The sequence below is a fragment of the Haliotis rubra genome, unplaced genomic scaffold, assembly GCF_003918875.1.
Source record: "Haliotis rubra isolate DU_JTF1 unplaced genomic scaffold, ASM391887v1 Scf588, whole genome shotgun sequence".
NCBI classification, from domain to species: Eukaryota; Metazoa; Mollusca; class Gastropoda; order Lepetellida; family Haliotidae; genus Haliotis; species Haliotis rubra.
The window spans coordinates 232,147-304,235 of record NW_025767288.1 but is presented as its reverse complement, the minus strand read 5'-3'; the positions used below and the strand labels follow the sequence as shown (position 1 = coordinate 304,235).

At 40.9% G+C, this 72,089-nt stretch overlaps 1 protein-coding gene across 3 annotated transcripts; it reads left to right on the top strand.

Moving 5' to 3' along the window:
- Window positions 1-40,109: 40,109 nt before the first annotated feature.
- Window positions 40,110-64,089, top strand: LOC124254955 (EF-hand calcium-binding domain-containing protein 14-like). Of its 3 annotated transcripts, none has more exons than XM_046688795.1 (15): window positions 40,110-40,361; window positions 41,631-41,812; window positions 47,767-47,912; window positions 48,855-48,953; window positions 49,710-49,832; window positions 50,538-50,633; window positions 51,364-51,456; window positions 52,989-53,096; window positions 53,739-53,861; window positions 53,996-54,091; window positions 56,016-56,157; window positions 57,050-57,124; window positions 58,702-58,815; window positions 59,351-59,554; window positions 61,444-64,089. In XM_046688795.1, the coding sequence occupies exons 1-15, from the start codon at window positions 40,237-40,239 to the stop codon at window positions 61,470-61,472; spliced, it is 1,755 nt and encodes a 584-aa protein (XP_046544751.1). In that variant the 5' UTR covers window positions 40,110-40,236; the 3' UTR covers window positions 61,473-64,089. The 3 variants fall into 3 exon arrangements, with proteins under 3 accessions (XP_046544751.1, XP_046544750.1, XP_046544749.1); XM_046688793.1 differs by lacking the exons at window positions 40,110-40,361; window positions 41,631-41,812 and adding exons at window positions 43,869-44,197; window positions 45,646-45,794; XM_046688794.1 differs by lacking the exons at window positions 40,110-40,361; window positions 41,631-41,812; window positions 57,050-57,124 and adding exons at window positions 43,868-44,197; window positions 45,646-45,794.
- Window positions 64,090-72,089: the final 8,000 nt, after the last annotated feature.

Genomic DNA, 72,089 nt, shown 5'->3' with positions numbered 1-72,089 from the left:
GTCGATACTGTCTCATGTCAGCACGAATTTGCAGCGGTATAATACATTCCGTTCATGTTGTGGGTGCATTCAATCAGGTGGGCGTGAATAACCTTTAAACTAAACAAATCCTGTCAAACAAGACACACGGTGATTTTCCTGTTGCATGGTCAAGAACCCTTCCCGACGGAGAGGAGCGTGATCCCAGACATTAGGTACGCCACAAGCACCTTCAGGTGATTACGAGGGAGGATGAGTTCTGTAGACGTGTTGGGTTTGGACAGCCCAGTAAGGAGCAGCTTGGGATTTCACGTGTCACGTTAGCCGTCACATTAGCCGTCACGTTAGTTGTCCCATCAGGAACATGCCTCGTAGAGCCCGAACTTTCAAGGTGCCCGTCTGACAGTCAGCGATGTAGTTTGTCAGTTGACGTAAATCATTCCTGAATGACAACACAGGTGTTACTGATCCTCATATGAATACATGTACTGAAATCCTGCTCAAAAGTAGATAAAGTCATCTAATTTTGGCCATAATGATATGGCAAGCATACACTCATAAACGTCGTGTTATTCACAATAAAGAAGTTTACATCTATAAAGTTTTCTTTTCTCATAATGATATAGTAAACATTGTTTTAAGAACTATTTTTTCATGTAGAGATGGTGTTTTATGTGTGAGTTTATGCTCCTGTAGGATTATGTTCCAAAACCATGGCGCATTTTGTGTGAAGGTCAATATTGACGTAACAGAGGGTGAAGTGCAGTATGAGACCGTTATTTTACGCCTCAGTCTGTTATATTCTTTTATATCCCCAATGGCCTGTTAAAACGAGTGAGTGAGTGAGTGAGTGAGTATGGTTTTACGCCGCTTTAGCAATATCACGGTGGGGAACACCATAAATGGGCTTCACACATTGTACCCATGTGTGGAATCGAACCCGGGTCTTCGGCGTGACGAGCGAACACTTTAACCATTAGGCTACCCCACCGCCCCTAAAACGAGAACAAGGCGATGACTACGCACACATATATATTAACACTGACTAACGACAACTGAATCGCTGAGATCGTTCTGTGGAGAACGGAGCTATCGTCATTAAAGCCAACGACTGGACATGAATAGTGATCTAAGCTGTGAGGTTGCGATGACCCACAATCATACACTGAAACCACCACATCCTAAAGTCGGTTTTTGAGACGATGACAGAGATCGCGAGTCATTTTGTAATGGATTTCCTAACAGGGAAGGTAACTGAAGTCGCTCTATGGTTGGCGGATAACACCCCCGTTGATAATACCCACAATACACCGAGACTTTGCACCGGAAGTAATACGAAGAGCAGGAGAGTCTAAAATCGAGGATACGTAATATGACTGTCAGGACCAATGTAATTAATATTCATTTCTAATTACCCATTAGGTCTTTGACATTCGCGAACCTCCATTTGAGGAGAACAATGAAAGAGTTTATTGATGCTACTTAATTTACAGCGTCTCGGCGTTGTCATTATGTTGACTCAAACTGACACAACATACGACAAAATTCGACGACTGTCTGTTTACTATTCTGTGACATTCACAACGCAGTTAATTAGCCCGAATCACATTTAATATGTTAGATAGACTGTCTGGTAGGTAATTGAAATATGAAATGGTTGAAGTATTAGCCAATGCAACCTTTCAGCTATATCCGGGCAACGTCGCCCACGTGCTACAACCCGACGAAATGTTCTACCAAACTGAATCCAGAACAAAGCAAGACGGTTGTTAAGACGGGCTGGGCTGTCAACGTCAGCTCTCATATCAGACTGTCAGTCTCTAGAGAATATCAATTTATGTGATACAGCTGACGTTTCTAATGGGCGTGCTACGTATATCAGTCAAGCAGTATCAAAGACGCACATATTTACGACTTCTCAACTTCAGTGGGTTCGGGGTTCAGTTTCGGGGTCAAAGGACTGACCCAAACAAGGATAGCCATGACGCATCCAGAGTGGAGGTGCGCACCCTCCCCCTTTCCCCCGAAAATAGAATTCCATGAGGAGCTTTTCCCCCTAACCTTTGGACTTAATTATCTATGTGCACCCCGCTTCTCCAAAATCCCGGATCCGCCCCTGGATAGGCAGGCGTACAGGTGAATTTGTTCATAGTTTCCTTTACTACTCGTTTTCTCATAACCCATATATTTAGTGTGAAACAAGCCTGACCAAAACAAGCATCTATTGAAATAGTCCAGCACTCATTCATAGGAATGTGTCTGGTACTATCATAACAATTTCTAAACCTTTGTTAATTTCTTAAATTGTGTAGATCCTGTTGGCCTAAGCGATTGTGTATCGCATCTTGTCCTTTCATTTCTCTTATGTAGGATGAACATAGACGGAAATCAGAACTAATGGAATAAATTATATAACATTTCTGTACTAAGATATGTAGGATTGCGACGGAGGGTCATTAGATAGTTACACTGCTTTTGAGACAGACAATACAATGTTGTTTGTTGTTTACCACCGCCATTTTTCATAACTGTAGTCTGTAAACAATCGAGTTTGGACCAGACGATCGCGTGATTGACAACGTGAGCATCCATCTACACATCTTGGGGGCGGTGGGGTAGCCTAGTGGTAGAGTTCGCTCGTCACACCGAAGACCCGGGTTCGATTCCCAACAGAAGCCCATTTGTGGTGTCCCCCGCGGTGATATTGCTGGAATCATGCTAAAAGCGGCATAAAACCATACTCACTCACTCACTCACTCGATTCCCACTTGAGCACAACGTGTGAAGCCGTTTTCTGGTGTACCCCGCCGTGATATTGGTGGAATATTGCTAACGGCGGCTTAAAACGAAAGTCACTCACTCACTCACACACATTGTGGAGACGATGATATGCATAAGCAAAGTCAGCGAGCCTGAGAATGTTTATAAGACGTGTGATTTTGTCCTGAAAACAAACATCAAAACGTTATGGTCGAAAGGATGCGAGGCTTATATGATGTTTAAGCCGCTTACCACAATCCATGATTATGCAGGCCATTCCCAAGAAGGATCTCATGTATTCCGGTTTATAATAGGTCCCTAGTTCCTCGTGCTTGTCTGAAGACAAGACTAATGTGGTGTTGGCAGTGTTTGGCTGCGTGCCACTTAATGCAATCGAGTAGATTGTCGCTCATGCTGTCAACCACTGATAAGTACTGACTCCTAGCCAACCACTCCTTGTTTACCCCCCTTAACATACTCTCCGAAGAAAGAAACGCATAAGCCATTATAGCAGATTTTATTGCGTTAGTTTAAGAGCAGTTACTCCGTGTAATTTCAATGGCAAATAGGTGACAATTCACACCTCTATTGACGAAGAGTTTGCCAGCACAACAGCAGTCTGTATTGTTGTGTTTCTGTTTACTTGAGTCCACAAGATGGCGTCAAAGTCAATATTTTGGGTGGACACAATTGGCAGCACTTACTGCTCAGCACCGTCTCAGCACAGACTGGATAAGTCGACGAAGTCGCTCTTGCGGAATTCATCCCCACACTTCCTGCAATGCGATAGCCAGTTTTGGGGCAAGTCTTGATGTTGACGTACACGTCGATCGAGTCCATCCCATAAGTGTTCTATCGTTTTAGATCTGGGCGATCGGGAAGACCATAGCAAGACATTGACGTTAGAATTAGCAAGATAGCGGATCGTGACGCGTGCTGTATGTGAACGAGCGTTGTTATGCTTCTGACAAAGACTTCGTTGCTGTACCGATTTGCTGTCAAATTCCCCTGAACCACCGCTAAATCAGATCTTTGTGTGCTGGATATCTCATCCCACACCATGACACATTCTCCACCGAATCAGTCGACATGTCGAATGCAATTATAAGGGGCAAGATGTTCATGTCTCCGACGGTAAACACGTTGTCTTCCACCTCGCCGGTGAAGAAGAAATCGTGATTCATCACAGAACATGACTCGCCTCCAGGTTCCTGTTCCGGACTCTACGACACCACCGCAAGCGATTGCGTTGATGGAAGTCTCTCAAAACAGGGGCGACAACTGACCTTCTTGGTCGAATCCCCACTTTATGCAATCGATTCTTGACGGTTTGGTCGGAAATTCTTCTCAAACCAGGGATGCGTTGTGCAGTCTCCACGGCTGTGGCAAGACGATGACGCAAGTTAGCAGCCCGGATGTAGCGGTCCTGGGCTTGGACGGCCGCTTCTCGGGCGATCTTGGGTGGAATTGGTCTGCAGGAAACGATCCCAAAGGCAATGTGCGCTCTGAAAATTTCGGGCAGCTACAGGCTGCGACTCCCCAGCTTCAAGGCGGCCTATGGCGATGTTTCGATTGGCGGCACTCAGTCGTGGCATGCATGATGATTTCCTCTTTTCCAGGCAAAATCGAATGACAAAATTAAACACAACGTTTGCCTATTCAGTGATCGATACCACATGCTTTTCGCTTACTTGCACGTACATTTTGCTTTGCACGTTTTCTTTGGCGAATATTTCTTCTAAAAGAAGGGGGAAAGTTAAAATTGCAGCGTTTGGCTGTTTACAATGACACAAACATTTGGAAAGAAATAGAATATTTGCATTGTTTTTTTCTGCAACTACATGAATCCAATATTCTCAAAAATCACCAGCGTTTCATGCTTTTCTTTTTCTTTTTTTCGTTGTTGTTGTTGTTGAAGACACGCGTTCGATTCCTCCTCACGTGGGTACAATGTGCCCACGTCTGATGTCCCCCGCCGTGATTTTGCTGGAATATACTACAAGCGGCGTAAACTAAAGACAATCTCTAAAGTACCATCTCTAAAGTAAAGTACCATCATAAATGCCCTAACAGATTATCATAATCGTCCCATTCGTTTACAATACATAAACCCAGCGGTCTGTTTGTATCTTTACATCAACAAGAACAGTGTTATTTTAGTGAGAGCCACATACATATTAAATTGCCTGATTTTGTCTCCCACAACAAGGATCTGGTAACTCTGGATGCATAACTGTCGGAAATTATATGTAGATGGAATATTTATTGGGTTTGACCAACTATACATCGCGATGTCGCCAACATCTCGCGTGGCGCCTGATGTCACGTGATTCTGTCACCAATGATCTCCGCTGTCTGCTTAGTAAACAGGGAGTAATTATCCTTGGCATATTACCATTCTGTCAGGCATAGATAGTTGCAACATGGTCTGTATGTGGTCTTTCTGGACGACTCAAGGACCGTTCAAGCTTGTCAAATATCCTGAAATATTCATGTGAATATTAGTCTTTGTTGGCCCGTGGCCTTAGTGGTCTTCATACAGTATGGTGAAGGAAGTGGTTTGGGTTATCTGCTAGCGGCAGGACATTACATAGACTAATATCTGGTCTCTGAAATGAACATTTTATACAGGAAAAAAACCGTTTTAAAAGCATATTCATAAAATATGATGAAAGGTTCACTTTCAGAATGAAATTGTGGTGATCTAGATTTGACACATATCTGACTTTCATGGGCGGCACTAAGTATATTTGTTTCAGGATATGTATGGCTGACTAGACATTAAACGAGTCTGTGAGTGAGTTTAGTTTTACGCCGCTTTTAGCAATATTCCAGCAATATCACGGCGGGGGACACCAGAAATGGGCTTCTCACATTGTACCCATGTGGGCAATCGAACCCGGGTCTTCGGCGTGACGAGCGAACGCTACCACTGGGCTACCCCACCGCCCCTTCCCCTCAAGACGAACTGAAAGTGACCTATACCATAATGGCCAAAATTCCCATCTTTTCAGACACACGCAAGTACACACCGATAAAGAGAGGCATAAACGAACAATTAATCTTTAAATCATGACACCGTTGTATATATTTGTATTTCATTATGTTCTATGTATATGTTTGTATTGTCTCCTGTTTCAACTGCCCCAAACTGAGTCTGTGTATTTCTTTCGTCGTAATAAATTGCCGGGAGTGCAAAAGTATCCACACTAAAACAGGATATGACAAACAGGCGTTGAACAGGCGCCGAAAAACTGCAAACTGAAGGTCCCAAAAACAAATCGTTCTGATAAAGTCACTGATGTGATGCAAGCAATATGATACTTGTATCAAATATATTACCTTCAAACTTGATTGTATTATTTTGCCTCACTACTGATGTTCTATATGTTTTCTTGACTGAAGTAATCACGCTTGGACTGCTGCATATCTGAAGACTTTGTTGGAAATCCTAAAACAAATCTTACATCAAATCCTACAAAACTTTAACCACAAACAATTTCTGCTTCGTTTTCTGGCTAAAATCTATACTAAAGATTTAAAATATACGTCCAGTAGTCTTGGAATATATGCCTTTCAAATTTCTGTTCAAGGAATTCTTTACCTATCCTTGACACATTATGATTGTCATAATCTGAAACATTCGTAGTTAAATTGAATGACATATCTGATTATCCCAATCACAAGTTGATTAGTTTGTGCTGCTCTTTATACCGAATATTGAATCCTGCCACAGTTCCCACCCACTGCACAAGCGCGATACAGAGACGTCGCTTGTAATGGTGGATGGAGTGTGGCAGACAAGTTCACCCAATCAACAAGTCAATCTTAATGAAGTGACGCCTCTTGACCTTTGGTGGCCTGATCGCGGACATTGATACTGCATATATCATAACCGCGACATACAATTGATATAAACCAAAATCTTGTCACAATGCCACGAAGTCTTCTCATCGTGTAACAGCAAGGTGGTAATGATCTCACCCTTTCACTTTGCCAAGGATGATGTTAAAATGAGGTTGGTTATGTTTGAATGTTGCCTTTGTTTCTTATGTACATATAACAGGATGATTACCTCAATCAGCGTGACGCCTTGTCGAACAGATCGGTCATAATGTGTCTTTGCTATACGATAAAAGCAACGATAAAAGCGACGATAACAGCCCCGCAGTAATTGTATCAAAAACGTTATGCATGCTAAACGACCTCCAATCACGTCTCGTCAAACCACGCTAGTACGCCTCTAGGTGGATATCGGTAACAGCGAATTGTATAACAAAAATTATGGTTAACAACCTATGCATGAGTTATCTCTACTGATCTCCTTTTGGCGGGAAATCTCTCTCAGCTTATGCAAAAGGGCACGGAATTGTCGTCTGCTCGCCAGAAATCGATGGATGTGGCAAAGGTTTCCTGTACAACCAAAGTCGGTGTACAGAACGGCCGCAGATCAATTGCCCTTCCCATTCTTCCTTTATTACATTGTTTGCCGGGGTTAAATGCTACATTACTGTAATGTCAACATTTAAGAAATCATGGCTTCCGCCAATGCACCCATAGCGGCCATTAACAAGTCGAATGGTCGAATGGAGGCCGGTAAGAGAATCCCTGGTCGGCGGAACTCGGCAGCGGTTTACGTTTTATGTCCGGACTTTGGGATCCCGATGTAGACAGAGCTCGCTATCAGGATGCTTGGTAGACCTGTAGTCAGCTGTTTATAGTGAGGCTCGGGTTTTCATTCAAGATGAATCAGAGTTGGCTTTAATTGATGTGATGGGAATATCATTTTGCAAATTTATACTTGATCAATAATTTGAATGTGATACTGAAGATATTGTCAAACTGGATATCAGTAGGAGCGTATGATTCCATTGATCAGAAGAGATTTGAGGGTAGCATTATCCAAAATTTCACATATCAAATTTTTTTAGGATGCCAATCGTGTATTCAATGATATGATTTATTTTCGATGTGACCGATGTAGAATGATATGGCATTGATTACTTGAGTTGTGTTGGCATGGCACCAAGAAAGACTATAACAATAGCCTGTCAATTTCAAAAGATGTGAGTTGAATCATTCACAACTTCCTGATAAAGCAAACCGATGGGATTTCATTATGGAATTGAAAAATGAGATACGTCAACTCGTGTCATCAAGAATCTCGTGACGCCTCCTGTGTCAAACAAGTCAAGGGCTCTATAATGCAAAGCGAGCGTAGTGTTAAGGTGATCGTGACTCCAGTATACTGTGAAAATAACGACAGACAGCGTTACGATCGCTTTGTGAAACGGGGCCTGTAGCTACGATTGTACATGATCACTACGATTTACAACCTACAGTCGGGACCCGTGAAGATCCGGGTTAGAATATTGATCTTCAGTAACCCATGCTTGTCGTAAGAGGCGACTAACAGGATCGGGTGGTCAGGCTCGCTGACTTGGTTGACACATATCATCGGTTCCCAATTGTGCAGATCGCTAATCATGCTGTTGATCACTGGATTGTCTGGTGCAGACTCGATTATTTACAGACTATGGAATATTGCTGAGTGCGGCGTAAAACTATACTCACTTTGCGGAACGAGGTAGACTGACAGCTAGTCTCTGAAATGAACATATTTTACAGAAAAAAGCGCATATTAAAAAATAAAATATAATGGAAAGGAGCCCTGAGACTTTCTTCATTTCCCGAAGCTGTGGAAACCTAGACTTGCCACATTTTCTAGACTTGCTTGGGTTTTCTTGGATATATTTGCTTCAGGGTCTGTATGACAGACTAAGAACGAGGCAATGGTCAACAATCCCAGTGCCAACGTGGCTCTGCGGTGAAGGCACAGGAGCAGCTGCATTGCCGTACGTCCACTACAAAGCATGCGAGTTGGGGTCGTCCCAGCGGTAAGATCACTTTGTGGTACGGGGCAGTGGTCAACAACCCCGACGAGGGCACAGGAGCAGCTGTATTGCCGCACGTCCACTACAAAGCATGGGAGTTGGGGTCGTCCCAGCGGTAAGATCACGTTGTGGTACGGGGCAGTGGTCAACAACCCCGACGAGGGCACAGGAGCAGCTGTATTGCCGCACGTCCACTACAAAGCATGCGAGTTGGGGTCGTCCCAGCGGTAAGATCACGTTGTGGTACGGGGCAGTGGTCAACAACCCCGACGAGGGCACTGGACGAGGGCACACAAAGATGCGAGTTGGCTGCATTGCCAGTGGTCAACGACGAGGGCACAGGACTACAAAGCATGGGAGTTGGGGTCGTCCCAGCGGTAAGATCACTTTGTGGTACGGGGCAGTGGTCAACAAGCCCAGCGAGGGCACAGGAACAGCTGCAGCAGCCTACTACAAAGCAGGGAGTTGACCAGAAGCTCGTGGTATAAAAGCCCAGCGAGGGCACAGGAGCAGCTGAGGTTGACCAGAAGCTCGATAAATAAGTTGTTGGTGCGGCAGGCAACCAGAGCCAGCAGACGACCATTTGAGTAGCAGACGACAAGAATGTCTCTTTATTGTTAATGTGGGATTATTGTTCTATCTCACGGCTAACAAAACAAACTAGACGCAGTCTGACAGCTTTATCTGGAAAGAAAATGCCGCATTTAACTTCGACCGGAAGAAACATCAATCTATCCGATCACACCACAGTTACGAAATACTGGATGTTTGTTACCAGAAGGCAAATAAATCTTTCGGTAAACCACCTGATTCACTGATTTTATGCCTTCCGCGGATCACGTTTAAATAGAAACTGTAGAGCCATATTAGGTTAATCCCCTTTTATTAGGCCAAGCTCGCGCAGACGAGTAATACTTACATCCAGGAAACCAGAACAGATGTTGGGTCAAATTGGTCATCGATTATGCAGATACTTACTGCGAGATCAATAAAGACAAATGAACATCTTTAGGGTCTCGTTTTCGGTCACCTATTTGTTTCCTGAGGTCATTCCTACAGGACATTCGCTTGGTCGACATCTGTATTCTGTGACACGACAATGTGCCTTTATTAATGTAATAACTTATCTAACGCTCATCTAACAGACAGACAGACAGACACACTTTATTCGGTAATATACGGCCTTATGGCCCATTTTACAATTAATATATAATGTATTTTTGTAATGTCACGTGAGCACAAATTGAAATAGTTATCTAGCAATAAATATATGTTTTAACAATGTTGCAACTGCATGTATAACAAGAGGATTGTGAGAGTTTAATAAATTTACCATTAACATATTGTTTTTATGGACATATTTAATGTGTGGAAGATATTTCTCTCTCAAATCTTTATATTTATCACAAACTAATAATACATGGAATTCATCTTCAATAAAACCCAATTTACAGTTTGCACATTTAATTAGGTCAATATCGTCTTGTTTATACCTTCTGGAAACATTGACATTAAAATTGTGTAGGGAAAGTCTAAATTTACACATGGCTCTTATCAAATCCTTATTTTCTAATGATGTTAAATACTTCTCTGGTTCTATAGCTGACTTATACTTAATCGAATTATAATGACATAAAAAGGATGAAGATGAAATACTATTGTGCCAGGTTTGATAATACATATCTTGTAATCTTTGTTTTAATGAAAATAGAAATAACTCTTCATCACCAAAGTCTTTCGCAATCCAAACAAAAGAATACCCACAAGTAAACAGCAAAGATCTAACATTTGAAACCCAGTTACAACTGGTCTTACGCTCTTCTAACGCTCATATGTGTCCTGTGTCCGGTCGCTGGGAATTTTGCATGATTTCAACGGCATCATTATGGGAAGGCCAATAAAATCGGCCGTCCAGGCTTTTTGAGGTAATTCCTGATCAGTGAGTGGGTTTGGTTTTACGCCGATTTTAACAGTATTATAGCAACGACAGGCTTCAGACATTGTACCCCTGTATAAACCCGAGTCTTCGGAGTGACGAGAAAACGCTGAAACCGCTATGAACATAAAGAATTTTCTGGATTTCATCTTACTATTTTGATGAAATCCAGAAAATTCTTTATGTTCATCAAATAGCATCTTCTAAAATGCCAATCAAGCAGCTTAAACCACAAGTTACGTGACCCCCACATCCAACCCCTGAAACATCGCCGACGGGTAGTGCGGTTACACGTCATATTCCACTGGTTAGTTCAACTGCAGATTTATACAACGGCCAGTCGTCTCTTCTTTTGGTACACTGGTAGGTGACAAGCTTTGATATTCCGAGAATTGAAAAAATAGTTAATTTGTTTCAGCATATACCGTAGAAGATATTTCGGCCTCAAGTTTAAACAAAAACGGGAAATTGTTTACTGAAAAATGCTGTCCAAACGCTTGTTCAACTATTTCCTGGTTCATTCTTTCAGTGTCCCCTCCTCAAACAAATATGAATGCGTTACGCAGTGACTTAGCCCCTCACGCCAAATGGATAATGAAGCGTGGTTGTTCTCTCACACTGACGTTATATATTTACCAAATTTGTTTTATGGGTAGCCCTCATTAAGAGGGGTCAAGGTCGAAATTGACCACTGACTCGGAGGATACATGCAAATGGCTAAAGCTAATCTGCACTGATGATGGGACTGGCATCATGGGCATCGGTCCACGAAATTGGAATACAACGACAAGCAATCAACAAAGTCACCGAGCTGGGCTACCCAATTCATATAGTCGCATGGTAATTGTCACCCTGCCTGGCGGTCGGCATTAGGGGATAGAACAAGGACTGGTCGGCTCGGCGTCAGTATACTGGTCTGAGTGAGGTACACATGGGTGTGAAAGTGCGGCATGAATCCCAGTAGAATAAACCGGTATTAGTCCCCCAATAGAACAACGTCTCTCTCTCTCTCTCTCTCTCTCTCTCTCTCTCTCTCTCTCTCTCTCTCTCTCTCTCTCTCTCTCTCTCTCTCTCTCTCTCTCTCTCTCTCTCTCTCTCTCTCTCCTCTCTCTGTCTCTCTCTCTCTCTCTCTCTCTCTCTCTCCCTCTCTCTCTCCCTCTCTCTCCTCTCTCTCTCTCTCTCCCTCTCTGTGTCTCTCTCCTTCTCTCTCTGTCTCTCTGTCTCATTCTCTATACCTACCCTTCCCTCTCTCCTCCTCTCTCTCCTTCTCTCTCTCTCCTCTTTTTCTCTCTCCCTTCTCTCTTATTCTCTCTCTTTCTCTCTCTGCCTTCTCTCTCTCCCTTCTCTCTTAAGCATTAGTTCTATAGTACCTCCCTCTCTCTCTGTCTCTCTTTCCCTGTGTCTCTCTTCCTCCCTCTCTCCCTCGCATTAGTTCCATAGTACCTCTGTCTTTTCCTTCCTCTCACTCTCTCTTAATCAAACAAACAAGCAAGCATGCAAGAAAGCAAGCAAGCTAACAAACAAACAAACATGCCGGTATGCTGGTACGATGTCATACCAAGTTATGCGCTGAAACCACGTGCTCTTGCCATGCATATTCCGGCATATTAAAGGGCGGTGGGGTAGCCTAATGGTTAAAGCGTTGGCTCGTCACGCCGAAGACCCGGGTTCGATTCCCCACATGGGCACAATGTGTGAAGCCCATTTCTGGTGTCACCCGCCGTGATATTGCTGGAATATTGCTAAAAGCGGCGTAAAACCAAACTCAGTCAGTCAGTCAGTCCGGCATATTAAACATCAGTCTGCATCATACCATGTTTTACGGTGCAACCACGTGCCCTAGCCTTGCATTGTGTAACATATCAAACATGTCGATTTATCAAACTTTGCCTACGGAGAAACCACGTGATCATGCCCGTTATTGGCATAACACACACCGGCGTATAATTATCATAGTCTGACATGCGGTGGACACGTGCGTTGTTGACATGCGTTATGTTGCGCTGGTGCCGGGAACTACTGCTGCTGATAGGTCTTTGGTTATCAGGGAGGAGATCGAACTGCCCTGGGCGAGGAGTGACGTGACAAACTGCAAATCAGGAGCATTGATCTACCTATCCATGGCATCTTCCCCATGGCCATTTCCACTGTAATCAATTTCTTGTTCTGAGGCAAACGTTTAATGTATGTTTAACAATCATTAGATATGGATGCATTAGATGCACTTTGTATTTTCACGTATTGTGCAAACATTAATAGCGTAATACATCAATGCTATGGAATGCTAGCATTTGTCATCGAAATGTCCCATTAAGTCATCATAACACCATAATCATCTAACAGAATACAAATTCTTAGTTGTATTTTCATGATGTCAGAATTGCAATATTAAACTACAAATCATAGGCAGCTTCAATGCATTAATATTAAACGCCGATTCATGGAAAATCGAAATAACATACGAAAAATACACGAAGATAAAAAATAATCTTTGCTTCTCCATTTTTTACGAAGTCAATTAGTTCCATCTAACAATGAGTCTTTGTTTTGAAAAGTCACAAAGGCTCTTGCAGTTCAGTGGCTTGGAGAACATTTCTGTCTTTTCGATCGGTGTGTATGTCAAGCGTATGCGTAGGTGGACAGTGACAGATGTCTGATCAGAAGATCACGTGACTAAGCTAACATCCGGTTCCGCTTTAGCGCATCATTTATCAACACTCTATCAGGACCCCCAAAGGGCAGGGAGATGTCAATGTTAGCTCTGTGTAAATGGCAAAGACAGCAGAGTGGAAGGATGTCCTCACGACAGAGGAGAGTTTGACATGGTACTCTGGGATAGCATTTGAGAATCCAGGTCATGTCTTCATGTTGACTGATTGTGCGTCTTATAGACAGGGCTCTAGTTTGGCCTCAAGATGAAGGATGTCTATTTTTTTTATGATTCACCTGTGGTTTGGAAGATAAATAAAATATTTCATGTAATTATATGTTGATATTGCTAGTCGTATTCTCTCAAATAAAGAAAATGGTGGATGGATTTATATTTTTAAATATAATGAAAGGTAAATGAATGTGGTTTTGCTATGCGATAATATCACGGCGGGGATCCGCAGAAATGGGCCTCTGTACGCATATGTGGATTCAAACCTGGGTCTTCAGCATGACGAGCGAACGCTTTCACCACTAGGCTCCTCACCTCTATTAGACTAGATCAGATTGATACAGAATAATATTTGGAAAAACCTTGTTTTCGATGTCAGTATCGTTTCTTAAATCCCCAATTAAAACCAAGCAGCGTTCATCCAACAGTGATGTCCTCGACCTGAAACCAATGTGTACATGTAAGGCATGTTTTTGTATCCAAATGCATTGTTCCCATGACCTTGTATCTTATGAAAATTACTCCGTTCTGTATGGAGCTGTGGCCTTTTATACAATAACGAATTTAGTGAAAGAGCGGCATTGAGATTGAGAGATAAACCTTTGTGATTCTTCGTATGTGTAGCTACCAAAAATACCATGTACAGTTACCGAAACTGGTCTATTGTGTGCTAGGCGATCCAGCAACGCAGCAGCTTGGATCTGAAACACAAAAGAGGTATGGAAAGCCTGTAAAGTTGCTAATGTACTGGCATGCAGGACTGTACTCCGTGTACATTCTAACACCTTTTTCAAACATACCGATCTGTTGTAAGCAAGAGAATCCATCCCTCGTTCCAGTACAGGTCTTCTATTAATTACACATAAGTACACGGTCCTCACGAAAACATCTGTTACAAGGAACACTATGAAATTCTCAACCTTTTTGTATGCAGGAGTATATTGGTGTACATTCTACCACCTTCTTCTGCAAGTTAAGAAGACGGAATCTGTAGGTTTGTGTGTGTTTCACTCAATAGGTTTTAAATGCCGCTGTACGAAATGGTATGCTAGGCTGATTATGTGTTGTGGCGGAGGTGTAATTGCTCCGTAGCTAACCTGATAAAAAATGGAGGCACTATTCCTGAAAGGCACTCATTGGATCTTTAACTGAACTGTTGGAGAGTTCTACCAAAATTGCTGAGCTTTGACGTCTGTTTTCTGTTCTTTACATAATACGGTCATTAGGTACAAAGCAAAGTCACTGTGGATATGAACAATCGGGCGGAACGCTGACTGACCTCGTCACAAATACAACATTAATTACAGCCGGATCAAGTACCTTCCTCCTGTCTGAGGTCTGGTTGCACTATGGCTGCCTTCCATTGTCTTGACGAGTACTGTGACGAGCCGTGATGGTTGTTCTTCTGTTGCACTATCAATGGAACATGCCCTTCCATTGTCTTGACGAGTACTGTGACGAGCCGTGATAGCAATCGAACCCGTTCTTCTGTTGCACTATCAATGAAACATGGCTACCTTCCATTGTCTTGACGAGTACTGTGACGAGCCGTGATAGCAATCGAACCCGTGCTTCTGCAATCGAACCCGTTCTTCTGTTGCACTATCAATGAAACATGGCTGCCTTCCATTGTCTTAAGTTATGTGACGAGTCGTGATGGTCATCTCATTTTGGTCTATATAAGTTCTGTACATACTCAACGGGTATCATGGGCACAGCTTTCTATTATGGTACTTCTTTGATTACCATTCTCAACCGTATACATCGTGCCTAAGCCGGAAACATGCAAATATCGTCTAAAGAACTTTGTGTATTCTTCATAGGATTCCTACATTAACGGCCCGCCTCCGTGGTGTAGTGGTTAGAGCGTCCGCCCGGAGAGCGGAAGGTCGCGGGTTCGATCCCCGACCGCGTCATACCAAAAGACGTTAAAATATGGTACTTGTTGGTCCCTGTCTGGCGCTCGGCCTTAATGGGTACAAAAAGGACTGGTCGGCTCGGAGTCAGAATAATGTGTCTGAGTGGGGTATTCATGCTTCACTGCGGCATGGTATCTCAGTGGGCTAGCACTATAAAACCAGCTTAAGTCTGGGCTAGTACAAGCAGCCGCACATACACATACACACGCATGCACGTCGTCATATGAGCGAAATATTCTCAAGCACGACGTTAAACCCAATTTCACCTCACCTTACCTCCTACGTTAACGAAATATCCAAGAAAAAGACTAGCCACTTCATATTAACGATGCTAAAGAAATTAGGTTGGGACTTGCAACCAGTGAACATGACCGTGACAACACATCGCTCGGGAAGCATATATATGCTCAACTGTTCTTAAGGATATGGAGATGTTCCTCACGGTTAGTTTAGTGATAGATCTTCTGTCTGGAGAGCTGAAGGTTCGATTCCTGTATGCGTTGTATAAATACCTTAAATATGGTACTCGTTCAACATCACGGGACTTAACTATACCTCGGCGTCTCACAGTATGTAGACTCTGGGCGGCATGGTATCTTAGTGGTAAAGCACTGTATCGCCCATTAGGTCACTCAAAAGGACCATATCACTCCAGAAAATTAAAACTAAAGGCACTGTACAGTGTACATGAAAAGTCAGTTTGGTTTTACACCACTTTTAGCAATATTCCAGCAATATCACAGCTCGGAACACCAGAAATTGGCTTCACACATTGTACCCATGGTGGGAATCGAACCGGAGTGACGAGCGAACGGTTTAACCACTAGGTTACCACAACGCCCCAAACTGAGTTTGTGTAGAATGGTAATTCGTCATCATGTGAATCCACTCGCATCCATACCACTTTACACACGATACAATGGTAATGCTCCCGTGGATATTTTACTATTGAATTTTGTACTCCCTTTGATTTGAGTTATGTTATTTCAACAACAAAAATAAGTACATTGTAGATTTTGCATTTTGTGCGGTCGAGTCATTTCATACTAAGGGTTCTGATTTATCCTGAGCGGAGTGATTTGATCCTGAAAAAGGAGTGATTTCATTTTAGAATAATGTCACTCTGAAGTGTACCAGTTCTAGGATCAGGTCACGCTAGGGTGAAATTAAGGAGTGATTTAATCTTGCAATACCGGCATTTGTCCGGATCTTTACACACAATCACACGTGCAAGCAGGTCACAGGAATGTGGACTTATCTTGAATTCGGCGTTAAATCAGCTTTCACCTCACCTCACATTACAACGTCGAATACCAGTAGTATGAAGACTATGTCAGATTATTCCGTTGCCGCCAGAATATCCCTCCCTATCAGATGTTCAGTAAAATGTGTACGCCGTCCCCGCTCTTTAAGAACGGAATTCATTTCCTAGATAACAAGCCAGATTGTCTTCATTAGGACAGTCTCATTACCCAGGGTGATTTAATTTGCCGTAATTACCGTAGTGATGCCACCGACGTTGTTTATGACCGTGTGATTGACATAGCGTATGATGAGTACAGCGTACGTCGTTGACAGCCCTCATAGTTCGCTTGTTTATTGTTTAACGACGCACCATACCAGCTATATTACGTCGGTCTGTAAATTATCGAGTCTGTACTAGACAATCCAGTGACTGACAGAAACATCGATAGAGGCATTTAGGGTACACTGACATATGTCAACCAAGTCATTGAGGCTGACCTGACCAGTGAATATCCGGGTTAGAATTGATCTTCAAGTAACCCATGCTTGTCGTAAGAGGCGACTAACGGGATCGGGTGGTCAGGCTCACTGACTGGTTGACACATGTCATCGTATCCCAATTGCGTAGATCGATGCTCACGTTGTTGATCACTGGATTGTCTGATTTACAGACCGCCGCCATATAGCTGAAATATTGCTGAGTGCGGCGTAAAACTAAACTCACTCACTCTACGCGTTATGATTATGGGGACGATTGTCCAGTCAAAACCCAATTGCGTACATCGGTGCTCATAATGTTGATCACTGGATTGTCTTGTCCAGACTCGGTTACTTACAGACCGGCGCCATATGGCTGGAATATTGCTGATTGCGGTGTTAAACAACCAACCAACCAACCAACCATCGAGCCTGACCACCCGATCCTTTAGTCGCCTCTAACAAGAAGCACGGGTTGCTGGAAACCAATATTAACCCGGATCTTCACGGGTAGCACAACCGTCTCAGTAACAGATTTCATATCGTGACACTTGACGTTTTGGTGAATGAAGATTATTATATAAAACAGATTATCACTTTGAAAGAGTAGTCGATGGTACCTAGTAAGTCGATTTGTTGAAAGCAGTTTTCAATTACAGTATTTCAGTTACGTTGGCGAGTGTCAGTGTGATACGGAGAAGTCCCGCTAACTTACACTAAGACTATCGTAAATTCCACACGTTAGCATACTTTTATATGGTTTTCTCACCAAATTTGAACTTTAAGTTAAATGGAATGATAATCGAGACTGGTTATTCTCTGGCATTGAGGTCTTATATCTATTTATTATATTTACTTCCCATAGTGTACGAGGGGGTATCAAAAACTTCTAATTATCACCAAGACGTATTCAGGTAGAAACTTTATTTTGATTTCTTGTCCTAAGTCCTTCTCTACATAATCACCATCCAGAGTGACACATTTCTCCCAACATTTCTTGACCTTGTGCAGACACTTGAATAGATCCCCCTGATTTCATGGAAAACCAACCCTCCACCTCTTCAATGACCTCATTGGTATCGTTAAAACGGAGTCCACATCATGGCTCATCTATGAGAGACATATGACCGGTTTGAAAATGCCTTTTCCATCTCACAACAGTATCATAAGATGGACTATCTTCACCACAAACAGATTTCGTCTCCTCGTGAATCTGTCGGGCAGCCCAAGTATTCAAGTGCAAAACTTCATAACGCTGCGTGGCTCAATTTTCTCCATACATAGGGTTACTCATGTTTTGGATCAACTATCACAAGATTGAATAAGTGATGTAAATACGTTTTGATCCATTAGATAAGGATCGCTGATGTTACCTTCAAAATTTCGTCATAATTTCTCAATAAATTCATGGCGATAATTAGAACTTTTTTATATCCCCTCGTATATCTAATATTTAAACAAAAACGAATTAAGGATCAACGAGTGTGTATTAAGCCTATGGCGAAGATGTCTTTAAGATTGTATGTGTTCATGATGCAAAACCCGGTACCTGGGTCCATTTGTCGATGTCGGTCCTCCTGAAAGAGGATCATAGCCTGTAGAAAAAGGATACAAACAGTTATCTATGAACACATCAGTTTGTTCGAGGGGCGGAAGGGTAGCCTAGTGGTCACGTTCGTCATGCTATAGACCCGGGTTCAATTCCTCACGTGGGTATAATGTGTGATACCTATTTCTGGTGATCCCTGCCGTAATATTGTTGGAATATTGCTAAAAGCGGCATAAAACCATAAACACTCATTTCGTTCGGTGGACACTAGCTGCTTGTCATCCCCGATTCTTCAGGTACATAAGCATACTGGAACGGTCACATTTAGTAGAGGGTACGTTAGGATAACAAATTACCCGGCTGAAAGGTTACCATGGTATTTATAGAAATCAAAACGATTTCAATCAGTCTGTTTCTGAACAGATGGCAACAGCTTGTCGTTGCACACAGCCATTTTCCGTGTCAGTTGGCTGTGGCCTTTGCGAGGACACACAGGTGATATTTACAGATCCCTTCGAAGTGTCAAGACCGAATAACAATTCAGTTGCATGACATTTATTTCAGTTTGCCCTTTCTCGCTGCCCATAGTAACGCTTGGACATTGATGAGATAAAAAAAGACAAAGACCCCATGTCATGTGTGTTTGTCTTTTAATGCCTCTCGGCAATAGTTCAGCTATATTACAGCGGTCAGTAAATAATCGAGTCTGGGCTAAACAATCCAGTGATTGACATCATGAGTTGGGATGCAATATTTCAACCAAGTCATGGAGCCGATCCCGTAAGTCGCCTCTTGCGATAGGCATGGGTTGATGAAGACCAATTCTAACCCGGATCCTAAGTCATTCAGACGTTGCAGTATACTGGAATATAACAGTACACGTGAATACCTCGCCATCTTAAATAACAGTAGGATGCTCCTGCTCTCGGTACCAATGTTGATTCTCACACTAACCTCGTATACGCTGATTAAAGTGTATATGTTTTTCGTTGAGTGAGTGAGTTTAATTTTGCGCCGCTTTTAGCAATGTTCCAACAATATCACGGCGGGGACGCCAGAAATGGGCTTCATTCATTGTACCCATGTGGGGAATCGAACCCGGGTCTTCGGTGTGACGAGCGAACGCTTTAACCACTAAGCTACCCTACTGTCCCTTTTTCGTTGAAAGAATATCCATAGATACTAATTATATGTTATATGTCATTCTGATTGATGTATATTATGAACCCTCTCCCTTTTGAATTTGTTACGGATAAACAGGTGTCCCATACAGACGGTTGTCGAAGGTTCTACAGTTCTCTGTACAGAGTTGCGTTCCTTAGTCTAAGCAGGATAGTGGTATCTAGCTGCTACCACATCCACCACAACGCACTGTTAAACTGAAGTACCTTTGCCAGCGGCATTAAACCCAACTCATTCACTCAGGCGCGGGGCGGTGGGGTAGCCCAGTGGTGAAAGCGTTGGCTCGTCACGCAGAAGACCCGGGTTCGATTCCACACATGGGCACAATGTGTGAAGCCCATTTCTGGTGTACCCCGCCGTGATATTGCTGGAATATTGCTAAAAGCGGCTTAAAACCATACTCACTCACTCACTCAGTCGCCGTTCCAGTCACAATGTCTGAAATCCTCAAGCCTGGATTCACGAGTATGAAGGCTTCGCCACCTGTTGATCCTGCATGTAACTTGTTTTAGACCTATGTATTGCCGCAAGTCTCATGGTTTTGCGGGACGGCGGGGTAGCCTAGTGCGCTTGTTCGTCACGCCGAAGAACCGGGTTCGAAACCAACTAACAACAAGAAATTTTTACACTAAACGGCCTAAATGCTTGATCAAATTATCACTTGTCAACAGCCACCAAGTAAAATCATATGAATCATGACAATAACTATGTGTCTGAAGTTTGTAAGCAAACGCAAATCGACGCAAATCTTAAGGTTGTCAGTTCTGAAAATAAGAGGGGTGGGTAGCCTAGGGGTTAAAGTGTTTGCTCGTCACATCGAAGACCCGGGTTCGATTCCCCACATGGGTACACTGTGTGAAGCACATTTCTGGTGTCCCCCGCCGCAATATTGCTAGAATACTGCTAAAAGCGGCGTAAAACTAAACTCACTCACTCACTCAGGATTTTGGTATGATATCAGCAATGCCAATGGTTACCAGCTCAGATATTGTTACAATTTAAACAGTGTATTTTTTTTTAAATTTAGACAATTGTGAGCAAGAAGAATGACCTTTCTCCACCAATAATGCATATGTAAATATATTCAGTATAACAGATCCACTCTGATCAGTGTAAATCGCCCTTATGATGTAACTTGTTAACAGTTAAAAGGCTTTGCATGTAGCTGCCACACAGAAAACCAGACCCGCCAAACATTACTTAGGATTTATTGAATTGTTTGTGACTGTAAACGGTGAATTATGGTTTGATGGGAGTGAATTAATCTTTTTTGGCGAGGCAAATAATACATGTTCGGCGTAGCGCCGTTGGGGACATTTGAATGCAGTTTGAGGGGAGGATTTAAAGCCAGACAGTGAAGTCAACATGGTCACATCGCTTTAATTGGATTGTATTGAATACCGCCGCGAACCATCGTTGATAAATCCTTGCCTGCTGTGTGCTTCCTGCAGTTAACGGTGTATTTTGAAATCGGATAACTTTTTGTGCCATTCTCTAACACGCAAGTACGGAGCTGAACGGATCTACAATCAATGTCAGATTGCAACGATAGCGCTCAGTGACCTTCACCTTCGCATCAACGCTTAATTTGATGGGCTAGCGTGTTGACATGCGCACTTAGCTTGTCGCGTTATGGGATACACTTGAAGAAGTTTCAGTCATCAACATTATGCCTTTGGTAACTGTTTGCAAGTTTTGACTGGCCAATCGTCCCCATAATCATAACGCGTAGAGTGAGTGAGTTTAGTTTTACGCCGCACTCAGCAATATTCCAGCTATATGGCGGCGGTCTGTAAATCAGACAATCCAGTGATCAACAACGTGAGCATCGATCTACGCAACTGGGATACGATGACATGTGTCAACCAAGTTAGCGAGCCAGACCAACCGATCCCGTTAGTCGCCTCTTACGACAAGCATGGGTTACTGAAGATCAATTCTAACCCGGATCTTCATAACGCGTAGAACATATGACGCTAAGTAAATAATCTTTTTCACGACATAGTGGAACTGCCCATTGTAGCTAATAGTGGTGTATGTGATGTATTCTGCTATAGTGATAGACTAACTATTAGTCCTAAAACATTATATATAGGGTCTACCTCTACAGCTGTAAGTTGTTGACTATTTGTTATCGGTCCAGGACTTATGCTAATCGCAAAACTTTCAAGGGAATTTTCTTACAATTTTACAATGTAGGTACAGTAATAATTCATTAAATGCAAGCAGTCATCATTTGACCTTGACCTCATTTTCTTTTGACCTTGACCTCTTAAGACCTTGGTACGATCAACACAAGCTCGGTCACCTCTGCGTCAGTCTTATTCCCTAATGCAATCAAAACTGCAATGATCACTGGAGCGGCTGTCATCTTGATCAGACCTCGCCTATGAAGCGATTGCGGCGCCACCTACATTACTGTAAGCTTCATCATGGGGAAGTGTTTCGCAGCATCGCGCTAAGCCGTCGCTGATACACAGTCTGTATTGATGTGTGCATCTAAACTAACGCTTGCGTTGGTAAGACCCCCTCCCGTGGTGCGTTTACAGGTGTTTAGGGGATCAGATCTGTCAATCAGAGGACATTATAAACTGAAGGATCCTATCCAGGACGCGTCGGTTTACTACTAGCTGATTTAAAGCCCCTTTATGATCCTGGATTTGAAAGGTTTTGAGATCTGACATTCTAACGGATACAAAAACAGGAATGGTCAATGCCTTTGAAGTCGACAACCAGGATGAAGATCTTCAATGGAATTGTGTCAAAGACGGCTACGGGGCTACGCATCGCAGAGAGGTTGTGGCCTTGAACCTTACCAAAATCAGTTGACGTAAACTTGCAAGCATTGGCTTCGCAAACCAGTGGTCGACAACCTCAGCAACGATCTACGCAGTACGTGTTCGAAAACATTCATTCTAGCAGCTTGAGGCTGGTAAAACGGCCTTTTCGACAAGCCTTGTTTACTTGCGTCCTGTCCTTCTGCGATTGCTCCTTGTGGCATTATCTACGTTACACCGCAGAACACTGATAACGAACTGGCTTGACAACGACATTAGAATCTGTCGAAACGTCGCCTTTCACAGTATAAAGAAGTTGTATATCCATAACCATTGTCATCATTCTTCATCACCTCAACTTCTAAAATGCCCATCAAAGTAGACGCAGAACACTGGTTGAAAACTAACGGAAAGACCCGTTAACCCGTTCGGCTTTGTGCCCAGTGAAAACCTCCTCGTAATCAATGCGTGCGTGCGAGGTAGTCCGAAGTAACGTAGTCCTGACTACGTAGATTTCTGTATACTAATATAAACGCCATGTTTGTCTTTAAACATAACACAGCCGTTAACTATCCGTGCCTGCGTAATCTCCACATGTTGTCTATATCACATGTGAGTTCTAGAGTACATTGACGCAATTAGCGTAAAGGCCTTTTGTTTTTATCGAAGCAACGTCATCAAAGGTATAAAAGAGTTCAAAGCAGTCGTGTTAAGTTAAAATATTCTCTTGGCATGTGCATTCATTGCAAAACCTGCAGAAGACAGCAAATTGAGCAGACCTACTTTTAAAGATACTGATAACGGCATTTGCCGATGAAAAATACGTTCCCTATTCTGAGACAGCGAAGCAGTTGCAAACCGACATGTATATATAGTTTTAGTAGCAAACGCCGTACATCATGCGCCGTGGGCTCCCGTCGGTGCTACAAATATCGTCAGTAAAACGCTATCACCTGTAGATCTCTGACACATTACATGCATTATAGTAGGATTTCAGGGTTTACGAGGGGCTTTGTAATAACACGATTGTTGAAAACCTGGAGAGGTGAGAAATACCAGAAACTTGTAAACGTAGACTGACATCTTTTTGATGGCTTTACTTTTATTTATTGGTACCTGTTAACATGTACAACGAGACTACGGGGAATCGGCCCTCAGAAGAATCAGGATCCGCTTTCCATGAGTTCGAATCCAAGATTCGCCCTCCCTATAATATGTGTATATTCGTTGGTTATATTTGAGCTCACGGGGATACAAATTACCAATTAAGTTCGAAATGACGTACATCTTCGCGTGGCATTAAACAATTCCACTTTAGGACTTGTCACACTAACGAGTAAGTCATCAATCGCACGGGGACGTGGGGCGCTTTAACCATTAGACTACCGCCTCACCTGGTCCATGTAAACATTTACCTGGCCTGGCGGGTGGATACAGAGTCTGCTTTTAATCTTGGCCTTTTCATATCACACGACGTTTAAGGATGGTGCTTGCTGGCGAGTTGTTGCACCATGCCTGACACTCGGCATGATGGGCAAAAAGCAGGGACAGGGCCCCGTTACTCAAAGCGATCGTAGCGCTAAGATGACCTTGCATACGTCAGTTGCAGTAATCTCTGAGGCGACGTTAAGTCTCTTATTTCTTCACCTCATCTACCTCATGTTTAGCTCCCATGCAGCAATATTGTGTTTGGGTACACCATGAATGGTCTAAATACAGAGTATCCATGTTTGGTATTGACCCCGACTCTTAGGCTCTTTGAAGATCTCTAGTCTGACCCATTACCTGTCCTGTTGAGGTACCAATGACCTGATCTGTCCCGTATTATTAAAGTGGACGAAAGACATTTTTGCATTCCCTGAGTATGTATGTCTGAAGTTGTTGTTCATGCATTTAAAACAGATGGTGATATGTGTCCGCATAACACTGCACCTTGCAACACGTGCAGCAAGTAACGTTTCCATGTGTGTTCCACGAAGTCTCTTTATTTCAGAAAGCTTACTTCAATTTTTGCTAGGGTAAGGTCAACCTATCCTAACCCCTGTCTTTTTTATACATCTGGGGATCCTTTCACGAAGCAACCTGTACTAAGATTAACCTTTTAAGTTATCTTCCATTCTTTAACATTGCACTAAGGTAAACTTAGTAACTTACGATCACCTTAGAGCTTTGTGAAAGGAGTCCCTGGACGGAAGGCGTTCGGGCCGAAATATTGTCATGTTCTTATTTATTTTAATTGGGTTTTTTATTGGTTTTTTATTGTTGACCTATTGATGTGTCCAGGTGTCACTTCCAGTTAACATCGGCAAACAAGAATAGACATGGAACAATGCAAAAGGCTGTATAACTTCATATCGATATAGTGAATGAGTATAGTTTTACGCCAATTTACCTTTACATTCTTAGTCATAACGGCACCGACTGTTCACCAAATGGCGGATCGTTGCGCAACTAATTACACCCTGAATAAGTCGAACTTACTTCAAAAGAAGCTATCAGCGGCTGTCTCAATATTATTATGTCCATCCATTACGTCCAATCATTATTGTTCATTATTGTTCATGTTTCTGATGGGAGCGGGCGGTAATAAGTTACATAACTTGTGCCCAATCCGTTTCAACACTGAATAAAATATGTTCAAACAAACAAACATTATTCCAGCAATATCACGCCGGGGAAACCAGAAATGGCTATTGAACCTGGGCGAGAGAATGAATAAATCCTCAAGACGTCCCTCTGACAATATACATTAATACGATCTGGGTAGACATTTAATAACAGTTATTTTGTTTGTTTCAGGCAGCATCGTCGTAACGCTACGAAGACGCCTTGTTGTGTCATATGCTGTTTGACAACGGTGACATTAACGGCTGCTCTCGTCCTCAACGTCTGCTTCGACTCGCTCCTGTCACGTCATTGGACCTGAAACGGAATTCTTCTGTAGGCAGCTATTATTTTCTAAGCGCCACCTATTTCAAGAAGGAGCTGTTCCTTGTACTGGGTATCAGAACGAGGCTTTGTTGTTCGGTGTGGAGTCTACGTTGTCCGCCATTTTGTTTTCGCATTTTACCCGTTGGATGGATACAAAATGGCGTCTTTTCAACGGGACGATTTGCAGTTGACAGGATGTGCCTACTCTCAGTTGAGAGTTAACAATTTCATCTATTTTTGCAATCTTGTCAATGTTACTCAGGAATATGCCGAAACGTCACATTTTTTCGCACGTTCATTTGCACTGAAGATGGGATCATAAATATTCCGTTTCTGTAGACTGAATGTTAACCCGTTATGGATGCGAGATATTTATTTTATAGAGGCTTTCGGTGTAGTGATGATGTACGATTGGTCGCCATGATGCAAAGAAACTGTTTTTGTCAGATATGTACCACGAAATCAAAGGAAATGAAATGAAATATGGACACTTAACCGAAAGGAGATGGTGTATTCATCAGTTTGAGACTTGACAATATCATTGATGTACAGAGATGGAAGTTTTATGGAAAATCTTATATGCAACACTTATTGTACTGTATGTTCGCGCTGTACAGGAGTGGTACTATTGTTGTTAACATTTAACGTGTTTTGAACTCAGAAGTGTCAAATGTGCTTTGTGTTTGACACAGCAGTCCCATTGCAGTTCGGTGAAAGTAGAAATATGTTTCTAAAGACAGGAATTTGGCTTTATGTTTGTTTCAAATTGAACTCGTTTAATTTAAAAAGGATAAATATCAATGCTCGTATTTGGTTGAATAAAGACTACCTGCTTTTAAAAATTTGGATCAAGAATCAAGCGCTCAGGTGATGAAATGGGAATAACGTATGTGAAATGAACAGTGGCACTTTTATGCATTAATTAACCAGGAGAGTGTTTAATGAAACGATTTTTAAATGTCGTTTAGAAAATTGTGTATATTCGTACTCAGCAAGAATTGCCAAGAGTGGAAATTATATTCTCTATCCGCCAATAGCGGTGAGAGCCTTTGACGGTGATTATTTTGAACTGTGGGGCTTATGGCAGTTACTTCACAAATATATACGTTGTCATTTTGTTCAAAGTGTTTTAGTTGAAATTATATGTTTGTTTCATTTCTTCATTGAAGAATTCAGGACTTCAAGTAAAACCGTTACAAGAAATCAGTTCTATCACACTGAAAACAAAGTTTATCAATAATGTTAATTACTGTACAAGACTATGTATATCTGCGTACCAGTGTCAAAGAGACGGACAGTATAACTAGACATGATAGCAACATAACACAACATAGATGTACCTCTCACATGACCTTAGTAAATAGTTATTTCAGAGGGTGGGTTACCAATAACAATATAATAACAGGTGTCAGAAGCGTCTCAAGACGCAGTTCAGAGTTACGTCCCCTTGTCGTGACAGGATTCTCTTTTTGTAACACCGAATGCCAAAGACGTTCTGATTATGATCCTTGGTTTGTCAGCACCATGCGTCATGGTTTTCACGAACGTGGACGACCTCAACCTCTATCCACATGCAAACTGTAGCGCAAAAAGGCATATAGGAAGACTGGTCATTTTCTCTTTGTTGCGCAACCCTATTTGCGCTACAGTTTGCCTGTGCTCTATCTCCCACACACCTTGGCATAACTGAAACACAGTCCAAACTGACCTTCTGTCTGACAGTCTCCTCACCTGAAAAAGCAAGGCCAACTGAGTGACATTTCAATTCCAGGTATTTAAACACGCTGACTCGTATTTCAAGTACAGTACGAAAAGGTCTCTGTGGCGTAAGGTTATGTAAGCCAACACATGTACCTTTTTCTATACTCTCTATTTTGACCACGACAATAACATCTTTTATGTAAGATTCTTAACCGAAGCGTAAATAAGGACATTGCTGCGAGGTTTGTTTTCCACTTTGTGAAACGGAGATATTTTACCCGAGGAGCTAATAACATCTTAAGAGGTCAGCGTGTCCCTGAACAAGGTGAATTGCCCCTTCTCCCTCTCCCCCTACAACCCCCATTCCCAGACCCCTTAGTTTTACACAGATAGATTGATTCATGCCATTTTACGAGGCTGCCTACAAACGAGACTCGTGGTCTATTTATAAGTTATTCGGGTCTCAGGGTGTAAAAAGGCATTTCGTCCAAAAGGTTTTATATATTTTATTTTTTATTTATATATAAACGTTTTTAATTTAGCTTTAAATCACACGCTTTTGTCAATAAGGAACGTGGTATTTAGGTATTCGTCTGATCGACATTCTGCATTTGTAGAGTGAACATGTTTGATGTTTCTGTTTTGTAGTCTTCGGGATACAATGGTAAGCAGTGAGACGCAGGGTTTACACGGTGCAAGTAACTGACATATCTATTCCGGTGCAAAATGCACTTTTTATAAAAGATCAGAAAATACACTTAAAGGCCACAGTGTCAATGGTTGATTTTCTTTCAACACCTAAATCCCCATCTATCAAAGGCTTAACGTTTCTGGCCATGTGCAATGATCTGACATCAGTAAACATCATGGAATCAAGTGAAACGCCCCTCCTGTCGGCCTGCGACCCCCAATTGCACGCCTTGAACCCCTACTGATAATAATAGTGTTTAGTCGGATTATTTCAATTGTCTTCTCTCCTGGACTGATTTGTATTATCCTTGGCATCAAAAGAGCATCAGTTGAGGTCAGTCAGTCGAGAAAGCGCCCGAGTGCAACACACAAGGGTGGGTAACTCTCGATATGCACTGTCACAGACTGGCACCCCGACCTTCACATGCAAGTGCAGCGAGGTAGCGCAAGCGCTCTTGGGCAGACTAACTAGTCTTGATTTATGGTACACTTGGGGTAACCTACTACAATTTATACGATAGAATGTTACTGATGGCATTGAGCATGTGTTTAGTAACTTCTTTAAAGAAGAGGATTTTGACAGGAATTAATTTCAGTCGAAACAACAGTGTAATTCTCATTATTCTTCACTTTGATTCTCAGGTACCAATTTAAGTTGACTCGAAGGTCTCTGTTTGTGGGACTGGTTATCGCCAAATCCATTGTCCTTCACGCCTGGTTAAAAAAAAATTAATTTTAATTGAAAAGATAAGTTTGGCCCCTTAAAAAGGAATCTCAGCCAGCTCTACAACTCACCCATGCAATGTTTCAACCGAACATATGACCATCGGATTGTTAAAAGAACAGGAATACTCTATGGCAGAGAAAGGTTTCACTCATTCAGTCATTCTCGGCCTAGTTTATGCTTTTATGAGAGCTTCATGTGATTCAGTGTGTTTGATTGAATGCAATGGTATTAGTGAGACCTGTTTGCAGGAGTTATATAGACTAAGGCTTAGTCTCTGAATATATATATATATACTTTGATAGTAACAAACAAGCCCATTTATATTGAAAAGGAGCCCTAGGGAGACATATGCATTTACTGAAACAAATTTTATTATGAAAATGGTTAAGTATCTTCAAACGGGGAATGTCCGGTTACGCAGGGTTCAATTATATCGAGTTTAGTTCTGTAAATATTCCCAAGACGGTGGAGGTTGCTTGCATTATATTTATTCATGAATTACCTTTACTTCATTTGTAAAATCTCCCAATTGTTTGTGATTATTGCGTTTTTAGAACCACGTAGAGTCATTATGAACGTTAATAGACTCCACTGAATGGCAGTTGTGACACACGTAGGGCACACGTGGCTATTGTTGTAATGTTGATATGTCTTTCGCTCATTGAACGTTTATTTATCTGACCCTGAAATTGTTGTATATTTTTTTCGTACACCTAGAAGTGTATTGTTACACTTTGTAATGAGTGACTAGGTTGTATATGTGTGCAGTGAACCCGTTAATCCGGATTGTTAGGGGTCCGGATTGACGGGGGTCATTACACGTGTTTCTGTATGGAATAGCTGGTATGAGCATTCCGTCCCATCACCATGCAGTGTGGTGAGGTGAGGTTCTAATATTGTGCTTAACATAACAGATGTAAACTACAGAAGCTAATGCTATAATAAACAAAACTACATGATATTAACTGAATGTTTGAAATATCCTGTTGAATTTCAACTCACCTAACGCACACTCTGAAAGTTCAGTGAGGTTATGTCATGGCATGTTTGTACATCATACATGTTTGTAACATTCAATTTTATTCCGAAACTTCCAAATCGCCTTACATGATTTGAAGCGTGTGATGTTTACAAATGTGTGTCCTTTAATGGCAAATATAACTGATAACATGACTTCACTCTCACTTATCATGCTTCAATGTACATGTTTTCTATAAAGGTCAGATTTATTTGTTTATTTATATACATTGAGACTGGGTACCCGGGCTGGAAGTGTATGGGGGGTATAGTGAGTGAGTGAGTTGGGTTTTACGTCGCTTTTAGCAATATTCCAGCAATATCACGACGGGGAACACCAGAAATGGGCTTCACACATTGTGCCCATGTGGGGAATCGAACCCGGGTCTTCGGCGTGACGAGCCAACGCTTTAACCATTAGGCTACCCCACCGCCCTGGAGTGTATAGTAGAACAACAGGGCAAAACAAAGTATAATCTTCTTTGTGAGGCATTTAGCAAATGGAACAGTAAGTAAGGGTAACAATCTATAGAAGTTGCGTGTTAAATCAATTGTGTGTTTGGAACCACTGATGTTGGTAGATATTTGGAGCACCAATGTTTCACATGCTTCTGAGCATTCTCAGCCTTATCACAATCCAATATAAACAACTCCCTTATTTCAGTGAGAGCGACGTTGCAAAGAATTTAATCATCCCTATATTGTTGTCTTTCCTCGAAGTGGACACTTGACAATATGATGTGACCGAACAGTTACAACCGTTATGAAAACGTAAATAGGCTGAGAACATTCGCGGAAACAACGTTGCGAACCAAAGGTCCAAAACGCACCTGGGACACCTGTATCAAATACATCAGCATTGAATAACCGTTACTTCTTTGGTTCAGTTTAAGCCACCATCAAATGTGGAGGTATACTTTCTTTTGCCCTGATGTGTATGTCATCCTTGAATACTGTACTGAGTATACATACATACATACATACATACATACATACATACATACATACATACATACATACACACAAAACATACACACACACACACACATATATATATATATATATATATATATATATATATATATATATATATTCTGTTATGATAAGCGCCAAGGACACGTCCCAATAGCTTAAGGGCTGGTGGGGTAGCCTAATGGTTAAAGCATCGGGGGTCCGCTCGTCACGCTGAAGACACGGGTTCGATTCTGTTATGATAAGCGCCAAGGACACGTCCCAATAGCTTAAGGGGTGGTGGGGTAGCCTAATGGTTAAAGCATCCGCTCGTCACGCTGAAGACACGGGTTCGATTCTGTTATGATAAGCGCCAGGGACACGTCCCAATAGCTTAAGGGGTGATGGGGTAGCCTAATGGTTAAAGCATCCGCTCGTCACGCTGAAGACACGGGTTCGATTCTGTTATGATAAGCGCCAGGGACACGTCCCAATAGCTTAAGGGGTGATGGGGTAGCCTAATGGTTAAAGCATCCGCTCGTCACGCTGAAGACACGGATTCGATTCCCCACATGGGTGCAATGTGTGAAGCCCATTTCGGGTTTCCCCCGCCGTGATGTTGCTGGAATATCGCTAAAAGCGGAGTAAAACTTGATTCACTCACTCACTCCAATAGCTTCGTTTTAAACGCAATTCAAATTACAAGAAACTAAAACAGACCGTCCAGTCAAACCACTCATAAACGGGATGGTTATATGCTAAGTTAGTGATTGGAAGAGTCGGGCGGTGCCGTAGCTCCGAATGGTAAAGTGACCAAGGGTATTTATCATAACAGAATTGATCTAATAGACTGGATAATGGAGGCTGTACCGATGTTCAAGGATACACTTTATACTGCGCCAGTCTGTGGATACCCAAACACACCCAGTTGAACTCGATGTATTTATTAAAACTCCTCTGTGTTCGTAAATCAAACTAGATCTTGACATATGTACAATAAAATGATCTCCAAAATACGTGTTTGTTGTGGTAAACAGTGCCGGGTTGTAGTTGAGGTACTGGGAATGAGGTTCCTCTTGAAACCTTCTACCTTAAAATGTACTGAAAGCAGTCTAGGACAGTCTGGGCGTGCTAATGGAAGTCTAGGACTGTCCAAATCTTCCAATAGGAATCTTGCAAGAACGTTATAATGAAAATATGGGACAATCCAAGGGTGATAATAGAAATCTAGGACAGTTCGAACGGGCGACAATGGAAATCTAGGACAGTTCCAGCTATACTGAGACTCTAGGTCAGTCTCAGTGGGCTACTGACATTCTAGGACAGTCTCAGTGGGCTACTGACATTCTAGGACAGTCACAGTGGGCTACTGACATTCTAGGACAGTCACAGTGGGCTACTGACATTCTAGGACAGTCTCAGTGGGCTACTGACATTCTAGGACAGTCACAGTGGGCTACTGACATTCTAGGACAGTCACAGTGGGCTACTGACATTCTAGGACAGTCACAGTGGGCTACTAACATTCTAGGACAGTCACAGTGGGCTACTGACATTCTAGGACAGTCTCAGTGGGCTACTGACATTCTAGGACAGTCACAGTGGGCTACTGACATTCTAGGACAGTCACAGTGGGCTACTGACATTCTAGGACAGTCTCAGTGGGCTACTGACATTCTAGGACAGTCACAGTGGGCTACTGACATTCTAGGACAGTCACAGTGGGTTACTGACATTCTAGGACAGTCACAGTGGGCTACTGACATTCTAGGACAGTCACAGTGGGCTACTGACATCCTAGGACAGTCACAGTGGGCTACTGACATTTTAGGACAGTCACAGTGGGCTACTGACATTCTAGGACAGTCACAGTGGGCTACTGAGACTCTAGGACAGTCACAGTGGGCTACTGGCATTCTAGGACAGTCACAGTGGGCTACTGACATTCTAGGACAGTCACAGTGGGCTACTGAGACTCTAGGACAGTCACAGTGGGCTACTGACATTCCAGGACAGTCACAACATTCTAATGAGAGTCTAGCATAGCGCATTGAGTTCTAAACCAGTCGAATGACCTGAGGTTTGTTCTCACAACAAGACAATCTGAAAAGTATAAATGTGAGACCAGTTAAGAACAGAATTAGAAGAAATTATGAAAATTTAAACTTCTAAAATGTATAACAATTTCCCAAGTAACCACAGACCACGATACACTACCAAGTACCATACTACAAAAGCATTTACAATTATTCATCTCACTTGCACCGTACTTGTACTATTTCGTACATTGCAACAACGGTAAGAGGTGAGGTGAAATTGGGTTTAACGTCGTGCTTGAGAATATTCCGCTCATATGACGACGTGCATGCGTGTGTGTGTGTATGTGAGGCTGCTTGTACTAGCCCAGACTGAAGCTGGTTTTATAGTGCTAGCCCACTGATATACCATGCCGCAGTGAAGCATGAATACCCCACTCAGACACATTATACTGAATCCGAGCCGACCAGTCCTTGTTGTACCCATTAATGCCGAACGCCAGACAGGGACCAACAAGTACCATATTTTAACGTCTTTTGGTATGACGCGGTCGGGGATCGAACCCGCGACCTTCCGCTGTCCGGGCGGACGCTCTAACCACTACACCACGTAGGCGGTCAACAACGGTACGAAGCTGAACTGTGAGGATACTGACGCTGAGAGTCACAGATTTTGTATCATCTCTTTTGAAGGCGTCGGATGTTGATCATGGTACCCACCATTGGTTTGTCTGGCACAGAGACGATCACTTAGAGCCAGGATGTAGCTGACCGTTGTGTAAAACATTCACGCACTCAAGTTAACGTTTATACTGATTGTATATGTATACACAATACTCAAACCATCAGTACTAACAAGTAACCCTTAGCTTTATCCAGTAATATGGAAAGTATATTATTCTTAAACTGGGAATGTACGAGTCGAAACAAAGTTATCGGTAAAAGACTTTTTACTTTACTTTTCTTTTGCACAGCGGAACATAAACAAAGCGGAGCGGTAGCCTATTGGTGGAAGCGTTCGCCCGTCACTCCGAAGACACGGGTTCGATTCCCCAATTTCTGGTGTCCCCCGCCGTGAAAGCGGCGTAGAATTAACTCTCACTCACCCATAAACAGAAGCGTCCTTATAATCACGACAGGAACATCACGAGAATATATTATCCTTGCAAATCATGGAAATTCCTGCGGTTGCATATGATGTTTGTTTTGGTATGTTTGCTGTATAACACCGCAATCAGCGATATTCCAACTGAATGATGGCAGTATGTAAATAATCGAGTTTCGACTAAACACTCAAGTGATACGGGGTCCGTGAAGATCCGGGTTAGAATTGATCTTCAGTAACCCATGCTTGTCGTAAGAGGCGACTAACGGGATCGGATGGTCAGGCTCGCTGACTGGGTTGACACATGTCATCGGTCCCCAATTGCGTAGAACGATGTCCATGCTGTTCATCACTGGATTGTCTGGTCCAGACTCGATTATTTACAGACCGACGCCATATAGCTGGAATACTGCTGAGTGCGGCGTAAAACTAAACTCACTCATTCACTCACTAAAGATTAGCATATTAACTCACTCAGTGTTTTATCCTACCCTTGATATTTTACGAGCGTTTCAGTCAATTATTGCGAAAAATCTGAAAACAATGTCACCGCCACGTCACACAGTTCCTTTACCATATACACGTTTTTGGCAACGCGTCCAGAGTGAGTGAGTATAGTTTTACGCTGCTTTTAGCAATATTCCAGAAACATCACGGCGGGCAACACCAGGAATGGGCTTCACACATTGTGCCCATGTGGGGTATCGAACCCGGGTCTTCGGAGTGACGAACGAACCATTTTACCACTAGGCTACCCCACCGCCCCACACGTCCAGAGTATCACTTATATAGAATGTGTTAACTTAAATTACCTGTTATCGGGTTTCCTAGCCGTGAGCAAATCTTTCCCCAAAACTGTTGGTCTAAGGAAATGTATCGGTGAGTGAGTGAAGTTTCAGACCGCGTTGAATCACGGCGTGTCTGCTTAATGTGGGAGGGACGCCCGGAGTGATGCAAAGTCTGGGCGTACACCACTTTGATGAAACGGGTATGCTGACAAAAACCAGCAATGAAATCTGGACGAATCGTGATTCGAATAATACATTTCTAGTATGCCCAAGGGACACAACTAGGCAGCTTCTGTAAAGGTGCTGAGCGAAATTTTCAAATTGACATGAAGAAAGGGAGAAGAAAGAAGGGGTGGAGAGATGGAAAGGAAGAGAGAGCGAGATGAAGGACATTGGATAATATGGTAACATCGGGTATTCGATCAATGTACTCCATTAGGTCACGTATATTGGTCGATCAACAGCTGCTCGGCTGTACAACCAGGTGACGACCGAGATTAAACAATATCGATTCGATTCACTAAAAATAATTGCTTACAACAGGAGAAGGGTGGGGGTGGTGTGCTGGACGTTGTTAGCCAGGGCCTAGATTTTCGAAGCTCTCTTAGTACTAAGATAGTCGTAAGTGCGATACATTAACATAAACTTACGACGATCTTAGCGCTAAGAGAGCTTCGAAAATCTAGGCCCAAAGTCAGTTTTAAATGTCATGCTTACCACACACATGTACGCTTTTTTCAGTTACCTCAAACAAAACTTGATTACCGACACAAAGGGTGTGTGTGAAGGAAGGCCAGGGCAGATAGAGGCGGAGGGATGAATGGTCAGAAAAACGAGAAGATTGAAAGACAAGGGGGTAGGTTGAGCTTCTGTCTGTTGTGCAAAGTCATACACTTTAGTACTCATGGGTAGCCTTGATGAAAGCAACCATTTACACATAACTTTTGATCGTATCAAGCATTACTCAACAATACATGATCTCCAGGAATTAACTCAGTATAGGATTAGGCGCAATATTCCAGTATTATCGGAGTGTGTGTTTGGGGGGGGCTTTACACATTGAACCCATGAGGGGAATCGAACCCGTGTCTTCAGCATGACGAACGGACGCTTTAACAACTAGACTACCCCAGCGTCCTTCTCACTGAAGGAAGAGTATGGAATCCGAGAAGGGACATTGTCGCGTTGTCGCCCTCTCAAAAACAAGCAAAATGAGGCAAACTTAACCAAAGCGCGACAATGCGACAGGGAGCTTATCATCGTTCCATGGAGGACCTACATGATGACCCGGGCAATTCCGACTTCCAAGGAAACAATTTTACTTTGTTCTATCGAAAACTGAAGCCGCCGTATCAAGACAAGATACAAGGCTCAGAAAAGCACTTTCTACCGGAGAACAACTTGACAACAATATCTAAATTGCATATATCAAACAGTATTTCTTGAAAACAAAAGACAAGGCAGATTTAATTTCATTTTGATTACATCATCTGTCGATGAATTAACAAAAATACAAACTTAAAGTATGGAGCATCAGCATCTTTGCAAAATAAGCGAAACACAAACAATACAATTCAAATGAACCATCACCTTAATATAGTGGACTGTCTCAACCCCGTTAATGCAGACAGTTGATGCTATAGAGCGCTGCACAGATACAACATAATATAACAGATAGATATAACTGCCCTCCCTCACCCCCATCCCCCAAAGTGATATGACTGGATTAATGCTGAAATTGGCGTAAAGCCTCACACATAGCATTATATCAACTTGCTACATTTTTCTTGAAATTTTAAGAACAAATATACAAACAAATTGTCCTAAACAGCTTCTGTAAACCTCCCATGGGCGTCCTTACGTTACACAACTAATCACTTTTTGTGTTAGTCGATAACTAGGATTCGCAATCTTACAAACGTCACTATCACCTCTGGCACTCTTCAAGTAACACAGGTGTAGTGGCGTACAAAGAATTGTTGTTTTCATTCTCGCAGTACAACATTGTGCGACAGGGCCAACACTCCCAGAGAGTCCGACATACACTACCTGGGGAAGGCAGCGAAGTCACATGGGCAGTAGATGGTCTGGATTGCCTGGTCAGCGTTCGTCCCTCCTTGTCTCTGGCTTGCCTCCTGCTGTTCTGTCCGCGCTCTTCCTGTTGTCTCCTGCTGTCCCTCGACTTTCTATACCCTGACTGCATTTAACGGCAGATGAAAGACTAACAATCTGTTTAGGTCGGCAATTCTTATTGGGTATATTCAGCTTAGCTGGTCATATTTTGACGATCTTGACATCTCTCGGACAAGTGAACACGGCAAATAGTGTTACACTATTGACTCGCTATTTCGCATGAATTATTCCCCATACCCGCTTGTATACCTTGATAACGCGCCTTCCCTGAACTATAAACACAGCGGGAACAATATAACGGCCAACGACATCTATTCAGATACAAAAACCTTTTCATTACCCTCAGAGTACCTATCAGGTAATAGAAACATTAAGATCAATGTATTTATAGTATACGGTAACTTAAGACATCACACTATGTACAGTGACTTTCAAACGGTTGTTACCGTAACAACGTGAATTAACGGTATCTGTTTTCAGTACACAGTTGACACGTGTCCATTGAATAAAAATATATATGACGAAGAGAGCGTGTATGTCGAGATAAGAAACATGTTCTTGTGCTTATCGCATAAACGTGGGACTGAAAGAGGACTAAATTAGGTTACGCGGTGTTGCCTATACCGTACATAAACATTCATGCGGCAGTCTCAACGCGTCCACCATAAACGGAGTATGATACTGAACTGTTCTTGATAACAAAAACATGTGTTATTGTAAGTTGTGTTTGATACAGATGTACACAAAGTAGATAGAAAGATCTTATTGTGTAGGGCTACCTGACTTTGATTTGGACTTGAAGGACAATGAACGGCAAGTCGTACCCCACGGGTAAGGCTGTGGGAGGCAGAGGGGGTGGAAGTTACGCATCCCTGCCCAGCACAGAGTCGGAGAGCGAGGGTGATCCGAACGTGAGGGTCAGGCTACCCAAAGGTCAAGAAGAGGATTCAGGCGGCGGCCGAAGGGTGAGTTGTGAAGCGCGCCTACGTTTATGGCTCGTTATCGATCGTCGTTGTGGTACACGCAGTACGTGGCTCGTGGTCGTAGTCATGGTGGCGGCAGTGTTGTTGTTGTAGTAGTGGGAACATGACATAACTATCAGTAGGGGTGGGGTAGAATTAGTATAGAGAGAATATAGTATAGGTAAGCAATAGCAGTGGTTTTAGTTTAAAGGGAGACAGTTAATAAACAGCTATGGAGTGGTCAAGTTATGAAATTAATGATAGATGACTGGTGAAAGTAGTAGTAGTAGTAGTAGTAGTGGGGGTGGTGGCGGTGGTAGAAGTAGTAGTAGTAGTAGTGGTGTTGGTGGCGGTGGTAGTAGTAGTAGTAGTAGTAGTAATAGTAGTAGTAGTAGTGGTGGTGGTGGTGGCGGTGGTAGTAGTAGTAGTAATAGTAGTAGTAGTAGTAGTAGTAGTGGTGGCGGTGGCGGTGGTAGTAGTAGTAGTAGTAGTAGTAGTAGTAGTGGTGGTGGTGGTGGTAGTAGTAGTAGTAGTAGTAGTAGTGGTGGCGGTGGTAGTAGTAGTAGTAGTAGTAATAGTAGTAGTAGTGGTGGTGGTGGTGGTGGTGGTGGTGGTGGTAGTAGTAGTAGTAGTGGTGGTGGTGGTAGTAGTGGTGGTGGTGGTGGTAGTAGTAGTTAGGTTTTTTTGGTTTATTGTTTAACGCAGCGCTCAGCAATATCCCAGCTATATGAGGCCGTTTGTCTGGAGGAAACAATCAAGAGATCGACATCATGAGCATCAATCTACGCCTTTGGGATACGATGACATGCGTCAACCATGTCAGCTAGCTTGACAACCCCATCTGTTAGTCGCCTAGCAATTGGTTGCTGAAAATCAATTCCAATTAGGATAGTAGTGGTGGTAGTGGTAGAAGTGGTGGTGGTTCGGTAGCAGCAGCAGCAGCAGCAGTCGTAGTCGTAGTCGTAGTAGTAGTAGTACCACCCCCACCACCAGCACTAGTAGTATAATCTGTAGCATCTGTTTTACAGTATTGCTGAAAAATAGGTCACTCACAAGCAGCATAGGACAGAGGTTGTAGCAGTAGCGGTCGTTGCTGCGGTAGATGTTGTAGCAGTTGCTCAGATGTAGTATTTGTTGATGTAGACGCCGTAGTACATGCTATAGTAGTTGTAGCAGTTGCAGTACACGCTACGGTTGCTGCTTAAGACGCTGTACCCAGGCATATGTAATAAGGATCACCAACAGTCAGACCCCAAATTTTCAAACAGACTGTTTCAACATCAGATATCCACTTGGTAAGACTATTCAACCAAGTCCAATATATACAAACATTTAGAGAAGTTACTGAGAGACCGAAATTAGAATAAATGTATTCCATATGCACATGTTTAGATTTTAAATAAATCTTTTTTTTTTTATACTTGTACCTTGGGAAAAGTCCTCGATTGCATGGGACGTAAGCGTGGGACATGCTTTTCTCCTATGCCTGGTAATAGCTTGTGATTGTGGAGTGAGTGAGTGAGTTTGGGTTTTACGCCGCTTTTAGCAATATTCCAGCAATATCACGGCGGGGGACACAAGAAATGGGCTTCACACATTGTACCCATGTGGGGAATCGAACCCGGGTTTTCGGCGTGACTAGCGAACGCTTTAACCACTAGGCTACCCCACTGCCAGTCGTGTTTGTGGATGATATGGTAATAAAATCAAACATCGTTAGCGTTTTGTTAAAGATTTGTTCTATCTTTCATGAAACTACAAATCGTTTTCAAAACCCACATTGCTATCGTAAGCAATTAATTGAAAAGGTGTAATGAAGACGCGAACGTTCTGTCCGAAGAGAACTATTGCGTTTTCATTGTGTAATAGATTAACGCTTAGGCTCTGACTATATACGATTTGGAGAGAAACAAATAAACCCATTTAAATTGAAAAGGAGCCCCAGTGAGATGAGAGATTGTTTTTCATTTACGGTTTTAGCATTGCAGAGAGGGCAAGGTAGTAGGGAAAATACATGTAGTGTGGTTCAGGGACTGTGAGACAGAGTAATTGTGTTCATGAGTCAACTAAACACCTTTAATTGACTCCTAAACTTGCGATGTCATGAATATTCAGTTTATTGTCTTCTTAACTCGCTATTAAGGTGGGTATGAGTTTCAGAATAAAACCAAACAATGCCTCAATGAACTTCACAGGCAACCATAAAAATAAAATCACATGCGAACTTTGGCTCAATACATAACAGATGGGAGCCTTATGGGAATTTACCTCAGGGGAGAAATCGTTTTCACAAAACAAACGAATATCAATGCAGATATTATAAGACTTGTATTTACACATACTATTTGATCTAAATCATCATACATCATCATACATCTCTCTCATTAAAAATCGGTATGAATGGTGCAATTTCGAAGACGCTGCGAACGGGTAAACAAATACTACTATCTCACGAACTAATCACCCCCTTAAACGTCACATCACCTAAAGTTTGAGTTCGTGCGTCTTACATACCTACGTGGACCAGTATGGATATATTGTGATCACAGCGCAGTCCTCTTCATAAATTTATCGTCTAAGAGCATTAACGATCAAAATGAAACCAAGAAACGGAGGTTTGAAAACTTCTAGCCAGGATTATACCAACTTACTCTACTCTGACTCCGACAGCGATACGCCAGATCTGAAACTTCCTCCTTTGAAGGGCAAGAAACCCAGAAAGTAAGAGTTTGATTTTATTTTTAATGTCGTCATCCAATTCGAAAATTTTGTCTGCGAATGATTGATAGTTTGTTGTTAGTATTGTTTACCTAGTATTCGATAATGAGCCTAAACCTGAAAAACTTCCTTGTACGATACTAGTTTCGGAAAGTAAACAACTAGAGTTGCTTCCCTTGACAGATCAATCAGTGCTTGTCGAGTGTTGTGTGTAAGCGTCATGTGAACCGGCTGTCCATATCATATTGTGAGAAGATAAGAACGTGCCATGCGTATTATGATAACATGTGACAAAATATTCAATATTGTATTTTACGTAGGTTTTCCCAAACGATTATATCTCTCTCTCCACCGTAAGGACCGAGTACGTGTGTGTATTTTTTAATAAATTATGACAAAGTTGCAGATGTCGAGTTTTGTTGTTTTAGAATATTAGTTATAGGATCCTGTGGTCTACCAAATTCAATATTTATGATCATTGCGTGCTTAGTGGTAAAATATTATTCATCTGATTTTCCACGGTGTTTGGAAAATTTAATCTGACATTAATAGGCGACACACCTTCGAAAATTTATTCCCATAATTTGCTTATCAATATTCAATACCAAAAAAATGTTGATGGAAGTTGAATATGATAATTCTCTGTTTGTTAAAATTGTGTGTTCCAAATGTGTCTTTTACACCCTCCTTCGTCTTTCGAAAATGCCATATATATGTCACCTTCGAAAACTGTGTCATAATCTGAGTATCTGTGTTCAATAAAAGAAAAAAATGGTTGGTCGAAATTGAATATGATGATAGTTCTGTTTTTCTTTTTACATCGTGTGTTCCAAATGTGACTTTCATAGTGTCCTTCGTCTATCAAAAATGATGACTCGATTCGATTCTTTATTCAGTGAAGACTTGGGCTATATGCCCCTCGTCATCATTTTACACTGTATACAGGGTAGAATATGGCTATCAATTGAAATATACAGAATTTTTTACATTTACAAAAGGAGGCTGGACAAAACATTCGGTACTTACATGCAAAACTTAATGTATTTACATGACTATCGGGGTGTCGTGTGTGTCACGGTGAAGAATTCTTTTTGATCGGTGAAATTGCAATACAGGTTAAACGTAAGGTCAGGGGTGATTTTCATCTCTCGAAAATCACAGTCCTTTAAGTATGTAATTCGAAATGTCATCCGAGGAAAATGCCATTTGAATCAACATCAATGAAAAACAGTGAGTCTGTTATTTATCATGTCTGTTATTTTCGAATTCCAGGAAGAAAGGTTCCTACAAGTCGGTCGTATCCGGCGACACAAGTGTGTGTCCATTATGGACAATGTTAAAAATCATAGCCGTGATCGTTGTCTTGGCAACTGTGGCAGTGCTAGGTGTCGTGTGTTATTGGCTAATGGGACAGGTGTATGAGATGAAGTCCCAGCTACAACAAATACAACAAGGTAGGTATATTAGGCCATCCCAATGCTTCGTCGTATAACCACCCCATGCTCTCAGTAACACGTTTCTTTGCAAATTTCAATAATTTTGTGAACATATATGTATGTGAAAATTTGCCATGTGAACGGATTTTCACAGTACGTTTGTACGTCTTGTTTCATGAGTGAGTGAGTTCGAATACTGAGCGCCTCAGCCCGAAAGTAGTTACATAAAACCAAAAAACATTGACAACAGAACAGTAAGGTAAGTATCCAAGACCAAATATCTAAAACGAACTGCAAATAAAAACGGACACCATATCTTGAAATACATTTATTTCAATAAACGCATATGAATTCATACACATATTCGCATTTTTTTTAGATTGGTTCAAGTAAGAAAATACCAGAAATAAAACAAATACCTGCTCACCAGAGAACATACAGGGATTAGGAAAGGCAGGGGCCATTTTGCACATTAGAATAAAAAATGGCCCATTAAAATTTTGAAGTTTACTATTGATACAAGGACAGTGGCCCATTCTAAATTCAGAAAATGACTAATAATCCTGAAAATGGCCCATTGTCAAAGTTGTCTATCCCAATCCCTGAACATATGTCATTCGGATTTAAGTTTTTATCAGGAATTCATGTGGTAACGAGAGCAAGATTTATTATGGTATCTGACCGTGAACATATCCGCATATTTACATGTCAGACTGGAGCTCGTCCTAGCGTGTGGCCTACCGCGGACATAGAAATACCCCGGCGCCATCGACCAAGCCTTTAAAAATCGAGATACGAAAATACCACATATACATGGTATTCTGCAGCTGTATCGAAGAATACATACATATTGATTCATGTTGTAGGCAACTGCTTTTATTGCATCGAATCAATAGTATGTCAAATCTCACTCATCACCTAGTTGTACTGACGACCAGCTGTTGATCGACCTATATACGAGACCTAAAGAAGTACATTGACCGAATAACTGATGTACCGTATTATCCAATCAGTCCTTCGCCTTCGGTAAGGTACAAAATAGTCACCTTTCGTGAAGAAGACTATTGGATAGTGTGCGTAACGCTATTGACGGTTATAAGTACGAGGCAGCCCGTTAGGTGTGTGGTCAATGATACTTATCAACATCAGAGGCATGGTCTCTGTCAACATCCACAAATCGTGATATATATGTAACTTTGTGTGACATCAGAAAATTGTAATTAATAAGATGACCGTAAAGCGTATTACCTAGAGGGTAAGGTTTTGAACAAAAGCCGCACCGGATATAACTAATTTTAACTAAAACCAGTTTACTTAGCTATGGGCCGCGCTCAGCGAAAGTCCACTTTGTTCGATTCAGCACCAGAATGTCCAGTGATTAATATAAGATATTTATATAGCGCACACATCCACGCAACTAGTACATGCTCAAGGCGCTGGTATTTTTGTCCCTTGGATGCCAATCTTAACGGCACATCTATTATCAATCTCAACTCCCTGGGGAGCATACAACTCTTGCAGCCACGAGGCGCACCGAGTTATTGCGGCTTTCCCACCCTTATGAGGTACCCATTCACAGCTGGGTAGACTGGGACACATAGTTAAAGTACTTTGTCCAAGTTTACTGCACGTTTCTGTACCCGCAACTAGGTGTTTGCACGTATACATGTGGCCACCATCTGGCCTTATACCAACGGATTCGTGGGTCCTTTTAAGTGCACAGGGTTGTGTACTGTACACTAGGGGTGTGAAAGAGTCTGCACACAAAGTTGACTCCAAGGTTTTCACACAGGTGGGCTCGATCACGTCACCTCCATCAGCAACAATCAGCAACAAAACCTTGAATTGGGGTACGATGACATAGATTCAACCAAGAGACGGAGCATGACAACCCAATCCATGTAGTCGTCTGTTACGATAAACAATATTTATGTCAGCCTCACTTCTTGTGCTGCGAGAGAGTTACCATTGTTGTCAAAACGTCCATAAAATCACACGGGCAGCGCTGTGTAATTTTAGCCAATGGCGTGCAACGACTCATTCTCTCCCTTCCTGACATTTACTGCTCCACTTCCGGATGATAGTCCGACATGAAAAGTCGACGACATCGCTACCTATCGATCTGGCACTGATGTCAAAAATTCCTCCATGTCTTCTTGACCCGTCAGGTTGTTGTGTTCGTTGTCGACAGTCTGACAAGCTGGAGCCCTCAAGTAGAATTAATGTAGATTTTAAGCCGTCCAAAAAGATGAAGAAACGACGAGAACTCGATGCGCTTGTCACAAACGGGAAATTACCGAGAAGAAAAAGCAAAAGCGGACACGAATTACTTCGTTCTAACGATTCCGACTCATCAGAGGTCGAAGAATTTTCCGTCCCTAATGGCAAACAGAATGGGAAAAAGTGAGATATTGTTTTCGTCATACATATGTCATGAGTAATGAATAATTCATGCCTTGTCGTTCAGCCTAATTCATGATTCTTTCCTGAGGTTGGCTCATTAAAAGAGAGTTATTGATTTTCTGAATACTTAACATTATATCGCAGAATCCACATGCTGTCGATTCTATGTCATATCTAGAAAAAACAAGTATATTCAGGTTTTTTTAAGGTAAATTGTTCATCATGTTATTACGTCTTGATGTGTAAACATGAAAACCCCAAAACAAGATCTACTGTTGAATGTATATAAACATGTTGTGAGTTTAACACTTGGCCTGACCATTCATAGCAACAATTTCAGCAGGTCTCTAAGTTTGATGCATTGAACAAATGTTAAGGGACAGTAAGTTGACCATTCTGGAATTCTAGCAGTAATAACAGCATTACATCTCCAGCTTATACGACTTTGCTCACCTTACACCATGAGAGAATTTTCTGCTGAAGAGACCAAACCACAGACATGTCACATAACCAGACTCTCTTGTTTGGAAATAAAATGTACAACAACCATGATAACAAGACAGGGACCTAAGGCAAGCCTTTTGCTGTATTCATAGTAGTATGGTGTAGTGGTATTATACATAGTCTTGCATATATACATAGATATACTACTACAGCTGCAACTTCTTGGCACTATAGCTTATCACATCAGAAGCTCTCTGTAAGACCTACATGGCAGGACTTGAAAGATATATCTGCAAATGGAAATTATAATTTTTCAAGCTCTAAGATATTTTCTCACTGTTGAACATTTCTCTCTTAGTTTAACTCTAATAAACATAAACCTGCCTGAAGCCAGTTTACATTGAGTCAGTTGCACTGTGTGTGGCTCCATTGTTTTGTTTACGATTTCAATCAGGCATAAACTAAAGCTATGACATCACAGACATTTATTTCATGCATGATTTGAAAACACAGAATTGTCAACATACTGTCCCTTTCAGCACTGTTTAGTGTATATTGTATGGCCAATGTTTTTCCGGGGAGGAAGGAGACTAATTCTTTTGAAGGCCCTCTTTGAAAACTCTTTATACATTCCGTGCCTAGAAGCTCTTGGTAAAATGGTAGCAATTGCAATTCAAACAAGATAGTCATGTTGATATATATTATATAGTCTTGTCAAAATGAATTATGACTTGTTTTGTTGGCATGTGTAAATCATGGTGTATTTGTTTTGGAAAAATTAACTAGATTATTAATATTCTGGCCAGTGAGAAAGGTCAACATGGTTATGGTCGAGTGTCATCGTAACATTTGGCAAACCAAAGTTAAATCTTTTGAGCAAGTTGATATTTAAAAAATATGCCTATTGAGAGATGTTCATGGTTAGTTTTTAATTTTTCCAGATCGTAAATACTATCTGAATTGATTTATTAAAAATGATTCATATTCTTCTTTTCATCTTGTAGATGGATTGGATTTTGTCCATGCTCTTCCTGTGTAGCCTTGCTAGTGTTTGTTGTCATGACAACCTGCCTTATAGCCTGCGGGGGGTTAATATGGATGCATTTTGAACTTAAGAGAGACCTTGACAATCTAAGAGAGAGACTTATTGCAGGTAAATGAAACTCAAGTCTCTAATCCCAACCCACTTGCCTTTGACATGTTCAAGGTTCTTGAGAGAGATGGTTCATTAAGCGTGTCTTATAATTATAAATCATAGCCATTTGACATATTATTGAAAAGCTACAGCCATAGGGTATATTATAATGTTGATAATTTGTACTGCCCTATTGGGCAAGCGTGTCTTATAATTATAAATCATAGCCATATTATTGAAAAGCTATAGCCATAGGGTATTATAATGTTGATAATTTGTACTGCCCTATTGGGCAAGTTCAGAAATTGCCTCTAGTCAAGCAATTACAATTTAATATTATCATAGATCTGTGCAACCCATTCTAGATCCATGTAGTTCAATTGCCTGTGTCCATGTCAAGTATCATTATGGATTTTGTTACAAGAACATCAGTAGCTTTTATTACCATGATCGCTGGACTATGTACATGATGTAGACACCTGTCGCATGTCTACTTAACATGTTAAGATCCATGTTAGAAATTGGTCTTCAGCAACTGATGCTTGTGGTAGGCAGCAGCATTGCTTGTTATAAGAGATGACTAACTGGAACAGGTGGTCAGTAGTGTTGGGAATTGGTTTCAATCTTATAATTGATGATTGGTTCTTTACAACCGATCAATCGTCAAAAATAATTGGTTAGCGTCATTTATCAAATTTTCCTGGTTATGTTTGTTAATGCACAAAAGGTAAAGAAAAAAACATGTAGTTCTTTCGTTTTCTTTGCAAATTGCACAAAATGCATTTGCAAATTTCACATCTTTAAAGGATGTCTAGCATGTTAGGAACATTAATTTCATGGAGTCTTTAAAATAAATTCAATCATGAATTGGAAGAGCTTGTAGTGCTAATGAAATCTAACAGACAAAACCAACCTTGTGAAAAATATTGTTATTGCAAACAAGTGTTCCAAAATTGATTGTGTTCGATTATGAGAAAACATGATCGATTGCTTGGTCGTTTTGTCATTGCGACCAATCTTCGATTGTTTCAATTAATCGGACCACCACTAGTGGTCAGGCTTGTATCTGTGTTGACCGATTACGAAGATCGATGCTTATGGTGTCAATCACTGGAAAGTCAGTCCAACCCAATTAGTGGTTGGTTTTAACGCTATCTAAATTTTCATTATTATTATTATCAGACATGGTTATTTACATATTGCTGTCATATAACTGGAGTAATGCTTATTCTTTGCATTGTTGGACAACAAACAAACATATCTAGTAGGTTTTATTGTATCAACAAAGTATGACCCTTGAAATTAAACTTGGTAAAGGTATTCATGCTTGTAGCTTCTTGATCATAATACTGTTATAGTTGTGGTACATAGTACACTTGTTGTAGTACCTTATGTTGCCTTGTATAGAATCAGTCCATATAGCTTGTTAGGTCATTACAAACTGGTACTGAGTGCATATATAGTCTAGTGTTATCTCAAGCTGCATTACATAAGCACACACAGACACTATGGAGCACAAAAGCATGTTTAAAATGACATGAGACAATACTCACTCACCCACACAAGGGCAGTGGGGTAACCTAGTGGTTAAAACGTTTGCTCGTCACATCGAAGACCCGGGTTCAATTCCCCACTTGGGTACAATGTGTGAAACCCATTTCTGGTGTCCCCCTGCTGTGATATTGCAGGAATATTGCTAAAACCGGCGTAAAACTAAACTCACTCACTCACTCACTCAGTCTCTTTGACACTGGAAAGTCATTTGAATATTAACCAGATTTGTTGTTATGAACTCCAAATCATTTTCCTGACATGTCCAAATGTACATGAGCTTTTATTTCATATGATGAATTATATAATAATATAATTGACGTTCACATGGCAGATCACATCTTCTCAGTAAGTTGTTAAATGATTCAAAGTTAACCAAAGTTCATGTGTCATGTTGATGTTTACATGCCAAATGTAGCTGTGTCTGTGCTATGTTCAGTGGAGTCCCGTAACCAAGGTGCTCCAGAAGAGTTTCAGAAGTACCACAGTCAGATCCAGTCCATCAACAGGACTGTGCAGGACATGCAAACAGGTCCCCGGGGGATCGGCAAGATCACAAAAAATCTCACAACTATATCAACTCAGGTAAACTGCCATGGAGCTAACGAGGGATTCTTTATGGAGGTTCTTACTGGACTCTTTACTTTGATAAAAAGAACATGTTGAATACATGTACGGTGAACTCCCTCTAAACCGACATTCCCTGTAAACCGACATATTTATTTGGTCGCGAATTTGTCCCTATATAATATCATATAGGAAACTCACTCTAATCTGACATCCCTCTATTCCGAATTCCGACACTTAAATCAGTGGCCTTGTATGATTGAATACAACTAGCATGATCAATACAGAGATTAACCAGTATTGTGATATACTGTATATTAGCCAATTGCTTGTCATTACCGGGATGCCTAGGTTGTCATGGTTACAGTATTGAGTTATTTGTAGATCTGAAAGGGAGTGCTGGAGCTACTTTTCAATAGTTGATTGTTCAATGTATTTCATTTTCTTTTCGTTCAGCTCTATTTTCAAACCCTGTACCAGTTCATTAGTCAAGAGTTATTTGGTTTCCTCCAGCTTCCATTGGTTTTTCTGTTTATTTTGGGGGTGTTTTTTTTGTAGGTAAAATAAAATGATTTAACTGATCCTAACAGAAATGTGTATCAAGTACCAGCAAATGTATGGAATGGACACAGAACATTTTTTTATTGCATCTCTGGAGATGCACAATAATGTTGTTTGTACCAAATTCTTCACAGTTCCTGTAATTAAAGTAATTGCTGAATCTTACTCTAGGGTGCCCTAAACTTCATTACTCTCACTCTTCCTGTAATTCAGGGTCAAGCTAAAACCCTGGATGCTTATTAATTCTTGTTAGCGGTTGGTGTTGCTGCCTAGTGTTTCCACAGTTCAGGCAGTCAACGAGTTGTTATGTAGAAGATGGAATAGTCTGACTTTTCCCATCTCTTTGTAATAAAAGATAGAATCTTTGAGAGTAATGTCCCTTGTTCATGTTGTTTCTAGCTGTCCAGTTTGAGTCTGACAACAGATGGGCTGATGGAGAGCCTCAAAGCTGCTCCAGAGCTGAAAGACCTGCCAACAAAGTTTGATACACTCACAAGTGTAAGTTTACAAGTTTTGACAGTCTTTGCCTTGTTCACCATTTGCCTGTGATCCATGTACCTTGAACTGAGTACCAGTACGTTCATGGTCTTGTTCAGATGTTGCGGTTTGTAGTCATCATTTGACACTCATGAAGATCCAGGTTAGAATTCGTGTTCAGATACTCATGCTTGTCATAAGAGGCGACTAACAGGATTGGGTGGTCAGGATCGCTGACTTGGTTGGAACATGTCATTGTATACCAATTGCTTAGATTGATGGTCATGCTGTTGATTGATTATTTCAATTTCTATTGATTATTTACAGACTGCTGCCATATAACAGGAATATTCCTCAGTGCAGCGTTAAACAAAACAAAAACAAACATCATCACTTTGTATTTTAGGCCATAACAGTTTCAATGTAATCCAAGTTAAGTTTTTGCCATTGATATTATATTGCTGAGTCCTGTTATGGATGAGGCCAACTCCCAGGGTAGTGCCCAGTCTAAGTAGGAAGATGTAAATATACTTTCAGAAACTTGAAGTCCTTAAATCAAATGTGTATCAGAAGCTGCTGTTCAAATGTTGACATTAATAGTAAGATCGATATTAGAGGTAGAATATTGTTGACTCGTCCACATTGCACTTAAATTCACATTTTGGATACTGGTTTGTTTTTTTTTATTTATACTGGACATCTTGGAATCAGTGCGTTTTGATTTTGTCCTGATTTGTCCCATGAGTGATCGGTGCTGTGTTTCCTTGTGTGTTTCAGAGTGTTGCCAGTATGGGAAGTGACATCCAGGTAGCTAAGAAGGACCTTAGTACTCTCACCGATTTTCAGAAGTCGGCCGAGCAACAGCTGAAAGATCTGACAGAGAGAGTGACAACTATGGAGGTAAAGTTGTCTTGACCCATTCAGTAGTCACATCTTATGTCTACCGCTGTGATATGGCTGGAATATTGCTAACAGCGGTAAAACTAAACTCACTCATCTCATGAGGCTCTTGAACTGATCGTCCATTTGTTAATAGTTTAAGTTCATGCCACACTTAGAAAGGGATATTTTTCTAACAAAAATACTCATGCCAGTGGGTATTATATGTAGAAAGATATGTGTAGTTTTGCACAAGTCTACTGGACAAATGCAGAAAATGAACATGTAAGTTCAATTCATGCACAGTATGAATGACAATTCTGGAATTCAGAAATTTTAAAGGGCATTGTCCATCTGCAAAAGAATAAAAGACAAGCATTTTTACAGCTGTAAATTACAGAAAGTTTCAGAAAGTTTGTATTTAATGTACATTGTAATATGGTCAGAATGTAGAATTCATTCATCTATTGTTGTTAGGAGTGGTGGGCTAGCCTAGTGGTTAAAGAGTTCACTCATCACAATGAAGGGTTCGATTCCCCACATGGGCACAATTTGTGAAGCCCATTTCCGGTATAACCCGCCGTGATAATGCTGGAATATTGCTAAAAGCGGCATAAAGCTGAACTCATTCACTCACTCTATTGTTGTTAAGGTAATGGAGAGAAGATGATACACAATTAATTCACCTGTTGTTAAAATAATGAAGATGGTTTGTGATTGATTCAGAGTAAGCCAGGCAGTTCCCTCAACAGCCCTGATGTTCAGCCTGGAAGAGAGAAGGGAAGTGAAGGGAGTAATCTGTCTGAAGCTGGAACTCTACAGGTACAGTCATTTCAACTTGGGAGGTGATGTGAGGTGGTCACTTCCTGGTCATTGCACTGCTTTAGCTGAGCACATCACTGGGTGCATATGTCCATTAGGGCTGCTACAATTTTGTTCAATTGATTGAAAATCGAACCATTATCACTATTTCGATTCAATATTTGAATACCTATTTAAATTATTACCACACAGCAAGAACGTAATTTTGACTCCAACTCAAGAGATTAGAGACTCTGGCATCGCCCAGTTTCGAGTGCTGAAAGAAGGTGAAACTTGATTGGCTGACGTCAGGCTAATTATCCAATGAGAATTGTTGTTAGTAGACATCGCCAAGTTGATGATGGATTTCAAGCTGAAGTCGACTCTGAGAGTTAAATGAAAAATCTGATGTTTTTACTTGTAAGAAGAATCGAATTGAAACTGATCAAATCAAGGATCCAATATCAAATTGAGATCTGGGTGAATCGTTGCAGCCCTAATGTCCATCACTGTATGGTGGTGTTAAACATTGCGTAGATGCTTCCCAGCTGCTGGTCATAGGACTGTTCAAGTTTGATTATTATGTATGCATAGTTAATCCACCATGATTTATTTCAAACCACTGTCCATATACATATAATTCAAGGTCTAGCATTGATTAATGTAAAAATGTCTTAGTATACAGATTCCTGTATTTTGATATGTAAAACACATATTATTTCAATTCACGGCCCTAATAAATTTGTTGTAGATGTTGACTGAGCTTAAAGAGGACATAAAAAAACTGAACCTCAGCCTTGTGGCTAAGATTGAAGCAGTGAACAGCAGCCTTTTAACACACGAGGTAAGTAAAACAGTCTTTCAGGAAATATATATGTTTGGACCATCAACTAATGAGACAGAGAGATATGTTTAGCCTTTCTTACTCCTGTACAAGGTTTGCCATACTATATGAACTTGTTTGTTATTTCATCCGACTTGAACTGTGTCATTCTTAGATTTAGCCCTGTTTTTTGGAATGATTCAGTAGCTTTCTGTGTCAAGATCTGGCAAATAGAATGGACGACCATTTTAAGTTGTTGTTTTTGTTCGAATTGGGCTCAAAACAGGGCTGTCATAATGAATAGTGAAAAAGTTACAGGGTATTGATCATAGAAGATGTATCTGGTTTGTGGCCCAAGCTGCTAACAGAAACATTTACCTGAAACATTAATGTGAAGTTCAAAAAAATAATGAAAGGTGTCTGTGTTGAGCTTGTCGTTAAGCCTTAACATAAGCATCATAGGTTGATGCAGGTTTGACATAGGTTTTCCACAGGCTTGATATAGGTTTCATGCAGGCTTGACATAGGCCTGACACAGGTTTGACTCTACAGGCAGTCTTGATGCAGGCTTGACAGTCTTGATGCACTTTTGACTTAGGTTTGACACAGTCTTGATGCAGGCTTGAAATAGATCTCATAAGGCTTGACATAGGTTTGACACAGTCTTGCTGTAGGCTACACATATGCTTGACATCGGTTTGACACATTCTTGTTGTAGGCTTGACATATGCTTGACATTGGTCTGATACAGTCTTGATGCAGGCTGGGCATAGGTTTGACACAGTCTTGATGCAGGCTTGACATTGGTCTGATACAGTCTTGATGCAGTCTGGGCATAGGTTTGACACAGTCTTGATATAGGCTTGACATATGCTTGACATTGGCCTGATACAGTCTTGATGTAGGCTAGGCCTAGGGGTGACACAGTCTTGATGCAGGCTTGACATATGCTTGACATTGGGCTGATACAGTCTTGATGCAGTCTGGGCATAGGTTTGACACAGTCTTGATGCAGGCTTGACATATGCTTGACATTGGGTTGATACAGTCTTGATGCAGGCTGGGCATAGGTTTGACACAGTCTTCATGCAGGCTTGACATATGCTTGATATTGTTCTGACACAGTCTTGATGCAGGCTGGGCATAGGTTTGACATTGGTCTGATACAGTCTTGATGTGGGTTAGGCCTAGGTTTGACACTGTCTTGATGCAGTCTTGACGTATGCTTGACATTGGTCTGATACAGTCTTGATGCAGGCTGTAGATAGGTTTGACACAGTCTTGATGCAGGCTTTTCATATGCTTGATATTGGTCTGATACAGTCTTGATGTAGGTTAGGCCTAGGTTTGACACTGTCTTGATGCAGGCTTGACATATGCTTGACATTGGTCTGATACAGTCTTGATGCAGGCTGGGCATAGGTTTGACACAGTCTTGATGCAGGCTTGACATATGCTTGATATTGGTCTGATACAGTCTTGATGCAGGCTGGACATAGGTTTGACACAGGCCCGCAGTCTCACTATTGTGTGTGTGTGTGTGTATGTTGTAGACAAGACTGAGTTTGCTGGAGAATTTCACTAGTCATCAGCAGCCCAGCCCAGCAGCACCAGCAGCAACTGACAGCAAGACTGAAGCAGTGAATGCACTTAAAAGTCTGGTAGGTTGTTTACTTGTGGTGGTATTACATTTACAGTGAATTTAGTGAGATATTGTCACACCTCAACAATCAGAGAACCTGATTTGTAATATATCTCCAGGTTAGTTGTTGTAAACTGTTGATGTAGTAATTCATCATATTTAATGTGTCAATTGTCAAAAGGACTGATTTTAAAGGTTTTCAGGAATTATTAACATGAGCAAATTTTTGACCAGGCAGAATTTCAGCCACTTCATTTACTTCTGGTGTACTTCACTGACCTATGTGTTGATCATGTCAGAAACCCTAGACTTATAGATGAAAGGAAAAGGAAAGTTATCAGCTGTTTCAACTTGTTCTTTTCAGAACAATTTCTAGTTTTCTCTGCAACTCACTGTGCAGAGTTGTCTCCCTTGGGCACATCAGAACCCCCATGATTGCTGGTTTGAATCATCTGTCCCCAGCACCATTATCTGTGCTTGTGTGTTTCATCACTGTAGTAAAGGTCTCCGATCTGCGTCACAGATGACTTTTCTCCCTCATTATGCTGACACGCTGTGATATAACTGGAATACTGTTGAAGGTGGCTTTAAACCCAACCCACTCAGTCGTTTGTGAAACAAATGTTTGAATGTAACAGTGTTGATATTTCTCTATTCCTAGCTGCTTAATGGAGCGCCTATGGGTTCCTCATCATCAGGTGACATGGCTGTTCTATCCGCGTTGTTGGGCAGGGTGGAAAACAACACCATTACGCTGACGTCGCTGAAGAAAATGTACACTCAAGTAGGTTCAACTCTAAAAGCATTCAGAAGTCTTCTTGTGTGTGTGTGTGTGACAACTTTGGTACATGCTTAAAAACATGTATATGACTGAAAACATATGTCAATCCCCTAATTAGCTCTGCTCTGGTGTTTCAGTTGCAGTCCAACATTGCCAGTATCAACTCATCACGATCATCTGTACAAGGGGAAGAGCACTCATCGCCTCCGACAGATGCATTGATCAGCATGGAGGTGAGTATCCTCATTAGGTTTCTGGGTTATGCTAGGTTCACACTGTCGTGCGATCCGTTACAAACGCCACAATTGGCCATTCGTAGCTGATCGTGGAACTTCTCTGAAATTTCAGGTTTGGATACGAGGTGATGCAAGTTGATTTGTTGTGCTTGGATGCGATATTGTCACGATTGGTTAATTTAAGGTGACACGATCTGTCACGATCTCGGCTCCCGTTCAGATACGATCATATACGTTCTGATAGGATTGTCCCGATCGAGTCCACGGTTGGGTCACGATCTGACACGATCACCATGATCAGGGTCACCGATTTGGGACGATCTGGTATGTGCAGGTACGTACCGATACATTCATCACGAACCGATGCGCTCTGTTGCGATAGGATATGATTGTGGTCGCGATGTCTTTCAAGATCACGATCGAGGATGATCACGATTTGAGCTACGATTGGACCCCGACGGGTATATATACAGCCCGACTGACCATGGACTTCATTGTTTCTTGAACTTCAACAGAGTGAACACTACAACCCACAACCATTGATGATGGCAGGAGTTGAGGATGATGACAACGTGACATTTGCAGTATTACTGTATGCTTACATTATCGCCAGAGAGGAAGAAGACGAGCACCAGCCAGACCAGCTACAGCTCCAACCACAAAGGGCCAGGAGAGTTGCAGTCTGGCACTTCTGGGTGCGACCATGGCTCAAAGAGGAGAGGAGACAACAGTTTGGTCAGTTTTCCTGCCTCCTACACACCCATTTGAGGCTGGAGGACCCAGTAGCGTTCCAAAACTACACAAGGTTAAGACCACAGCTCTTCGATGGCAAACACATTACCATCAAGAAATGACCCCAAACTGGCAGCCTGTACTTCAATTATAAGGGCTTCTTTTTGATACCACTCCCAGCTCTGGTGGATGCAGATAACAAGATTGTGTGGATCGAGCTTGATGGAAAAGGACACATGTCAGACTCGGAGCTGTTCAACGGCCTGGAAGAGGAAGACCTACGACTCCACCCACCCTGCCCTCTGACTACAAACCCTGATGACCACCAAGACATGCCCTTCTTCATCCTGAGGGATGACTCCTTTGCACTCAGGAACTACCTCATGAAGCCATACAGCAGAAGAAGGATGTCCAGAAGGAGAGGATTTTCAACTGCAGACTCTCCAGGGGAGGAGAGTGGTGGAAAATGGCTTTGAGATCCTGGCCAATAGATTCAGGTGTCTCCTCAGGACTCAAGAGCAGAAGCCCAACACTGTGAAGGATATAGTGGAGGCGGCAGTAACTCGTAATAGATCGTGAGCATGAAAAAGCATCAATGCTCGCATATACTCAAATCAACTCGTATCTGCTCGTGAGTCATTCATGTCAGGTCGTGAGCAATGGGACCAGACAGAGCGTCACAGATCGTAAGAGATCGCAACACATCTCAACAGACCGTAGTGTTTGTCTTGTCTACGATTGATTCCGATCACCATGATTTGGAACCACGATTAGATGCAATATGTTGCGCTTTGTTACGATGCAATATGATCTGATGCAATGATCACGATTGACAAGTAATCGTGTTGATCATAGAAATTTTTTGAAACCACAAAAAAAAATTCTACAATCAACACAATTACCATTACTAACCTCAAGATTTGATAGGATCACCACGTTTAGACCACGATTTCAATCGTGGCGCGAATCGTGATAGTGTGAACATAGCATTAGAATTGGTTCCTGAAGCCTTTGAATGTTCTATTTTTGTGTGAAACAAATCCTCTAAAACTTAGCCAGACATGTAGCACAAAAGTGACCAAAAAATTCCTTGAATCTCCCTGAATATAGCAGGAAAAGAAAACTGTTTTGTTTTTTGAAAGTATGCATTAGTTTTTTATACTGAATGTTCTCCTTACTGTCATTCCAGTATTTAAACTCCACTGTGCTGAGACTCACTGAGGATATCAATCACCTCTTCACTACAAATACAAAGTACAGGAACGAGCTGAATAATGTGACAGCTCATATAGCAGGAATCCTCCGATTTCTTAATGCACACTTCCCATCAGGTAGGATGTGTGGAGGGTTGTCTCCCTTTGAATCTTCTCCACAACAAGTCCTATTGACATACACTGTGATAGGATTTGCTATGGAAAAACAGGGCTACAGATAAGGGGCGTACAGGCGTAATGTACGCCTCAAAATCAATTAAGTACGACATAATATAAGATTTCAAGCGTATCGTGTACGCACATAAATACCTTTGTACGTCTAACATTTGATTTCCGTGCGTATCGTGCAAATGGAAATATATTTCGGATAAATACTTTTCAAGTTTCTTTTGCGAAACACGATTTGACACATGAGGAAACCCTGACAGTAGGAATCACTTGCGTTGCCATGCAACGATATGCGTCACTATTTTTCGATTGGCTAAAACTACACTGTTCCTATTTATGTCCAGTCGGACCTGACATTTCGCGCATCACACGGTCGCTCAGATATATTTCTCACGCGACTTCAAATACAAATACATGGTTGGAAATAGTGATCGATGAATCGTCCAGACAAACCACATCACCAACTCGCTCACACAAAAATATGTCAGTACTCCTTCAAAATTCTCAGTACACCTCCACTTGCAATATGATGTGTAAGTACACTCACCCCCCCCAAAAGTTATCTGGAGCCCTGGAAAAAGCACTGGTTCTGAAATCCTATTCCTCTTATATTCCTCATACAAGGCCTTATTTGCATGTTATATTTCAGCTTCTATCTCTATACTATGTTGTCTTTTGTTTTTAAGTGAACACATTTGGTTCATCATGTTTTGCATGAGAACTTTCTGTTGATGTTTCAACCTATTCTGCCTTTGTGTATGTGTCCCATCTGATATTATTTCTTCCTTTTGTTGCATGTCCTACTTCTAGAATATGATTTGTCTTTCTTTACTTCCTGTAGCTCTGGGTCAAAGTTCACATGCAACCATGGAAACGACACCTCAAACCCCAGTTTCATCTCCTGTCTCTGTTGAAGGTATCGGCTTATGGACATAAGCTAGGACATAGATATCATGCGTTTAGCTGGGTTACTTGTACTGTAGCAATGTAACACTGCCCTTTAACAGTGTTCACGTAATAGCGTCTGACCCTCTGACAAATCCGGCAGATTCGCCAGCAGTCCAATAGAAGTCTACAACCCGCCGACCCCAGTGTCTGACTCTATATTTCACAATGACTTTGACTGAAGGTGTTATATGTGACATGTGACGCTTGTTTGCTGTTTATAAATCTTTTGTTGATAATTTCATTGCCAATTGTAAGAAATGTAAAATCTGAAACACCATTCCTGTGATTTTCAGTGAACACTGCTTTAAACCTTAGAAACGTGAAATAGTATGTCAGTCTGTATCTGTCATGTGTTTTTCCCTGCATGTAGCGATGTATGTACTTTGAATACTTGTAGTAGTCTACAGTTTGATCCTGGCTATTGTTTGTAATTTGTAATTGTACATATTACTTCAACTTTGGGACGGGGCAGTGGGGGAGCCTAGTAGTTAAAGCGTTCGCTCATCACTCCAAAGACCCCAGTTCGAGTTTCCACATGGGTACAATATGTGAAGCCCATTTAGTTTTACGCCACTTTTACCAATATTCCAGCAATATCACGGCGGGGGATACCAGAAATGGGCTTCACACATTGTACCCATGTGGGGAATCGAAGCCTTCATTGTGACGAGTGAACACTTTAACTACTAGGCTGCTAGACTTTAAGCATGTTAAAGTACAAAAGAGTTTATAAAGAAAATAAGTAAGTAAATTGTAAATAGTTTCATATATATGTCATCTAGTGTTCTTTCTTTTTTCATTTACTGGGTATTTATATTTTTGACTGTAGTTTTTGTTCTCGTTTCTTAACTGAATGATCAGAAAGTAACAATTTTGAGTGAGTGAGTGTAGTTTTACGCCACACTCGGCAATATTCCAGCTATATGGCGACGGTCTGTGAATAATTGAGTCTGGACCGTACAATCCAGTGATCAAGAGCATGAGCTTTGATCTGCGCAATTGGGAACCAATGACGTGCAACAATCTTCAAGTATTAAGGCATGATGAAGACTCGAGCACTCTCTGGGTTGACTGTTTATCACCATTCCTGTATCATTACTTGAGTGTACTCTTTCATCGATCCTCTACGTCAGTCAGCTAGTTCACAGAGACTATCGATCACTCCACTGATCCAATCCATTTGGCTTGTGGAAAAAAATCCGATTTGAAAGAATTTGACAATATATTTGGATCAGCCATGACAAAAAGATGTCGTTTTACCTGTGAGATGAGAGTTGTGCTTATGCTGTACAGCAGTTGATGGGTCGGGTTTTTCATTATTTTTAAATAAACATCAGGTACTAAGTAAGGTGTGCTTGCCCAACAAAAAACACTGGACTGTACTTATGCCCAAATGGCCCCAAGTTTTGGTTCAGTAGTTCAGTACTATATACCTATGTACACGGTTGTGATGCTTTCACACAGTGCCAGTACTTATGTTGTTACCATCAATAACTGTATACTGTCAAGGACTGGAGTTCAATTAACATTTGTCATTCTTTATAGGAAACCTGTCTACACCTGGAAAAACACTTGGGAACACTTCTAGGGAAGCACCTGCGACTACAACTGTAAAGCCAACACCTGCAGTTGTAATCAAGGGAATCAACACCATGGCAGGTAATAAGTTGTTTGTTGCGTCTTTGGTTTGTTCATTAATGTCAGTGTTAGACAGAAGGGTCATGGTTCCTCAAAATGGTCATAGCACAAAGACAAAAGTCTATGCTAAAGTATGGGAGTTGCGATCAACTTAACACTACGTTCGCTTTGCGGATCGAAGCCCTGGTTTTTCCTAGGCGCAGCGATTACTTAGTATTAAACCAGTGTTTCAAGGAAATTTGCATATGATGTAATGAGTCTATTGTTTGACAAACATGGTTTCTTTTACATTTAGACTAGAGAGGATTTTAGTGTGTTTTAAAGAGTCTTTAAAATTTTCCTTATCCTTTGTTTCACAATTGTTTTGGCTCATGCTGTTGATTATCTGGTTCAGACTCCTACATCATTAAACAGCAAAAAAACAAACCCATTTTGTTTTGTCTTTCATGTCGGTTGGTACACATTAAATGTTCAACTTATAAGCTGCAGCAGTAATTTTAAGGGCTATCAGCTGTGTTAGTTTGAAATATCCTGCAAGCAACTTGCTCCCTTTCAGATCTCCAAATGTTTTTCAATCGCTGGGACAGACAAGGTGATGGCAGGGTAGATCCAGGCATCCTGCCTGACTTCTTAGGACCAGCGGCTCCAAATAAAGAACAACTAAAACCTTTCGACGCAGACAGTGACGGCAAATACACCATAAAGGAGTTTGCAGCAGCACTCGGTTTCAAATCTCAAACTGATCATACTGACACAACAGGTAAATATTCCAATTGTCACCATGAGGATTCATGGTTAGAATAGTTCCCCAGCAACCAATCCTTTTAATATACTGAACAACATTAGAAACGCACACCCATATAAGACGAAATATCCCCGTCAGACTGAAATGCACCCATGATATCTGAGCATTGTCAGTGCATTTTAGTGTGTGCTTTCTAATGTTGTTCAGTATATTTGAAAGTTTAAAGCTGTTAATATATTGAGTTGTAAGCCTTGATGACTTGATGGTGTGTCGTCTTACCCAGACAGCTGTTGTTCATTATATCAATCATTAATAGGGCGGTGGGGTTGCCATGTGTGTAAGCTTTCACTCGTCACAGCGTAGACCCAGGTTTGATTGACCCATGGGTACAATGTGTTAAGCCCATTTCTGGTGTCCCCCAGCTGGGATATTATTGGAATATTGCTAAAAGCGTTGTTAAACCATGCTCACTCTGATCCAGGCTCAATGTTTTGCAGGCCTATAGAATAAACCTTTGTGTGGCATTAAACAACAAACAAATTTTAATTGCTGAATTATCAAAACATGAAAGCATTGTCTCTTCCTGTCCCCTACCATGAAATGATATCACTGTGGTTACAATATTTTATCTCATATGAACCTGACAAGCTATGGTATTGCTTAAATACTATAATAAAGAGCAGTAATCCCCAAGGGAAAACTGGACCTGCGAAGATCCAGGTTAGAATTGATCTTCAGTTACCCATGCTTGTCGTAAAAGGCGAATAACGGGATCGGGTGGTCAGGCTCGCTGACTTGGCTGACACATGTCATCGTATCTCAATTGTGTAGGTCAGTGCTCATACTGTTGATCATTGGATTGTCTGGTCCAGACTGGATTATTTACAGACCGCCACCATGTACCTGGAATAATGCTGAGTGCATAAACCTAAACTCACTCACTAATAAAAAGCAGTTATCCCCAAGGCAATCACTTTTGTACATTGCATGGGTGGCACAGTTGTCTGAAGCACAGCAATTTGTTTTGCAGAGTTGTCTCCCTTCGGTACACTTGCAACCTCTCATTGTGGGTTTGATCTGCAGTTCACCTTATTTAAGTTTCTAGGTTTATCAGCATTAACCAATGCTCATAGGTGTCAGCAAAGTGGTAAACGTCTGAGATGTGCATCGGTTGAGTTTTTATACCAGCTTAAATGCAGGATCTGGAATACTGTTCAAATACTGTGAAGATCCGGGTTAGAATTGATCTTCAGCAACCCAAGCTTGTTGTAAGAGGCGATTAACGTGATCGGGTGATCAGGCTCGCTGACTTGGTTGACACATGTCATCATATCCCAATTGCGTAGATCGATGCTCATTATGTTGATCCCTGGATTTGTCTGGTCCTGGCTCAATTATTTACAGACTGCCTCCATATAACTGGAATATTGCTGAGTGCGGCGATAAACCAACCAACCAACCAACCAAACCAAACCAAAGCAGTGTTAAACCCAGCTACCTATAGTACACTCCACTTGCGGTTGCAGATCTGAATATGTTTCCAACAACCTATATATGGGGGTGCCGGGGTAGCCTAGCAGTCAAAGCATTTGTGACCGAGATATTCCAGCCGTGATGTTGTTGGAATATTGCTTAAAGCGGCGTGAAACCAAACTCAGTCAGTCAGTCAGTGCAGCAACCTATGCAGGTTGAACGAGGCAAAATATGGATTGGTAGGTCAGACTAGGTGTCTTGGTTGATTATGTTACCATATACTGTTGGTCATGACATCAATCACCGGATTTTCTGGTCCATTTTCCACTAGCTGGAATCCTGTTGATTTGTGGCATTTACCAACAAACAAACACTATTTTAGATGGTTACCATATTTACTTCTTCATAATAGTCATTTAATTATTTTGCAGAGGAAGATCTGGAGAAAATATTCGCCTGAAAGCACACATGAAGAATACAGAAAAGGATCTATTTTTATAAACAAGGATTATAATTGGTGATCATCAACTGGTTGTTCAGACATATATTTAGAAGAAATATCACCATATTTTTATTAACAAAATTATTTGACAAAATTGCTCATTATTCCTGTTACTAGAGCACATCAGAAGTATTGATTGGTATGACTAGATTATAATATAGTTGCCATGGTTACAGGAGTTCGTTGTCATAGTGAAGGTGTGACTGTGATAGTTAGAATTAGCTGCCAAAGAACACTGAATTTGTTAGTTATGCCTTAACAAGATGTATTTAGTTCTTGAATCATCTGGTAATAGGAATACTTCTCGGTGAAGAAAGAAAATTGGCAACTAAATACAAATGTAATTTTTCAATCCAGAATTTAGCTATTTTTAAAAATTGATTTCTTTATAAGAATAAGAGCAACAACACCCACCGAATTTTTGATGGTCTTTTCGGTATCGCCTTGAAAAACATCATGCAGAATGTGCCTGGTGGTAAAATTTACCGTTTCTCTCTTGTAATGATTCAATAAATGCTTCGTAGCCTTAAGAACAAATAGTTTCATATAACTTATGATTTTTTTTTTGCTTGTATGTATTAGATGAAAAAGTGTATTATGTTTCTGGTCCTTGTCTGAGTCATTTTCACCCCTCTGCTTCGGGTATTGTATATTTGCACTTTTTTACCCAAGGGCAGGTAACTCTAATCTGCTCTCTCGACAATGAAAACACATTAAATTACATTCTGTATGTGATGGAAGATAAGTGTCGTGTCTGTCCATGCACTTTGCGAGTATGTTGAAGTGTTAAGATGGGACGATTATAATTTTCTGTTTGGTTTTTCAAATGCCATTCAGATGTCACTTCGTTTTCATGAGTTACTGTGAAAAGTGCATTACAATAGGGAGAAAACTAGATGTTTTACTCCAGAGTTCTAAAATCATGCCGTTTAGGTATGTCTGGTAAATCATACATGTGAGCTTGTCAACAAATAAACTGTGCATTTTCCTGTCATTGTTTGTGAAACCAAAAGACCAGAAACATATTTTCCTTTTTCACCTTGTTAATTGAATTGTCAATATTGATATATTCAACTTCTCATTTAGTGAATGATTGGCGATATATCCAAGGTCACAAGACACATCACAAAACAAGTATATCATGAGATGTAGAAGTGCTGAATCTGTGTAAATAATATCAGATTGAATGCTTACTGTGACACTGCCTCTGTAATGAGTTGTATGCTTGTTAAGATTTGTGATAAACAGTAAATAATGTTTCTCCTGGTTCCATTCACTGATGTTAGAGTCTGTCAGGGCACACTGGGAAACAATGACCGCTGTATGTATGAGGTAATGAAGGATACTTTTGTCCAGCCTCGTATGATGATTATTATGTTTTAGAGAGTGTACGCACCTAACAAATAGATGTGTTCTTGCGTGTTGAAAGTGTTTGCACTTCTCCACACGGCACATACATTTTCTTCGATAAATGTGGTAGTTTTGGATATAAATGCTAGAAAGAACAGATGTGAACATCTGCAGTTTTGTGCTTTGTAAATGTCCAGCCAAGTTTCTGTAAATCCAGTGACTTTTCTGAATCATTGTTCAAGTTGGCTGAAAAATATTTTGTCAGTCTCAGACTTGTTAGGTTCCAAGACCATCAATTGCTGATAATAAGTCTTTTAACTTATCTTAAACAATATGATCTTGACAACATTTTCAGACTTTCTGCCATGATATATTGCTGAAATATTGGCAAAAGTGGTGTAAAACTAAACTCACTCACTCACTTTACAGACTTGACTAAATTGAACAAGGTCATATGGTTAGTGACCCCTGGTAGTTGAATGGACAAACAGGACCCTCACTCACCCCACATCCAGGGTGTAAATTATAAAACGGTACCATCAAACTAATTCAATCTCCAGTCTGGTTTATTTAGAACATAACATTTGTTAGCAATTTCAGTTCAGACATTTTACTGAATATGTTGAAACTTGAAGCAGTTCTGTTAATTACATGATGATGTGCCCAGGAGGCACATGTAGAGGAGAAATGAAAATCAACAACCTGTTCTTTATGGTCAACGGTTCAGTTCAATTTAAGAGATGTGATATACCTCTATATTGGAGATTTGTTCCATTAGATTTACAAACAGCAAGGCATGTGTCTACTTTGTTTAGATGTGCATTGTATATACTGGAAGATTTGTGTTCGCTGAAGTCTCTGTGAATTGTTATGTGATGAGATCGAAGCTTTTTGATGTTAGTATGGAACATTGTGAGATTTTGTAATGTCTCCAGTTGTGGTGTAATGATTCTACAACTAAGGAATGTATCAACATATATTGATTTACAACTGTATAACAACACATATGAGTCAGTATATTATAGAAAATATAGGACCAGTTTATGAAGATTCTCAAGCACTTCCTGGTTGTCTATAGCACAATCTGCATAGTGTCTCCCAGCTTTTTTGTTTCTCCTCTGCAAGGCCATATAAAAGAAATGTTGTGGTTCCGATTACACCTCTTTACAATTTAGTGTAGGTAGGTAGGATTTTTTTTTACATTTTTTAAAAAGTAAAGTACAAACTAATAACACATTTATCAATGTGTAATTGTTTATTCAGTCAGACTTGCGGCCATCATGTTGACCTTCTCTATCAGAATGGCCAATGGTATCTGAAAGCTTATTTTATTCATAGCGCTTAAAAAAAAATAGGGTCAGCACCAGAACTCAAGGGTCGGTTGGGTAATCGGAACCACAACATTTTTTTAGGCCTAATTTCATTTTGAAGATTTAGAAACAAATCATTCAGAGTTGTGATTTACCTTTTAAATGGGAGAGAATATGAAGCTACGAAGTAAAATACAGTATGGGGATACACCTCTAGTGTTCAGTGTTTTCCTGGATTAAATGAATGTTTTCATTCTTAAGTAAATGTTTTGGGATGTAGCTCTACAGATAAGCATGTTTTGAGAATAGTTCCAGCACAGATTTGTTTTTTCAAGTTTTTAAAATTTTCATCAGCATGTTCCCATTCTTACATTCCTTTGTGTCAGGATTTCAAGTTGCCCACTGTCAAATCACTTTTCAAACAATAACGTGTTTAAATATTCTTTTGAAATGTTGATACAATTATCCATTCCTTTTCATTATACAGTGAAATGCCTTGAAACACAACACTATCATCAGAGTGAAATTATCTGGAATGATGAGTAATTCAAAAGTTTTTAACTCTGTAGATATGTAACTGGTGACAAGATGATTTGGATGATCAGCTTTTCAGTTCAAGTTGTCATGAAATTTTTGTTGAAACACCATGTGTTAGATGTATAAGAAAATGTCACTACTTTGTGAGCCAGCAGAGTATTTCTGCAATACGCTTTTCAAATAATACATAATTCAATATGCATTCTGTTTTCTGGAATATTGGGTAAAAATAATATTACAAGTTTTGTTATGATTTGTATCATATTAAAATATAATCAGCACAGAAATGTGGACAAAAATGTGGACAGTTCCTTATAGAGGAAACAGGATCTCCATGAAAATGGTTGTCATACGACCCCTTTAGACCCTGGTATATTGCAGGGAAAAAACACTTTGCCAGTATTCAGCTCTGTGTTATTGTTACGAGGATGGCAATCGTCCAGTCGAGTCTCATAGTCAATACTGTTTTTATCAGAAACATGTTCGGGGTAAATGATGATGTTAAATAAATAGTAATAGTCCGCTTATATAGCGTCATATCCAGGCACATTGCCTGCTCACGGCGCTACGTACATTAATGTTCTCGGTCATAGGACACTGTCGTACTTTCCGAAACTTTTTCAACACCCTAGGGATCATACAGAAATGCTGTATTGTGGTAATGGCATTTCACTGTATAAAGGTTCATGTACCCTTTACTGATCATTCAGTGAACAGGCATTGTCCATATCATTGTAAGGAAACAAAGTTCATATCAAGCTTTCCGAGAAGGCTACCGTGTTCAAATGTCACCCTGTAGCATTGTAAATAAAGATGTTTTATTTTTCTCTATTTGTACGTATGTAAATAGTTGTACATAGACACCTTGAAGGAATTCTCATGATTATGTCAATTCTCAGATTTTGATAATTGCTTGTGATGATTCCATGTTGCTTATGCTAGTCCTTGCAATTTTGCCCTACATATCATTGGTGAAACAATTGTTAGATATTTACCCCAGATATTTATTGAAGCTAGATGGATGGAGTGTATTATTATAGTCGTTCATCTCACTGGATGAGGTGATTGTTTGATTTACAGAATCGAAGACCTAGCAGTATGTAACAATAGGTTCATTATGTAATGGGGTTGGATGGGTCTCCTGATGGTTTAAGTATTTACACAGCAGGCCCAAGGCCCAGGTAGATTTACTACATGAGTTCAATGGGGAAAGACCTTTTTTTTTCTGGTGTCCATGGGGTGATATTACTCGAGTATTGCTAAAAATGATGTAAAACTATACTCACTCTCTCAGATGTGGGGTAGCCTAGTGGTTAAAGCGTTTGCTCTTCACGCTTAAAGACCGGGTTCGATCCTCACATAGGTACAATGTGTGAAGCCCATTTCTTGTGTCCCCGTCGTGATATTGCTGGAATATTGCTGAAAGCGGCATAAAACTAAACTTTCTCACCCTCAGATGTGAGCATATTTTCTTACCCTTGAGTTGGTCAACATACTTTTTTCCAATAAAGTCTTGGAGACGGTGCCGTCGGTGCCTATATTGTCCAGTTTACAGATCTTCCAACCCAAACCAAATGCCAGAATCACAATATGAGATCCAGTTTTTAATTGATATTCAATAAAAATGTCAAACTACAAAGCAGTAACTTTGTAATTGATAGTTGAACCAGTGTCTGTATATTGTCTTTGTCTCCACCACACACCTTTAAATGCTCTGATGCTTTCTCTCACTGACACGGGGCAGTGGGGTAGCCTAGTGGTTAAAGCGTTCGCTCATCATGCTGAAGAGCCAGGTTCGATTCCCCACATGGGTACAATGTGTGAAGCCCATTTCTGGTGTCCCCTTGCCGTGATGTTGCTGGAATGTTGCTGAAAGCGGTATAAAACTAAACTCACTCACTCACTCTGACTGACTGATTGTTTGAGCAGTCATATTAGACTTGAAAGAAGTTATGGACCATCTAATTGTTTCATTTTGCTTCAGTTAACCTTAGGCTTTGTATCCTGTTTCCATTTTCATTTTCCCTATATTATTTATTTTTGACATTAATGAAAATAAAAAATGATAATAAAGACTTTTCTCCATGAAAATGGTTGTCATAATGACTCTTTAGACCCTGGTATATTGCAGGGAAAAACACTTTGCCAGTATTCAGCTCTTGTGTTATTGTTACGAGGGATGGCAATCGTCGTCAGTCGAGTCTCATAGTCAATACTGTTTTATCAGAAACATGTTTGGGGTAAATGATGATGTTAAATAAATAGTAATAGTCCATATATAGCTGGCATATCCAGGCACATTGCCTGCTCCACGGGCGCCACGCGTACATTAATGTTCTCGGTCATAGGACACTGTCGTACTTTCCGAAACTTTTCAACACCCTAGGGATCATACAGAAATGCTGTATTGTGGTAATGGCATTTCACTGTAATGTCACCCTGTAGCATTGTAAATAAAGATGTTTTATTTTTTTCTCTATTTATGCATTATGTAAATAGTTGTACATAGACACCTTGAAGGAATTCTCATTGATTATGTCAATTCTCAGATTTTGATAATTGCTTGTGATGATTCCATGTTGCTTATGCTAGTCCTTGCAATTTTGCCCTACATATCATTGGTGAAACAATTGTTAGATATTTACCCCAGATATTTATTGAAGCTAGATGGATGGAGTGTATTATTATAGTCGTTCATCTCACTGGATGAGGTGATTGTTTGATTTACAGAATCGAAGACCTAGCAGTATGTAACAATAGGTTCATTATGTAATGGGGTTGGATGGGTCTCCTGATGGTTTAAGTATTTACACAGCAGGCCCAAGGCCCAGGTAGATTTACTACATGAGTTCAATGGGGAAAGACCTTTTTTTTTTTCTGGTGTCCATGGGGTGATATTACTCGAGTATTGCTAAAAATGATGTAAAACTATACTCACTCTCTCAGATGTGGGGTAGCCTAGTGGTTAAAGCGTTTGCTCGTCACGCTAAAGACCCGGGTTCGAATCCTCACATAGGTACAATGTGTGAAGCCCATTTCTTGTGTCCCCCGTCGTGATATTGCTGGAATATTGCTGAAAGCGGCATAAAACTAAACTTTCTCACCCTCAGATGTGAGCATATTTTCTTACCCTTGAGTTGGTCAACATACTTTTTTCCAATAAAGTCTTGGAGACGGTGCCGAAGGTGCCTATATTGTCCAGTTTACAGATCTTCCAACCCAAACCAAATGCCAGAATCACAATATGAGATCCAGTTTTTAATTGATATTCAATAAAAATGTCAAACTACAAAGCAGTAACTTTGTAATTGATAGTTGAACCAGTGTCTGTATATTGTCTTTGTCTCCACCACACACCTTTAAATGCTCTGATGCTTTCTCTCACTGACACGGGGCAGTGGGGTAGCCTAGTGGTTAAAGCGTTCGCTCATCATGCTGAAGAGCCAGGTTCGATTCCCCACATGGGTACAATGTGTGAAGCCCATTTCTGGTGTCCCCCGCCGTGATGTTGCTGGAATGTTGCTGAAAGCGGTATAAAACTAAACTCACTCACTCACTCTGACTGACTGATTGTTTGAGCAGTCATATTAGACTTGAAAGAAGTTATGGACCATCTAATTGTTTCATTTTGCTTCAGTTAACCTTAGGCTTTGTATCCTGTTTCCATTTTCATTTTCCCTATATTATTTATTTTTGACATTAATGAAAAATAAAAATGATAATAAAGACTTTAACAGGAAACAGGAACAGTTTGAATATTGTTTTCTTGTTCTCTTATATTATAACTAACAATGAATTTTTCCAACTGTTTTTTTGACATGTGTTTTAGATTATGTAAACTACACTTTTGAATGTTATAGATTTCATGTTAAATTGAAAAAGGTCTTGAATGTAATGAATCATTTTAAGGTTGTTCATATTGCCGCTTCCAACAGAGATTGTTATCTCCACAAAATAAATCTGCTTTCTAGGGTAGGTTTAAGCTACCCTGATAGAAATGATCTTTAGGAACGGATGTTTGTTGTATAGATAACGGAATTGGTTATTCATGCTTGCTGACTTGATCGATGCAACTTTCTTAGAAGGAGGTTAATAATGTCAATCAGTGGATTGTTTGGTCCAAACTACTGGTGTGTGGTGTTAAACAAGAAAACATACGGGAGGTTTATGTAGTTAAATACATGCTGTTACAGAAACAGGAACTCAAAAGAATGAACATTTACAACAAAAGGCTTATTACAGCCTGCATGAGCAATGAAGTTCATTTGAAATCATGGAAAACTTACTTTGTCATTTAAGTAGGAGTGTATGTTGTTTCATTTTGATTTTGTTAATTTTTTGTGATAAGATGTCCAACAACGATTTCTATTTAGCAATTCTCATACTCATGATGGTGCCATCTTCTGATAGTTTTACATATTTGACAAATGACTTTATATGAATTACTGTTTAAGTTTCATAAGTATGTGTAATTATCTCCTGACTCTGGCCTCAAAGTTGGATTTGTACTCGATCAAACATTATAACTATAATCTGATGTGAAATAATGTATTTAAAATAATTACATTTTTTTCTATTCAGGACCAAAAAACCTTCTCTTTAGTACCTGTATTGAGGTTTTGACTACCAACCTTAAATTTAATAGATTTTCTTTGTCGATTTAATTAAAGACTGAAAACAAGTATTTAAAACTTGTACACCTATGGATGAGATTCATTCATTTCGCACCTGGGGGTAATAGATATTTGATGGTATAATCACTGCCCTAGATAATTGTTCTTGACTGCAAATGCCATCATTTTAAGGCTGGAAATGTGTGTTCCAAAAGAGATATTACTTCGCTTCAAGAAATACAATGATACACCGAACTTATTCACTCACCCACTCACTCACAGTGTGTGAACTAGGGACTTTGGGTAATATTGTTTTTGAATACTTGTGTAAATAATGTGATTCTCATGCTACTTGCTGTCATTGAACTAGGTGTGTAAGTGGTGTGTTAGAGAAGAATAAGATTTTTGAATTAAGGAATCAAACTTCTATTCAGTATTAATGCCAGCCTTATTTGAGGTTTGTACATCATATGAGTACTGGTTTAAGATCAACATCAGTTATTGAGATATGAAGGGTTCTAATCTGATTACCTACCGTGTAGATAATAGAAACCGACTGTGATGTGAATAGTTGTTAGCTTCATCGTGGTACTACCCAGGTACAGGAAATGGCAGTGGAAATTTACAGGTACTTTCGCGCTGTTTAAAAGACGTTTTGATGCTTACTGGAGCATAGTTAGATGCTCTTTGATGACTTTAGAGTAGTTGTTACCTGTTGGACAGTGTATCTCGATGTGGTGAAAAGAAAGCATTATGCAGCTCTGAAATGTTTGAATAAACAGTTTTAAAGATTTCGCCAAGTAAGATTCAGCTCCAGAACTATCCACAAAATATTAGATGGTTAAAAGCTGCGTCCGGTTTTGATAAGAATGTTTGGTAGCTGTGCGTCTATATGACGGCGTCTCAAACTGTAATGTGATACCGACTCGGTTTTGATAAAAATGTTTGGTAGCTGTGCGTCTATATGACGGCGTCTCAAACTGTAATGTGATACCGACTTGGTTTCCCGTGAGGGATGGTGTCGGTGATCATCTCACCAGTCCTAGAAAGTCTTTTGTCCTGTCCATTAGCACCGTGGGAGTCTGTTTGGTTCATATTTGCTGTATGCAATAAAGCTTTATCATCCTCGTGTGTTCTGTCGTAGTTTCATCTCTTGTTCAAAAACCAGTGGACCCTTGAAGATCCGGTTGGAATTGGTCTTCAGCAACTCATGCTTGTAAGAGGCGACTAACGGATCAGATGGTCAGACTCGCTGACTTGGCTGACACATGTCATCGTATCCCAAATGCATAGATCGATATTTATGATGTTGATCACTGGATTGCCTGGGCCAGTCTCGATTATTTAAAGACTGCCGCCATATAGCTGGAATATTGCTGAGACTGGCGTTTAACACCCACCAACCAACCTGAGTGAGTTTAGTTTTACGCCGCTTGTAACTATATTACAACAATATCACGGCGGGAGACACTAGAAGTGCGCTTCACACATTGCACCCTTGTGGGGAAGCGAACCGGTTATTTCGCGTGACGAACGAACGCTTTAACCACTAGGCTACCCCACCGCCCTGTTCAAGAACTCGAGTGTTGTGAATCATGTATGGAGCACCATTGCACGATGGTGGCCTGTAAATAATGGACTATGGACCCGACAGGTACCATCTGTGTACCCATTACGAATCGTCTGTCCACTCCGCTGACACCTCTAGCTTTGAGAAGCTCAGAGGCGATGGGGAACTTGAGTAGTTAAAGCGTCCGCTTGTCACGATGAAGACCCAGGTTCGATTCCTCAGAACAGTGTGAAGCCCATTTCAGGTGTCCACCGCCGTGGTATTGCTGGAATATTGCTAAAAGCGGCGAAAAACCACACTCACTCACTCAATCGCTGTGAAGCTCATCTTCAGTTTGAGAGGCAATGTGACCACTGTTTGGAAACGGTCGTTCTGATGAAAGGTTCCTGTGCTCCAGTTGTCGCCCTTGGTCGACCAGACCAAAGTCTACGATATTTGTCAATATCGTGATTGCAATCTGCTAATTACTGATTGTTCGTACCACAATGCTGGTCCAATACACCAATTGCACGTAGCTGTTCCTGACTGACGTCGCATGTCAAAGAAGACATTCAATTGAGTAAAAACAGTGTCAGAACAACTTTCAGTCTGGTTTTGATCGTGATCTGTACAGCAACACACAAAGTTTAGAAAGTTCACGTGCATATTATGAAGTTAACATTTAGTGCACAGAATTCTTAACACGTTGTAAATGGATTAATCATTCTCGAAATCAATAATCCATACAAAGTCGTACAACTTGGTTTCCAAATAATACCACCCCAAAATTGACCCCCTACTTTGAAAATACATTTTAAAATGAGAATGGCGACTTTGTGACAGAATTTTCAAAGTTATCTTCCAAATTTTCGTAAAGATCTGATATCTAGAATAGGTAGGTAGGGTAGTCGAGTGGTTATTAAGCGTTTTGCTCTCGTCACGCCGAAGACCCGGTTCGATTCCCCACATGGGTACAATGTGTGAAGCCATTTCTGGTCTCCGCCGCGATATTGCTGGAATATTGCTAAAAGCGGCGTAAAAATCAAACTCACCCACTCTATCATATCTAGAAATAACATACAGGCAAAACACTCGTACCCAAATGAGCAGAGCGTTGAATGGCGTTGATGTTTGGCGCCCTTGAAACAACCAGTTATTTTTCCTATCTCCCGCTGAACAAACAGAAGAGTTCAGCCCGGTCCCACCTAATTTTGAG

Bases quoted from the DNA above. Each gene is read 5' to 3' on its own strand.
- LOC124254955 (XM_046688793.1), top strand. From the start codon at position 43,872: ATGATAGTCCGACATGAAAAGTCGACGACATCGCTACCTATCGATCTG. The intron at 57,125-58,701 runs GTATCGGCTTAT...CATTCTTTATAG, and splicing joins ATCTCCTGTCTCTGTTGAAG to GAAACCTGTCTACACCTGGA. The intron at 59,555-61,443 runs GTAAATATTCCA...ATTATTTTGCAG, and splicing joins TGATCATACTGACACAACAG to AGGAAGATCTGGAGAAAATA.